The sequence below is a fragment of the Dendronephthya gigantea genome, unplaced genomic scaffold (assembly GCF_004324835.1).
Source record: "Dendronephthya gigantea isolate DGI-Jeju-01 unplaced genomic scaffold, DenGig_1.0 000277F, whole genome shotgun sequence".
Lineage (NCBI taxonomy): Eukaryota > Metazoa > Cnidaria > Anthozoa > Malacalcyonacea > Nephtheidae > Dendronephthya > Dendronephthya gigantea.
Genome location: NW_021163287.1, coordinates 7,014 through 79,102, shown reverse-complemented (window position 1 = coordinate 79,102; position 72,089 = coordinate 7,014). Strand labels below are relative to the sequence as shown.

General features: G+C 36.3%; 5 protein-coding genes and 1 long non-coding RNA gene across 7 annotated transcripts in view; 4 read left to right on the top strand and 2 right to left on the bottom strand.

The window, feature by feature from the left end:
* LOC114541245 overlaps positions 1 to 2,654 on the bottom strand; it is a 6,134-nt gene extending 3,480 nt beyond the window's left edge. Inside the window, exons 1-3 of the mRNA XM_028561223.1 lie at positions 2,550 to 2,654; positions 431 to 500; positions 44 to 258 (exon numbers count right to left, since the gene is read on the bottom strand). Coding sequence (XP_028417024.1) covers positions 44 to 258; positions 431 to 500; positions 2,550 to 2,654 — 390 coding nt within the window. The remainder of the gene's footprint in view (positions 1 to 43; positions 259 to 430; positions 501 to 2,549) is intronic.
* A 5,488-nt stretch (positions 2,655 to 8,142) lies between these two features.
* On the bottom strand, positions 8,143 to 12,836 carry LOC114541253 (tyrosine-protein kinase receptor Tie-1-like). Its single transcript, XM_028561229.1, has 10 exons — positions 12,724 to 12,836; positions 12,365 to 12,421; positions 11,937 to 11,997; positions 11,394 to 11,494; positions 11,003 to 11,205; positions 9,952 to 9,992; positions 9,596 to 9,692; positions 9,260 to 9,408; positions 8,865 to 8,893; positions 8,143 to 8,649 (listed from the first exon to the last, which is right to left on the bottom strand). Exons 1-10 carry the CDS (start codon positions 12,820 to 12,822, stop codon positions 8,575 to 8,577), a joined length of 912 nt encoding a protein of 303 aa, XP_028417030.1. The 5' UTR covers positions 12,823 to 12,836; the 3' UTR covers positions 8,143 to 8,574.
* An 18,254-nt stretch (positions 12,837 to 31,090) lies between these two features.
* On the top strand, positions 31,091 to 40,227 carry LOC114541252 (abl interactor 1-like). Of its 2 annotated transcripts, XM_028561227.1 has the most exons (7): positions 31,091 to 31,180; positions 31,643 to 32,101; positions 37,587 to 37,749; positions 38,165 to 38,563; positions 38,995 to 39,051; positions 39,584 to 39,682; positions 39,782 to 40,226. In XM_028561227.1, exons 1-7 carry the CDS (start codon positions 31,175 to 31,177, stop codon positions 39,943 to 39,945), a joined length of 1,347 nt encoding a protein of 448 aa, XP_028417028.1. In that variant the 5' UTR covers positions 31,091 to 31,174; the 3' UTR covers positions 39,946 to 40,226. The 2 variants fall into 2 exon arrangements, with proteins under 2 accessions (XP_028417028.1, XP_028417029.1); XM_028561228.1 differs by lacking the exon at positions 38,995 to 39,051 and having other exon boundaries at positions 39,782 to 40,227.
* A 763-nt stretch (positions 40,228 to 40,990) lies between these two features.
* On the top strand, positions 40,991 to 46,255 carry LOC114541235 (endoplasmic reticulum junction formation protein lunapark-B-like). Its single transcript, XM_028561216.1, has 12 exons — positions 40,991 to 41,175; positions 41,299 to 41,340; positions 41,847 to 42,034; positions 42,460 to 42,518; positions 42,722 to 42,762; positions 43,082 to 43,165; positions 43,252 to 43,309; positions 43,746 to 43,910; positions 44,138 to 44,202; positions 44,774 to 44,882; positions 45,057 to 45,224; positions 45,617 to 46,255. Exons 1-12 carry the CDS (start codon positions 41,149 to 41,151, stop codon positions 45,697 to 45,699), a joined length of 1,089 nt encoding a protein of 362 aa, XP_028417017.1. The 5' UTR covers positions 40,991 to 41,148; the 3' UTR covers positions 45,700 to 46,255.
* An 826-nt stretch (positions 46,256 to 47,081) lies between these two features.
* LOC114541233 (INO80 complex subunit D-B-like) lies at positions 47,082 to 54,268 on the top strand. The gene is made up of 8 exons (XM_028561215.1): positions 47,082 to 47,522; positions 47,744 to 48,069; positions 48,244 to 48,569; positions 49,682 to 49,781; positions 50,221 to 50,451; positions 51,225 to 51,340; positions 51,783 to 51,916; positions 52,819 to 54,268. Exons 2-8 carry the CDS (start codon positions 47,801 to 47,803, stop codon positions 54,106 to 54,108), a joined length of 2,466 nt encoding a protein of 821 aa, XP_028417016.1. The 5' UTR covers positions 47,082 to 47,522; positions 47,744 to 47,800; the 3' UTR covers positions 54,109 to 54,268.
* A 6,356-nt stretch (positions 54,269 to 60,624) lies between these two features.
* Positions 60,625 to 62,708, top strand: LOC114541243. The gene is made up of 6 exons (XR_003689208.1): positions 60,625 to 60,646; positions 60,905 to 60,988; positions 61,228 to 61,282; positions 61,417 to 61,494; positions 61,732 to 61,806; positions 62,340 to 62,708. It is a non-coding gene; the product is annotated as an uncharacterized LOC114541243 (long non-coding RNA).
* Positions 62,709 to 72,089: the final 9,381 nt, after the last annotated feature.

The window sequence follows — 72,089 nt, the reverse complement described above, 5'->3', positions numbered from 1 at the left end:
GTCGTGGGAAATTGTAATCAGTGCTGGTATAATGAGAACTTACAAGGAAGTATTTCTTTGTGTAAGGAAATACAACAAAGTACTGGCCTCTCTCTTGACGACCCCATAATGGCTTAACTTCTAAGATATAATCAACTTCACTGTGGTTCTTCAGCTCTGTTGTATTGAATTGCACTCGTATTTTCTGCCACCCAGCTTCAACCAGACTCGGTGCTGCTAGTTTTCGCAAACCACCAGCACTTTCAAACTTTTCAATGGCTATATACAAAATGAAAAGGAAAATCATTACTTTTTGACGCTAGATGGAGTGCCTTGCAATTGGGGGCCGTGGTAAGGTTAATGCATGTAATTCATCGCTTGATTGATTGCATGGTACAGGTTCAAATAATGGATTTTAAAGATGTTGCATGTTCCGTTGAATTTTACTGACCTTTTTTCACGTGGGAGCCAAGATACTCCTGAAGACATTTCGTTTCGCAGAAAACTGGATATTTCACGAACTGATGATAAAACAAAAAGAAATAAGAATAGCCAATGCACATGCATGTACGTGTCATAGCGGGGTTGAAGTTAATAAGTTCACAGCAACTATATAGGTACATAATCCATCGCATGCGCAGTGGACGACATGCGCTATACTTTCTTATTATTATTTCGATTAAAGATTAGTCCGTAAAGTGCAAGTCGACTATGCATTATCTCGATTCTGGTTTTCAATAAATTAATCATCACCGAAAGATCACATTTCCCACCCAACGTTTCGACACTCCGGTCAGGGGTGATCTGATGTTAAAACCCTGATCCTTAAATAATCTGATGTTCTTTTAAAAAGGTTTCGAACTGACGTTTTGTTTCGCCTAAATATTTATTTAAGGTTCGGAAAAAATATGTCCCGAGCATCGCCTTTCGACCAAACAGAAGGCGCATAGGAAAACATTCATGTCAACTATAACAGCTACGTTGCTACTTTGCAACTACAACATTAGCTACATTGCTACTTTGCAACCCATAATTTTCTGGGTCAATTAAATAATCCATTCTTTAGAGATTAATAATTGATATACCGCCGGCAGTCTTTCAGTACTGAGCTTGTTCGATAATATATCGATATTTATGGCTGATGGCGTGATGCTTTTATAACGGCGCAGACATTTGCATGCATATATAAGCGTCAAATGCATTATTTTAAATAATCTATTTTAATACCTCATTTGGTTCGCATGCACATTTTGATATATAGGCCAATATATAGCCAATAACGAACATCCTTTGTCCGCAAACTACTTCACAGCGCGAGCCTACATGATAAAAACTCTTTTTATTGCATGCAGTATGTATACACGTTTATGAAGCTAATTTTTTTAAAACTTTAAAAGGATCATATACATACATATTTTGATAATATAGCTGTATATATATATTATATAGTATTACCAACCGCAAAACAATTAGCAAGTTTCAAATTGAAAGTATACGTAAGTTATATACACCGCGAGCATAAAGAGCACCCAAATTTTAATCGTGAAAAAGCTAGTACACAGGCCCAGACGCCGTACGGCGTGGCAGTTTACTACAAAAGCATTTTTTTGTTGCATGTATCCAGAAAAAGGAGAGTTCTAGGGCAAGCGCCAGAATGGCTAGAAGCATGTATGCAAATTCATACATATGCAGGTATAAACAAAACACAATCCAATGATCGATGATTTTGAAATAAAAACGAAATATTTCTACCTCACTTTTGTCGCCTTGATTTAGTCTATATTTTAGACTTTCCAACTGTTTTAAATTGTGGTTCCGGATTTTAAAATACAGGCATAACTACAGTCTAATTGCGTTTAGAAATAGCGGTGTCAACATTTTGTTTTATATGTATCCGACAAATAGTAACATTACTTTAGTGCAATAAATTGAATTACAACCACGCAATCGTGGTTTTTATTTAGCTAAGTATGTGATCCGTGCCAGCAGCCATGCAAGCGCCTCTTACACGCAACAGACCACCGGATGGAGATGGATTTACACGACTGAATGCATGATGAAGATGATGCCCATACGCTGTATATACTTCTTGTGTCGTGATAACGTGTTTTTTATTTTGTTATTTCTTGCGGGGGTAGAAAATTTACCAAGACATGCATCAAAAGGCCGGGAACGTCGGAACGAAAGCGGGAATTATAAAGTTGCTCGCTGCGGTACCGCGCAGAAGTGCTCTAAGGCTATAAGAATAAAGCTATTAATTGAAGACCGTGACAAATTTAAAACAAAAAAGTTTTGTTTTGCTTTAAAAGCTTTAACCCAAAAGTTGACGTTTTGGGTTAAAGCGCGCAAATCTGCATGTTTTTCTAATTAATGTTGCTTTTACTCAGATCATCTGAGTAGCTAGTAGCTATATTTCGGATAGCATTCCTAATCAAACCGCAGTAAAGCATGAACCCACTCCTCTTAAGGATAATACTTTAAAGTATGACCTAACTTTCGTGATCGACACAGGTAGTATACTAGCTCGTACTGACCGCTTGAGTGTCGTTTATAAACAAAGTTTTACTTACTTTTTTCTCGCAATTTTTCACACATCCTTCGATATTTACCTCAAGGGCCCCACATAATACAATCACCGTAATCAGGAGACAAAATGCTTGTTCGCAAAAGTGCATCGTGAAATTAATGCGGAGCTCTCGAACAAGGCAGCAGACGAGATGAGCTAGCGGCCGTATAGCGAGGACTGAATAACTTCAAACAGCTATAAACCAACTGTTGACACTCAATTCAAGTGGGAGAAATACACATATCGAGACCGGCATTGATTAACTTTTTATATACTGCCATAGCGGCGGACTGGGGGGAGGGCACAAAAAATTTCAGTTAAAATTTGCATTTTTTTTTAATCTGCATGCATGGAGCTTTAGAAACGGCCATTTAAGAGCGCATGCAGGTACATACTATATACATACATTACTACAACCTATATACATAGTATACATACAATTTCAAATGAATTTGAAAATGTATTTGAATTTCAAAACATTTCCATTGAAAGTGACTGTATTATTAAGCGACACATCTAGACATATCACTGAATTAGTTGCCATGGCAAGCAAGCGTGACACGCGACCTCAGAAAAAGAGTGTGGATTCGGAAATTTGTAGTTGCTGCCTATTTATAAATTATGTATGTAGGGACTTTAAGATACACCAAAACTACGACGCGGACGTGAATCAATTCTGTCTTCATGCATTTCTACAGTTTCACAACAGGAATAAAAATTATATACGGACTGCTTTTGGTATAAACAAAACCAGCGACGTATGTAAAATAAACTATACTGAATTAAACTGCAGCTGGGTTCTTAACATGCACTACCGGCTGATTTCATGTCACGTCCGCGTCGTACATTTGGCGTATCCTAAAGCCGGTTTTCCACAAGCGATATTTTTCGCGCGAAGCGACTTTATTCCTTTGTATTTGAGCAATTTGTTCCAGATGGTTGCAGTTGATAGCTCTGAAACAAAAGTAAAATGTCGCTTCGCGCGAAAAATATCGCTAGTGGAAAACGGGTTTAAAGGCCCGTTTACACTTGAGATTTTTTTTTGCGATTTTATATTTTTTTTTCTTTTGATAGATGTGAACCGCAGTGAACGAGTAATTAGCTAATTACGAATTCTGCATGTGATGTGCACGGGCTCCTATTTGAACATGTGTAACTAACTAATCAACCGCTCGTTCACATCTATCAAAAGAAGAAAATCGCACATAAAATTGCTGCAAAAATCGCAAGTGTAAACTGTAAGGTTCCTATAAAATACACCATTGACGATTTAGACAAACACATTTTAGGCGAATGTCAATTGATAAAATATTTTTCTTTTCATCGATGCCACGAAACTTTCCCACCGAATAACAATAATTTAACTAATTGCATGTTCATTATATTTTTATTGTATAACCATACAACGTGCATGGTAGCGTCTTCGGTCGCGCATAACTTCTCATTAAATGTGGTTATAAGAACTGGTCAAAAAGTAAAAATTTACAAAACATTCTCCTTATATACGAAGGCTGTTGAGTCGAAACGTCGAGAGGTATCTATTTTACTTTTTAGGAGTAATTGTTTATTAATAGTTTACTCTCGATATGACGGATAAAGAAATGTGTTGCAAATTCCTTGAAGCGAGGCAATCCGACGTATACACCGCGATGGATTTGATATGAGCGTTCATGTACAAAGATATATATATATATATATATATATATATATATATATATATATATATATATATATATATATATATATATATATATACCAGATAGGTTGATAAAATTTCGATCATGCGAGAGAGATACATCAATTACCGAACGAAATATTGCAAAATTCACTTGCATTAGTTAATTTACACCTACCTTTTTCTTACAGTTGTTCACACATTGTGAAATTTGAATTTGAATATGAAACGTTTCAAGGGCCTCGCATAACACAATAACCGTAACAAAAAAACGAAAAACTCGTCGACAAAGATTCATCGCGGAGTTAAATTTCTACGAGAAAAACGACAGCATGTATAAGTAATAAACATAAAACCGAGAACTATAATTTAATGAGATAAGATGCACGAGCTTGCCTTATTCGTATAATTTAATATTTGAATTCACTTACGTTATATTTGGTATAATGCTATATTATATTATATTTTATAATATTAACTTTTGGCGGGCATTTTGGTGTATTTTGCGGGCTAAAAAGACAAATTTGAAATATATTTTAGCCTGCTGATCTAAGCGACTTATCAGACTGAGAGTGAGAATGACTGAAGTGTTTACCGCGATAGCATATTTTTTTATACAAAAATTGCCCTTTAAAGTTAGAATATTGGCAATAAAGTTTATATTCTTGGGCATAAATATAATGTGTTTTGACCCTCCTTGCAGAACACATCAGTTTTAGCCCTCGCTACTTTAAAATGGGTTCAGAGTCACCCAAAAACATATTTATGCCGGCGAACAACAACTCTATTATTTTGCAATGCAAATGCAATGTGTTCGTCCGCTGTCTTAAGGCATGAAGCCAGCTCTCATAACTCAGTAACCGTATAATTTGTCAGTTTCGCGATACAGCAATATAGTAGTGGGAACTATAGGAATCTAATGAAAATTAGCTCACCGATGAAGGATAAGGCATTCATAGTGAGGTATACAGGCAGTAACGGTATATACCGGAGTTTTTTTAGAATAAAGCAATGATTAATGCGGACATTTTTGGATTATGTGTTCGGTCGCCGTCGGTGGAGCTGGAAGCTATACATGCCAATATGTCTTTTATCAGGCAGTTTAAGATTGAAGTCTACTGCGTAAGAAGACCGAACTCCAGATTATTAGAAAAAGGGCCTGGTGAGCCAGCCATCAGGCGCTGAGATGGAAAACAAACCTCATCAATATATCGTCGACTATATGTCAGAGATAAATTTCATATCATTGTGCCTGTGGGCAACAATGATACAAATCATGATTCATATTTAAATAGACAATGTAAATATAGTTTTAGCATAGTAGTTCTAACCTTTAAGCTTTTTAAAATACATTTTGTAATTATTGTAGTATATATATATATATATATATATATATATATATATATATATATATATATATATATATTGATTCTGAAAAGCCCTTTTCATTCATTCATGCATTCATTGATGCGTTCTTATATTCTCAGCCCCAATATACGTATAGTGACAGATGCATTCAAACGCATGAAAGCAAACATATATGCATTCCGTTATATTCAGGAACATGCATGTATCATATTGTAAAGCTTGTCTATTTATGTCACCATCAGTCGGCGATGGGCATTGTATGAAGTAAACGATCGCTTTATACTGCATGTTTCGCTTTATATATAACGCGCGGGATTTGTTTTTTCAATAGTGACCCACAGTCGATAAACACGCATGCATCTATATAAAGAGGAAGACGTGTTAACTATTATAGTTGTAAATACAATGCTTTAAACATTTCCCTTTGTCGTTTAATACTACATATTACATAAAGTACCTCATTGTTGATAATGTGCGATGATCATTTAGTCTTTCAGGTCGTAAATCTGCACGCAGTTCGTGAATTGCAATGCCAATACCGGAAAGCGACGTGTGATTATAATTTATAGCTACAATGCTTGCTTAATATCAGAACTAAATTTATGCGTGCTGGGACTGCTGCCTGCTGGCTCTCCAGGTGGTCTAAATGCACGTATCCGCATTCGTTTAGCGTTTGTTTTTCGGGTACCATGCACACGTATCCGCGTATGCAAATAAATTTATAATATTACATTTACAGTGCGCGCGTTCTGATTGGTCGAGAAGCATTTTCTATAACTGTATAGAAACACGGGAATTTTCCCGCCGAACTTGACAAGCGAAGCGATTTAATGAGAATTTGTAATTGAATCCGAATTATAATTTTACAAAATCTTTTTATTGAGTTATATTATAAAGAAATACAAAATATTTTTTCCTGTGTTTCTATACAGTTATAGAAACACTTGTGGGAGTCTGGCAGAACTCGAAATAACGTGATTGTTTCTGATTATGTTCGTTTTCATTATAATTTTTCGTTCTCCCAAATCCCACGCGTGTTTCTATAAATGTATAGAAACACGGAATATGTTTTCTATTTCTTAAATTCTTTTAATTAAAAAGTTTAACAGCTATGTCAAAGACCAACATATTAGTGTTCATTTGAAATGAAAATCCACAAATTTTATGCTATAACGAACAGCCGAAATTTGAATTGGTTTTAAAATAGTATTCAAACGTGCTCGCTTTAACCATGGATGGTAAAAGTGATTTTATTATCCATGCATGCTTTAACATCACGTGAGTTTTAAAACCATGTCTGAATACGCTGGTCGCTAGAATTGCTTTCGTGATCGCTGTGATTCTACAATTTAGAATGTGTCTTGATTTTGTTTGTATGAACTTTCACTATTATTTCAACTATTATTTCACATATTTAGTCATATTTTTCGAATCGTTGTGGAAAGGACGCGATTTTGGCAACGATTTTTCAAAGTTTTGAATTTTTAACAACATGCGTGCATATATAAATTTTATAAATTCTTGGGATTACTTAACGATGATACATTTTGACTGCTTTGGCGTCCATAGATTCCAAATTTTGCTTCCATGCAGAATTCAATTTACATGCTTCTGAAAACTCAAATATCGCCTCGCATTGACATCGTTCGGTCCGCGTAGACCTGGAGAGCGTTTCCAAAAGCTTGCAGTTACGCTATGCGTTTTCGCCGGACATACGTGTGGATGCTAACGGCTGTATTCTAAAAGCTCACTCACACTCAAACTCATTGAGTGGGAGATCTTAATCTTCTCATAACGTTTTAATGGCGGTTTTTCCAGCCGAACAGGGGCTTGATTTTCAGTGATTAATCTTATATCTTTCCATCTATTCAGAAAAAACTTTCCATTCATCAGCATTAACAAAATTCATATATGTCCCACTCAATGAGTGTGAGTGTGCTTTTTGAATATAGGCGTAAGCGTAACAGCGACGGATACGTGTGGACGGGATCTTGTGATCACATGCACTCATTGAAAAAAAAACGTGAAATTGAAAATACACATCATCATGCAAACGAATTGCATTATCAACCGGTCGTAGAAGACATTAACGCAAAAGAAATTGCCACGTTTTCCAATATACGCACATATTGTATTCATTGTAATATATTGTTAGATGAGAGTATGAACATGCAACAAAGACCACACTATAATTAACGTCTCTTAGGGCGGCGACAACCATTCAAACGGCAGGGCATCTCTGTAACGAATTTCACATAAATAAAAACCAGTGTCTTGCACTATTTACTTTTACAATGGCAGGATGGGCAAAATTTTCGGAGCGGTAATCGGGAAGCGAGATTTTAAATCTTCCATATGCACGTCAGCGAGTTTGTTATGGAGATAACGTAACGTGATGTTGGAGTTTTGCTTGTCAGTTTATCGTTATGGCTTCCAGCCGTGTTTTATCAGTATACGTCTGGCTTTGTTGTTGATACGTGATCGTTGATCATCAGTTTTCTTGTTATATAATTATATTCCTATAATGCTCCTATAATACTTTATTGTTCTCCTCAATATGTCCTAAATCTTAGCTATACTTTGAACAGTATCAAGATATATGAACATTTCAGTAACACATATAGTTCATATAGTTAAGTACTTTTAGCGCATGCGCGAAAGAACAAGAACATGTGTTTGTCTAACGACTATAGTGTATTTTAGTTTACATATCTCATAGTTACATAGTTTCCATATTCTATTCTACAACCTGAAAAGTGGAAATTGAAATAAAACGAGGTGGGTGCAGGATTTAATTAAACGGAAATTGTTCGCGATGGCAGGATATAAAACCAGTGCAATACCCTCTAAAAAAGCCAGTACAATACCCTCTAATCTAAAAAATTCAATTCATCATGCGTAATCTACTGCTATTTTCATTCCTCGATGTTGCATGCGGCAGGCTTGTTCTTTTTTGTACTTTATTCTGTACTTTGATCAAATGTTTTCAGCCAGTTATCAATGGAGTCTCGTTTCTAGGCGAATCAACGTCATCACCACTTTCATCGCAGCTGTCACTGTCCTTCAAAATATAAGCCAAAAATACCGATAGTGTATGTGTAAGAGCGCTCGTTAGAGGGGTGTGGAGGGTTGTGACACACCCGTCTTTTGTAAAAATAGTTCGAAAATGGCGATTATAATTGCATGGAAAGTATTTTCAGGGGGCCGTTTGCATGCAAAGTATAAAAAAAACAATTCAAGGATATTTTGAGCTATTCAGGCGATTTCATATTATACCTTTCCGATTTCTTCAGAATTTTCATCACCTAAAGTTAGAGAAAATTCTATATCAGTCACACAATGCAGCCAGGGAGCAGCGTGGCAGTGTCTTCAAACAACTTAGCATCAAATGTGGTATAACAACTGCCTAAAATAGACAAAAACACCTCTCGATGTTTCGACCTGGGGCCTTAATCCCTGAGGGCCTTCGTCAGGAGAGTTTGAATATGATACTACCCTGACGAAGGCCCCCAGGTCGAAACGTCGAGAAGTGTTTTTGTTTATTTTAGGCAGTTGTTATACCACATTTGATGCTAAGTCACACAATGCGTTCTATTGATCCCCATGCAGTTCCCAGCGTTAGATGCGATGCTCGTTACCGAGGGCGGGTCGCTTAATAATGTTCAACATACGTTCATTTTCAGTGGACTGCTTCACTAGACTGTCTACGTTGACATATATACGTCCTTTATTCTGTAGTTCCCACAATTTATCGTACAGTTCTCCAAATGTTGGTCTGTCTTGCGGTAGATGACTCCAGCACTTTGACATTATCTCATATCTAAATAGAAGCAAAAGATTTAACTAAACGATATATCTTTTTTCACCCCCTCAACAACGATGCAAACAGTTTGCTAACTTTGCTCAATTTACTTTCAAGACAGTTCTGGCTATATACTAAACAAAACTTCCCAAGTCCGACCTTGCGAAAGTAATTACAACATTCATGGCAGCATGATTCATCTTACATATTATCCGTGCAGTTCTCCACTTTCTCTAATCTCTTTCCACTGAGTAAGAAATCTTTAAGGTCCCGGTCCGAGACTGTCGAATACGGTGTGTCTCCTTAAAAATAGCGCAAAATACAAATCTCAACGCCAGAATAACCGCATACTAGCACATTCGCAACTTCATGAAGATAAATATGGCGAGCTTTCAACAAAATTGTGCATGATATTTCAATTTTAAAGCTTGTGTTGAATCTTATCTATGTTAGCCATCTGCATGCTGCTATATCCTTTCCGTTGATGCATGTGGTTAGGTGAAACATTGAAAAACTTTGGTACAAAATAAGGGGGGGGGGGGTGAAATGACAGATTCTTACCCAATGTACATATTTCCCACAAGACAATTCCAAATGCCCACCTAAAGGAGTGAACAAACCTGTATTGAATAACTCATATAAATAAAATCCTGGTATTCAACAAACATCGCAATTGTCGAAATTACCTCGCAAAACCCTATAGCTATCATTAAAATGGGTGCAAAAATCGTGGTAATCGTTAACTACCGATACTATATGATTAAATTTGAATACTATATAGCTAGCGTGATCTCGCCTGCATACCAAAATTGCTAAGTTGTATGCTTCTATATGAGATAAAGTTGACAGTTGTTGCATGACAAATCAGTTACACAGATTATACATGACATGCAGTCATACAGAATATACATGGTTGGAGACTAAATAAAAGTACAATACAATTAACTCATTCACTATTTTTTTGTTCAGGTTTATGCAAAAAACGGTTCCTTTCTCGTCACGTGCATGTCTATTGTATTTTAGCCAAATTTACCAATGGCTTTCGTCTTGCTAAGCTCCTCAACCTTGACTTGAAAAATTGTTAATTATAGGATTGTTATTGGTTTGTCGGTGCAAAATACAATAGACATGTGATGAGAAAGGAACAATTTTTGCATAAATCTAGCTACCTCAACATAGTTAATGAGTTGTATTGTAGTTTTATCGGTGGTCTCCAAACCATGTATATTCTACTAACTGCGGTATAACCGGACGGGTTTTTTCCTATTGTCTCTCCTCCAGTCAACGTTTTGAACCGGTTTATTTACACCACGACTGAGAAGCGTTAACCACTAAATTTGAGAACGTTGAACTTACACCATAAGGAACAGAACTTTTTGGTTGGTCGAGACACTTTTTGGGATAGCTCAGCGGCGTAGCCAGAACGATAATTGGGGGGGGTCCATATTCATATATTCGTGATACGCAGGATTAATTTCTTTTCAAATCAATTGTTTTTACAGTCTGTTTACATGAATATATGAATATGGACCCCCCCAATTATCGATGCTGGCTACGCCAGTGGGATAGCTTCAGTGGAAAAGAAAAGACAGGCTTTAAAGTAAATACTCACACGTCACTGGCGGTAGAATAACTTCGTTCTTGTATTGCTTCAATTGCCAACCAACGGTAAGGAACTCTCCCGCCAGGTTTTTGCACGTATGTTCCTTCACGTGACAAACCAAAATCTGATATTTTCAATATTTTGTCTTTGCCAAGTAGTATATTCCTTGCAGCCAAGTCACGATGAACGATGCCGTGGTCCGAGATATATTTCTATGCAGATATGGATAAAAAATGGATATCACGTGGTATAAGCTCGACATGACCAACTATAAGCCGAAATTATGTCTATCGACGCGAGGTAACAAAGGGGCATTCAAACAACAAAGGAAACTTTATTTCAAAGGGAGTACTTTAAATGTGAGAACCTAGGTAAAGCACTGTATATTTGAAAGTATTACCATTCCGGCAGCAATTTGATGTGAAAACGATTCTAATTCTTTTGAATCCAAAGAAGCTCGAATTTCTTCTTTTATTCTGTTTGAGATTTCTGCATTCGACCCTATAAAGATTTAATTATCATGAAATGACGTTAATAAACCGAAAGCAATTATTTCTGCTGTGCTCTGGGTATAATAACAACTGACTTGAGAAAGATAATAAAGTCGAAACGTTATGTTTTTGTAATTAACTTATAAATGGCTTTTTGCCTGCATGGTGATTGCCCTATATCAGGCAACGTACTAATGAAAACACGGTTAAATCACGCGAGCTATTAGTTTAATTGTTGACGCGTTTGAACGTTTGAAATATCCCGCGAGGAATTTTGTGAAACACGCATTTTGTTAAGTACTTAACAGCGTTTGTTAAGTACTTAGCGTTTGTACGAAACAGGATGTTAAGTATAAAACAGGATGTTAAGTACGAAACAGGATGTTAAGTACGAAACAGGATGTTAAGTATAAAACAGGATGTTAAGTAGTTTTGCATGTATGTGTGATCACCTCCATCTTTTGTCACGCTCTTTTCGTCCGATGGCATTTCACCTGGCTCAGTGAAGTTTTCCTGAAATGATATCATGTATGTATTCACACTCTTTCCCTGTTATAAATATGTATATATGCACACTCTAATAACGCCTTTGGGGCAAATTGAAAAAAGAGGTTTCAAAAAGCCTGCCCCGTCGGAAAATACCTAATTTTAAATCTGCCTGCATGCATGCACGAGTAATTGAAAAATTCTGCTGCATGTCTTATCAAAAAAGATTCTTATTCTCCTGCTTTCCCTTGGTTGTCTCTTGCACATCGTTATATCAGTTTTTGAAGTATTTGAGAAAAAATGTGAATATATATAGTCTAGAGTGTAGAGATCATTCTTTCTTTTGCCCAATCTGATGAAAATATACAGATATATATCCATGTAGTATCACTACCTCTTTGGAATTTGTCGGTCCGTCATCTGTACGCGCGGCTACTACGCTATCTTTACACTGTAAAAAATTGTATATAAGCATATGATGACTACTTACTTGATCGATCACTATAATATATGAGCTATTCTGCTCTCTAGTATAGCAAACACGTGAAGAAAACGTGCGTCAGAATACCGTAACTTGTAGCAAGTCTGTTCACAAGCTTGCAACAAGATTTGTTTGCACTGCTTGCCCCATAAGGGGCTGACGAGTTGGAACAACTTATTAATAAGTTGTAACTATAACTTATACATATACTTATAGGCTTGTATCACTAATTTTCTGAAACACTGAATGGGCGTAAAACGTATGTTACATACCTTCTTTTTAAGAGCCCTCAGATGATTAAGCAAATTTCCACCTGGGGCGTATTCCAACACTAGGCATATTGGACGAGTTTTTGTGCAGCAACCGTGCATTTTAATGACATTTTCATGTCTCCAAGGTCTTTCATTAAATCGATTTCCCGTAAGAAATCACAAAGTCCCTCTCCTTTAGCGGATTCTATAGCGTAAGGCGAATGATAAATAATCCTACATGTTTGATGTTTCCATACAACGATTTTTAACCTTTTAGCGCGTCTCGGGCGAAATGTGCCACGTAAGAACGCACTATTATACTGAATACTATTGATCAGCATGAAGGGGCGCAAATAGGGAGAGGTGTGTGACACCCCCTCAGCTTTTGTGAATTAGTCTTAAAGTCGCGGTCCATTGCGACCACTTCACTGCACGAAAATGATACACATTTCTACTGTCCTCCAACGCAATATTGATAAAAATATTACAGTATGTCAGTGATATTCACCTTTAAGTGTTTTTATCGCAACTGCTGTAAATTCGGGATTGCCATTTATTCCACGGGCTTCACCAGCGTATACTCTTCCAAACGCCCCCCTGCCAATCATCTTGTCAAGTTTCACAGAATCAGGCGGTAGCTCGAATCGACTAATTGGTTCCGATAGATATTCTGGAATCTCATAAACGTTCTCTGGCGAAACGTAAATCAAATTCATCACTCTTCCTTCTCCCTCAGTTCCCAACATGTCAAGGTCAATCCTAATCCATAAAATACACAGATTTATATGTTCTGAAGTTTACAGGGCTGTTTCAATAGCCGAACGCACTGTCAACAGTGGATATAATAAAGAATCTCAACTATCATTGATCAGTCTATTGTTTATAATGCCTTTGCCACATATGAGGGATGCACCGCGTTTGACTAATCCTAGCTTTAGACGCATATACCACTCATATAGTTGACATGAAAAGTGGTAATTGCTCCCAACATTCTCGTGGTTTGGCGAATATTTTTCTCCTAGCATACGTATGATAACTGACACTACTGCATGTCCTGAAGGCATGATGAGCTAGTTCATTCATTCATATGTATATGTATATATATATTAATATATATATATATTAAATAATATATATATATACAGTAGGAGGCAAAAGTTTGAGTCCAGTCGTTGTAGAATTCCAGTATTAAATCCTGGCAGCGTATTGGAGTTAAGACATGCGTGCTAGTGTTTCAGTACTGTAAACTATATTAATTGCCAACTGTTTTGGTCCTAATGATCTAAATTATAACAAAATAAAGTTCTCATTCCTTTACACTGCCCAAGATGGGTAGGAAAAAGGGCAAAGTGATGGTGCACAAGGACAAATAGTTCCATTAAGTATTGAAGGATTCTTTCCTCGTAAGATCGCAGAAGAAGTGAGAATTTAAAAAGGTGGTATGCAACTAACCTTGGAGAGGTTCGAAGAAACTAAATCCTACTCAAGCAAACTTTTAGCTGCTTTGGTCATGCTCGGTTTGGCAATATTGAAAGATATAATAGGATCCTAATTAAAGAAAAGTATCATCCAATTCTTCAAGGACATGGAATTTCATCTGGTACAAAGATGATCGCACGTCTAACTACATGATAATCACCCTAAGCACATGCACATCTTCTATGTGCCAGAAATCGTTTAGAAGCAAACTCATTCTGGTGATCTCGTTGTCATGGCTTTCCACCTCATATTCCAGATCTAAAACCTATGGAGCACTTGTAGAACCGTTTTAACCGGAAGAGGGCGAGGCACAGACCCGCCAGCCAGGCTGACTTGAGGCAAGTGGTCAACGAATGCTGGCAAGGTATTGAACGTGTGACATTAAAAAACCTATGGAATCTATGCGAGCAAGAATAAAGGTCATTTCAAGAGCAAAAAAGAGGGAACTAAGCAATGACATGTAAATGCATGCTTGCACATTAAAATACGTAAAAATGAATATCACAACATCTCATAGTTGTTGTACAGCATGTATTTTTCTGTTTACTTGTTTACTTTTTTCTAGTTCACTTATCGGTAAGGTTTTCTGTAGAATATTAATATATGCTGCTGAAACAAAGAAATACAGTCACTGGACTCAAACTTTTGCCTCCTACTGTATATATATATATATATATATATATATATATATATATATATATATATATATATATAAATTTACCGAGATAGTATGAGGAGCTACAAGCAGGACAACATATCACTATTGCTTACCATGATCAATATATATATATATATATGTATGCATGTATATATATATATATATATATATATATATATATATATTTATATATATATATATATATATATATATATATATATATATATATATCAAAATTTAGAAAGGTTGCTATAGCAAATCAAGAGTGCACAAGCCGAAGCGTGCTTTATTTAAATTTTTCGGTAAATTTATATATATATATATGTATATATATATATATACATACATACGACATAACACATATATACTTACGATCGTACATCGATGGCTCTTCTATTCGGATTTATAGCATCCATAGCATATTCAAATTCTTTTTCCATGAAAGTCATTTGCCTCTTGTGACGTCTTTTTAAGCAAACGATGAGGCATACGGCAATTAGAACCACTGCAACCGGTATCAAAACAGAAGCAATTATAATGCCAGTGTTACTTGTCCCTTTTTCTGAATCATCTTTTTCAGTTTCAGGTTTTTTTTTAGAGTCTGAAAAATAAACGTAATTTCACATATATATAAACGTAATTATATATATATATATATATATATATATATATATATATATATATATATATATATATATATATATATATATATGAAATATATGATGTAGACATGAACTTCTGCGGACATAAAAATTTATTCAAATAATTAAAAACGTTTCGCTATTTACAGCTTCATCAGTTTATTAAAAGTTCAAGCCATACACCGCTCCCTTTTATAATGCGTCCATCTAATTACAAATGCTATATATCTTGCGTTCATTATAATATTGGATATTGTAAAGTAGTATTCCCCAGGTGATGAACCCTCCTTGGAATCATGGTTGTATTGGCAGGTTTATATATATATATATATATATATATATATATATATATATATATATATATATATATATATATATATATATATATATACATATATATATATATAAATATATATATATAATATATAAATATATATATATATATATATATATATATATATATATATTTATGGCAGTCGCGTATAACATTATTATACAGGTGCTCATACCGGGTTGTATGCACTCATCTCTTTTCTCTAAGAAACCATCCATACATCTACATTTCCTTTTCCCCGTGTAACCATCTGGATAGCATATGCTATTATTTTTACGACAAACGAAGTTTTCGCATGGAAAAGAAACTATACAAAAGGAAATCGACACAAATAAACACATTTCGCGGTTAACAGGATTTCGCGGTCATGCCTCGAGTAGCGTCTGCATGTTATAGTCGGAAAGAAACTGCGTAGGGCAGCACTTTTTTCCCCAGGTAATGGCTACGTGGTATAGATGCATGTCCGTTAATTGGCTTGTCTTTGCTAATTTGCGTAACTCTCTAGCTAGGGTGCATATTTTCACAGTTTAATCGGCATCGATGGAAACTTACCGTTGAACTCAAGCTTAATTTTATATCTATGTTCGCAGTGGTGATGAGTATATCCTATCATCTGAAGAAAATTATGAAATGTCATGAATATATTCGCCATTATAAGCACAATATGAAAGTATCCGTTGAATATACATTTATAGTAAACCCAATTGATATAGTGCCGTGATTAAGTGACAAGGATAACGAATAAAAATTCATGATACTCACAAATATCTTATAGATTGCGTTAATGGTTAAATTGTAAATTGTGGTGTTATATTGAGAAACCTATGAAGTAAACAAAGATTCAAGTGTAGTATTAAGTTTGATACACGCGTAATTATAATTAAAAAAAAACCGCGTGTAAATATGTGATCGATTGTATGCTTACGATGGATGAAACGTTGTAGTATTTATCAAAAACTTGCACTGGAGACGGATCCCAAATTTCTAAGATAAACTGAAAATAGGTCAAATTGCTGTCTTTTCTCCAAATTTCATCACTCCATGTAAATCTTCCAGAAGCGGTGTTGTTTTGCGATGTTGTTTCTCTTCTGAAAGTGGCATTCACCAGGCCAAGACGGGGCTCTTCGTCCCGTCTATCTATTTATGTTAGTAGATGTTGTTACACATAGGAAGAAGACGTATATAGCTAAATTTAGCACCATGGAACATCACTTTTCACGTGCTATGTATAATTTATCAATGATGATATTGTTATATAGACCCTTGGCTTTTAGAATAACTTATACACAATACAGATATTTTGTAAAATAAAAAGATATTAACAAGTAAAGAAACTTATGTACGCTTTGGCTGAAAGATTAATATTTTTTGTTGTCTACTTACATGAACATCCGCATATCTTTTTGTTATTGATCTGTATACATGCTGAAAGATTAAGCATGCATCTCATACCGTTACTTTAGCTGGGGTCTTATGGAAAAAGGAATACCGAGTAACAGGGGTTTGACTTTACAGACACGAGAAAATTTTTCTCTCATGCATGATTCTTAGGCATTTCAACGCGGCTTTCATAGTTTCATTACTTCATACTTCATTACCCATATCTTCACGTTCCACCCCCTCATAGAATATTATAGAAAACAATTATTATATATATATATATATATTATATATATATATTATATATATTATATATATTATATTATACACCCATTTGCAAAAACGTTGGCCGCAGATATATAGATAGATAGATACCCGAAATTTAATTAGAATTGCATATGATGTGTAATATGATTGAAATCCCATGCAAATGTGATTATATGCATTTCTAATTAGACTTCGAGTATCTATATCTATCTATCTATCTGCGGCCAACGTTTTTGCAAATGGGTGTATATATATATATATATATATATATATATATATATATATATATATATATAATATATATATATATATTATATATATAAATATATTATATATATTTATATATAATTATATATATATATTTATATATATATATATATATATATATATATATATATATATATATATATATATGTTTTGCGTGGAAAGATTTGATTGGCTAATTTGCAGCGTGGGAAAAAATTCGGCCCAAACAAAACATTGAAAACAATATATTTCACAAGCCTAACAATGGCGCCTATCCTAGCGAAATATAGCGTATCTAAGTGTTTTAAAGTCATTAGCTCTGGTCGAAAACTTCGGAAACCAAGAAATACGCTATACGTTGCGGTACGATACGATTGAAGTGGAAAAATGATCTTACTGCTATTTATAAACACAGCTGAATTTTGAGACTATATATAGCTGTTAAAATTAAATAAATAAAATAAAATAAAGCTGGAAAGTAAAACAAAAAAAAATTTAAATAAATGTAAACTTACTTGGTATATGGAAAATCCATCTTCTTTTTCCTGCCAAAGTTTCCAAAGGTTTAGCAATAGAAGTATCTACAGCCTGTATCTGTATGAAATATAAACTTATTTAGGAATTATAAAGGATGAGTGAATTAAATTAAAGATTTATATATATATATATATATTATATATATATATATATATATATATATATATATATATATATATATATATATATATATATATATATACCACAGTGAATGCATACTCTTAACTACAACTTACCTCTAACATGTACCAACAGTTATAATAAATCTTCTTGCTGCTAAAGGTATTCTTTGAGAAAAATGAAGATACATGATAAATGTTAAATGACAAAGAGGCTCGAATGAGTTTTATATAGTGATTACAATCATACCATATCATGTTAATTTTTATGCATGTACTGTAACGATTGACCGTTTGCTATTGTATGTATACATGCATGCATGCATGGTGATTCGCGCGCAGTTCGTTTACCGTTTGTTAGCAAACAGAAAAAAATAACTACTTTAATCTGACAATCAAAAAATCTGCTCAACAAAATATCGAAATGCCTAGCATTATATACTTACCGATCCAACAAGTTCTTTGTTCTTAACAGTAAGATAACTCTCTTCATTAAAATTTAGTATACACTCACTCATAACAGAAAAATTTACACGAACTTTAGTTTGGTTTATTTTCTTGACTATTAAAAGAGAATGGATACGAATCATTGTGAATTAATCATATTGTCTGGTCTCAATATAATATCAAGTTTTAGTAATCATTACAGAGGAGATTATCGCAAATTTTATTCTATTATTTTATTTTTTTATGCAGAAATACGCTCGTTTTCAGTGGAATATTCGTTGGAAATCACTCCGGCGCACGATATTATGATACGTATGGAATGAATATTTTCCATTTTGTTGCTACCTTCCTTCATTTGGCATCCTAGCAATATAATCTTGCATGTTAACTCACAAACGTTTCTCTCACGTTTCATACATACATGAAGTACTCGGGGTCCAACGAAACAAATATTTTAGATCCACGTCTTCTGATAAGGTATCTCTGTCGTCAAATTTAAGCGTATATTTGTTACACCACATGGAGGTTCAGTTTCACAAAATTCTAAAAATAAACGTACGCGTATATCTGAGAAAACTCCGTGCAATGGCTATAATAATTAATTGGTGTAAAAAAAACAATTTTGTCTAATTGGTCTTAAATGAAAGATTATAAATTCGATATGGATTACACCGAATTTTAGATAATTGTCCATGCAGTGTACATAATTTGCTATAGCCTTATTTCGGAGGCCGCAACTCAATGCTATACATGTCTTTAAATCTGGAAATATTTTGTTTCTGACAATTTTTTTCCAATGCCCTATTTTTCCCATGCATACAGGCGTGTTCGGATAGCGCGAAGATATCCTTATTCTTGTAAATGGGTATAACAAAAATCCTAACATGCCGAAAGAAAGTTGGAACAAACTGATTTTGGAAAAATTACTGAGACGCTCATATAAAACTGCATGCTGATGGACATATTTTAAATAAGGGAATAGGCTGAACTGAAGGAACCACACAAAAATCTCAAATTCGTGTTGCATTATATTAACAGAAAGGGGCCCGCTTCAATCTTTTCGAAATTTAAAGAACACAAGTACAACTTTGACCCTAATATCGAATACTATATACCTATAAACTTGATGAAAAGTAAGCATTTCTTGAGTTTTACAATTAATTTTTGTTTATCTAGCGATATTCACTGTTTTTTTTCAGTGGCCGGATTACGTGTGTTTAACAAATGCATCTATTGGAGAACATGCAGTCTTATATTACAGAACTCACATGCAGGCGAAGTTCATTATATTTGCATACATGGCAAGCACCTGCTGCCAAAAAACATAAAGCATATAATTATATACTGCGTGTAGTTGACATTTCGACTTACCCGTGGTATTCATGACATTACTCCAGTTACTAAAGTTTGACGTTGTGTTGTTTTTAATAGCAATCACTCTGAATTTATAGTCAGTATTCGGCTCGAGATCTTCAATTGTATACGTTGTTTTATTAGTCTGGTAGTTAAAAGCCAAAAGAGAAGCATTAGCTATATACCGATCATGCATCACGGCCTCTATATTGAAGTGATTGAACACACTATCGGCGATGACTATACAGCACTAAAACAACAAGCCTAGAGACACCACAAAACCTTTAGGCAGACTATTTGATTAAAAAAAGGAAGGGGATCCGATAGCAATGCATGCTCTGATTACGAGTCGCCCTGTTTTCGTTGTTCAAACTGAAATAGTTTTCAGTTAATTCGATTCTCATCCAATTATGGAGATCCACTTATATTTTGGGTTACGAGCAGGAACATTTCTCAATGTTGCATGGTATGACATAGGTCAAAATACTGTTTTATATCATTTCAATTTACAAATTTTTAACTTACACGACGGTAATTCCTTGTGTAAGGAAATACATAAAAGTACTGGCCTCTCTCTGGACGACCCCATAGTGGCTTCACTTCCAAAATATATTCAAGTTGGGTCTGGACCTCCAGCTCGGTCGTATTGAAACGAACACGTATTTTCCTCCATCCAGCGTCAACCAGTTTCGGTGCTGCAGGTTTTGGTAAAGCGCTGGCACTTTTCGAATCCTCTTTGGCTGAATTGAAAAGAATCCAAAATTATTACTTGTTTTGATTGGCCATTATGTTCGCTTACTATAATATGTCCTCTTCAATTTTAACTGACCTTTTTCCGCTCGAGAGCTAAGATATTCTTGAGAACATTTCACTTTGCAAAATTCTTGATATCTCTTGATCTAAAAAAAGAGAGTACAGTATGTAAAATGAATGTAAAATTTGTTTCCAGACGCGATTTTTATGCAATATAATAAGAAGACGTACAACTACGATAAGTGAACATCCATCTTTTCAAGACCAAATAAAGCTAATGACTCGGTTCTGTGCATGATTATTTTTAAGGTTTATATTGATCCGACGGATATGGTGCATGCAGGCAGCAGGCGTCGTGTCGGTGTATCTGACCGCATTCGAAGGAATACAAAGATTAAGATACACTATACTTCACTTCAGATATATTTACTGGAGAGAAAACTGTTTGTTTTATGATTCGCACAACAAAGATGTGCACATAAAACATACGGCACCCAAATACTAGGTTACCCATGGGTAGAAATGCTGCCTGAAAGCATAATGTAAGTGTTTGGGTTGCCAATCTCGTTCCTAGTTGCGCAGTAGTCTAATGTTTAAATATTTAATTTAATCCCTGATCTTAGTCTTTCTTATTTTGGTTGCTATTTACTTATGGCGTATAGTTTGTTTTTTGCTGATCAACATTGTTGATGAATGATGACATACTTCCTAATAGGAAAGGGCTATTCATGTTTAAATATCTCATTTCATTCGGCTCACTGTTTTCGTAAGAGTATAGGCGTGAATTAAGAATCATCCCGTCCGACCCTTCGTTTTGACGAATATTTCGATACTACATTTAAATTCTTTTCATTTGTTGTGATGAAAAGTATTATATTTCGTTTATATTCAACATCAACACGCACCCTAATACAATGTGCCAAATTGAAAGGAAATTTGGCCATTTACTTAATATAAATAAGGTAATGTAAACGTGGAATGGTTCAAACCTGGAGTATAGACTATATATGGACTGTATTCATATTTCTGTATTTTATTGTCATATTTCTGACTATTGTGTGCATGTATGTTTTGCTTAAGTAGCCTTGTTCGATATCACGCGACATCAAGCTCTGATGCCGCTTTATCCATGCATCTTGAAATTACACTTTAGATTTTAGATTCTGTTAGTAATTTAGATCAAAAAAGACTTTGCAAACTGAACGTGCCATGCAGAAATATGTAAAGTACGAATTCGCTAATTGCATTTTGAATCGTGTTGTTAACATTTTTTCTCCATGACTTGTGAATATTTAATGGAATATCCCAAAATATGAATGCAAAAATAAAAGTAAAATATTTTTGTATCAAAAAATTACTATTAATATAGTCATTATTCCGGCACCGCTCGATCGCGCAGGTATAATCTTAATTTTGCTACGATTTTGACAGATGTGAACGAGTGAATTAGTTACGAATGCTCTGATGTATAACAGCTCTTATTTGAACATCAGTAACTAATTCACTCGTTCACATCTATCAAAAGAAGAAAATCACACATAAAATCGCAGCGAAGTTCGCAAGTGTAAACGGGCCTTAATTACTCAATGCGAGTGGAGGGTGTAGGAAAATTAAACTTCGCGAAGAAAGACATGATCAACGGCAACGCCCAAATCGGCCGAAATTAAATATGTATAAATATCACTATGCATGCATCCATACAAATGCATCCACTTAAAGATAATCAATTAAATGACAAATCAGTGATAACACGACATACCGGGGTCAGATGTTTGCGGAAGCTGAAGAGTGCTACAGGCCGAATAGTTATTTTTTCAATCGCTCTAAAATTGCTCGTTGTTCAGTGTATAACTTAGAACAAACCTTAGTATATTCTTAAATTGGGGGGTCTCCTTTTAACTGTTGGCTCTAAATCTGCGATTTCATCGCTTTTCAGTCATGTTTTAATACAACGGTTGAAAAAATTACTATCTGGTGGATAGCGCTATATATACACCCATCTATGGACACTGCATGTTCATAAGCATAAAGCTTCACTTACTTTTTTCTCGCAATCTTTAACACATCCTGCGATATTTACCTCAAGGGCCCCACATAACGCAATCGTTGAAATCATGAGGCAAAATACTTGTTGACAAGAGTTCATCGATCGTAAAGTGCATTGCATGATCGCGGACACGACAGACGGAAATAACATGCAAACAGGCATGGATGTGAAAAAGCTGTTAATAACTAATTCCAATATCAGATAAACAGGTTGTTAAGAGACAGAGGCGGACTGGAAAATTTCCTAGGCGTAGCGATTGAGGGGGTTAAAGACAAATTTTGATTTGCACCCCCAATTGTAAATTAGGATCCGCTGCCTCGCTCGCTCGCTGCGGCAGCAATAAACAGGTGAAGTAGCTACTTCAACCCGACAACCCAACCCAGCGCAGTATCTAATTGATTTCATACGTATTTGAGATCTGTCCTGCTACTTATGAAGTGCATGATGGAACTATATTTATATACAAATGACCAATATCGGCCAATATCGTCTATATCGTTGCCTCAGCGTCGATAAAAACATCTGCTAATGACTCTATGACTATAGACTATTGTGCGCATGTATGTTTTGCGTAAGTAGCCTTGTTCGATATCACGCTGATGCCGCTATATCCATGCATTTTGAAATTACACATAATGATATCCATGACTATAACTGTCTGAAGAGTTCAGTCATCGATACAAACCACGTTTTTTAAGTGAAAGACAAAACGTATGAAATTTTAATCATACACACAACCTCGGAGCAGGTTTCTTGCATTTAAAATTCAAGTTACCTAATAGACCTTTTCTGTAATTACGTCATGCACAACATTTTAACATCTCAACGTTTTAAATTTAGAACCAATGACATAGATTTCAAGTTTTTTGTTCCGCCATATTGTGGTTTGTGACGTAAAAAGGAGTACCGATTCTTAGCATGGCGTAAAAATACTAGTGTCAAGTAGCTTAGTCGAGTGGAAAGCTAACAGATATATATAGGCATGGGCAATTAATGCGAAGATATTTCGCGCGCACATGCATTCATGATGAATTATAATGATATTGGCCTTGGTGTCTTAATTTGTAAGGGCAGTGTCGTTTCTTAAGACATTGAAGTTCAATTTAAACCAGCAAGGATGGTGCTTCTTGAGTATTTATGTAGATAAACGGACCAGTGTTAGTGTGTGTTTGATATAGTTCGATACGCGCTATTGCAAAACAGTGGCAATGTGGCAACAGTGGCATTTACAATAGTGCAGTATCATATTACTGTTTATGGTTTGCAGGAATATATCGCATAATACAGTAAATACACCAATAATATTAGTAACAAGGACATCATATCATTGCCTTCGTCTTCTTTTACTGAAAGACTAAGCAGTTTTTTAAGTTCTTCAAGATCGTCTTACGTAAGACTTTGTGGCACAAAGGACTATGCGGCACAACATATACATGCATATATATGGTATATATTACTACATTATATCGCTGTCAGACCGGCTAAGACTAATTTGATTTTTCTAACAAATCGGCTTATATTTTCTTTACCCTAGACCCTTTAGACCCTTTACCAGGCATTCCTTGAATATATGTTAGTTAACAGAATTAACTTTCATTTCAAAATAAAATGATTTGGTTCTCCGGCAAGCTCGAAAAATCGAAGCGGACAACACACAAGCTATATATATTACCATAAGCTTCGAAACATCGGTAACGTCATGACGTCACAGCAGCAAACATGGCGGCTATAAAAGTTCGCATTTGATACGGAGGTTTAAGGCAAAATTAGTCAACTTCAATCAGTCATCACATGACATACCTATTACCTTGCATGCGCGTGTTTATAGTACTGGGTCAGATGTTCGCGGAAGCTGAAGAGTGCTACAGGCCGAATAGTTATTTTTTCAATCGCTCTAAAATTGCTCGTTGTTCGGTATAACTTAGAACAAACCTTAGTATTCTTAAAATGGGGGTTCTACTTTTAACTGTTGGGTCTAAATCTGTGATTTCATCGCTTTTCAGTCATGTTTTAATACAACGGTTGAAAAAATTATTATCTGGTGGATAGCGCTATGTATACACCCATCTATGGACACTGCATGTTCATAAGCATAAAGCTTCACTTACTTTTTCCTTGCAATCATTAACACATCCTGCGTTATTTACCTCAAGGGCCCCACATAACGCAATCGCCGCAATCGCCGAAATCAGGAGGCAAAATACTTGTTGACAAGAGTTTATCGATCTTAAAGTGCATTGCATGATCGCGGACACGACAGATAGGAATAAACAGGCATGCGTGTGAACAAGCTGTTTTAAATAACTATTCCCAATCTCGAAACCAGAGCCCGCGATCCATCGGGGGAAGATAAAGAGCAAACCTCGATGACAAGATATTCAGCTCCGGGTTCGTGGCTCCGGGTTCGCGAACCCGGAGCTGGCTCCGGATTCGAGCGAACCCGGAGCTGGAGTGGCTAGTTTTCATACAAACCGATGTGGCCGCTTCGCTTTTGATGGGAATCGAAAAATTTAAAAAGGCCATTTTTCTTTGTTATATTATCAAGAACATGGCCTAAAATGAGAGTTTTATTTTATTTACTTTGCTCGCAATAGCTCCGTGAAAATGGCCATTTTTTTCGCAAAGTTGACTGGTCAGCGGCACGGGAGACCGCCAGGCTTTATAAAAGTTCGATTTACTAGCTTTACGACGAGTTTTTGTAAAAACTAAAAGATGGCCATTCGAGAGAAAGCTTATGAGAATATCCTTATAGTTCTAACCTTCTTCTAGCTTGCGAAACCACGACAGGCAACTTCTGTAAAGTCTAGCTGTCTGATTTAAACCACGCACCCGTGGCATAAATTTAATCCCTTCGGAAAGGCAACTAACCCGGTTTCTGCAAATTTTCGTTTTTCCACATTGGTTTATTGAACTGTAAATGTCATATCATCAATGCTAACAATTATTCGAATACTCTAAGCAAAAAAAGATCTCTTCTACCTGTAATATGCTACGGAAACACCACCGTCAAACAAGTGTACACAAAGCGGCTCAAATCGACAAACGGCCATTGCATGTTAAGTACGCTTTTCATCGCCGAGATTTTTTCGCTGATTTCTTCGCTAATTCGACTTTAAATAAAATTCTAAAAGATGGCCATTTGAGATATACATTCATACTCTTCCACCACAAAGATTTGAGGTTCTAGGATTCGTATCCAGTGAGCACAACTCCTGAGAGTACATGCCGTCAGAATTCTGTCACGACCCGACATCATTAACATTACAACCTGATGGACACAACCGCCGTGTTTAGAGCAAATTCACGCTTTAGCGGACAACGCTGGTAAACCATAAACCCCATATTATTATTGTTAGCCATCATTCGAATGCTTTACGCTAAAAATATCTTTACTTCTCTTACTACACGGCGCAAACAGCATCGCTAAACCATGGTCTTAAAAACGGCTCAAGTTCTCAAACGTCAGAAATATGTCAAATAAGCTGAACATCACTCGGATTGTTTCGAAAATTTCGTCGCTGTTTCGACTTCATATAAAATTCTAAAAGATGGCCATTTGAGATTTATATTCATACTACACCATGAAAGTTTTATAGGGCTTCGGGATTCATATTCAGCGCCAACAACTCACGAGAATACAAATTTTGTTGACAACAAACTCTCGGGCGATGATAATTAACATTGTCATTGTTTTGATCTCAGGGAAAACCCATCAGGAAGATCGGGTGATTATTTAATTCTGTACTCGGGTAGTGATAATCAGTTTAAAGGTCTAAGCTTAAGTGGTAAAGTAAAAACGTCTACTACCCGAGTACAGAATTAAATAATCACCCGATCTTCCTGATGGGTTTTCCCTGAGATCAAAACAATGACAATGTTAATTATCATCGCCCGAGAGTTTGTTGTCAACAAAATTTGTATTCTCGTGAGTTGTTGGCGCTGAATATGAATCCCGAAGCCCTATAAAACTTTCATGGTGTAGTATGAATATAAATCTCAAATGGCCATCTTTTAGAATTTTATATGAAGTCGAAACAGCGACGAAATTTTCGAAACAATCCGAGTGATGTTCAGCTTATTTGACATATTTCTGACGTTTGAGAACTTGAGCCGTTTTTAAGACCATGGTTTAGCGATGCTGTTTGCGCCGTGTAGTAAGAGAAGTAAAGATATTTTTAGCGTAAAGCATTCGAATGATGGCTAACAATAATAATATGGGGTTTATGGTTTACCAGCGTTGTCCGCTAAAGCGTGAATTTGCTCTAAACATGGCGGTTGTGTCCATCAGGTTGTAATGTTAATGATCGGGTCGTGACAGAATTCTGACGGCATGTACTCTCAGGAGTTGTGCTCACTGGATACGAATCCTAGAACCTCAAATCTTTGTGGTGGAAGAGTATGAATGTATATCTCAAATGGCCATCTTTTAGAATTTTATTTAAAGTCGAATTAGCGAAGAAATCAGCGAAAAAATCTCGGCGATGAAAAGCGTACTTAACATGCAATGGCCGTTTGTCGATTTGAGTCGCTTTGTGTACACTTGTTTGACGGTGTTGTTTCCGTAGCATATTACAGGTAGAAGAGATCTTTTTTTGCTTAGAGTATTCGAATAATTGTTAGCATTGATGATATGACATTTACAGTTCAATAAACCAATGTGGAAAAACGAAAATCTGCAGAAACCGGGTTAGTTGCCTTTCCGAAGGGATTAAATTTATGCCACGGGTGCGTGGTTTAAATCAGACAGCTAGACTTTACAGAAGTTGCCTGTCGTGGTTTCGCAAGCTAGAAGAAGGTTAGAACTATAAGGATATTCTCATAAGCTTTCTCTCGAATGGCCATCTTTTAGTTTTTACAAAAACTCGTCGTAAAGCTAGTAAATCGAACTTTTATAAAGCCTGGCGGTCTCCCGTGCCGCTGACCAGTCAACTTTGCGAAAAAAATGGCCATTTTCACGGAGCTATTGCGAGCAAAGTAAATAAAAAAAAACTCTCATTTTAGGCCATGTTCTTGATAATATAACAAAAAAAAATGGCCTTTTTAAATTTTTCGATTCCCATCAAAAGCGAAGCGGCCACATCGGTTTGTATGAAAACTAGCCACTCCAGCTCCGGGTTCGCTCGAATCCGGAGCCAGCTCCGGGTTCGCGAACCCGGAGCCACGAACCCGGAGCTGAATATCTTGTCATCAAACCTCGTGCCCAGCGTCTTTTGTGTTCATGGCGAGGGGAACAACGGTCTGTCGGCCAACGAAGACTCTGACCCCCAGCCTCGTTCCCAGGCGCTTTAAATAAAATAAAATATAGGAACACTACAGGGTTTTTACATAGATCAGTGGCTAAGCGGAGCGAGCACGCAAGGAATTCTGACCCCAGTGAACTCTCTAGCCTGCGCCGCAGACCCATGCCCGAAATAGACTATGAACTCTCTGACCCTGAGGAATCTCCAAGATTCTTGGAGATTTATCGCATGCGCAAACCCAATAACGAACAATCGAGTGTTGCTGACTAGAATAAGCGCTGGCACTTACCATTTTTTGTGTGTTTACCTCGCATTTTATTCTAAAAGTTTACAATAACTATATTTACAATAAAAACTTCAAGACACATATTGCTTTAAAGATGAGGTAAGTCCGTTCTGCGCATATATTCCGCGCAGCAACAAACCATTAGTGGGAATATTAGTGGGGTCTGGGGGAGCAACTTTTGGCATGTTAATGATATTCGTTAATGATATGAGTTAATCTGAAGTCAAGATTTTAAAATATAGTGTATGTGACACAAACTATTTACACGTACTTTCTAAAATGAAAGATTTCAATGAATGTTTGATGTTGTTATTGGTTATTGTCATGTTTGCAGGATTATATGCTGGAATACTTAGGGTACAGTGAGGTACCACATTGCTTCCCACACCTTTGTTGCAATATTAAATGTTCCTCAGTTCCTGTGAATGTAGATGCAAAATGGGGGTAGCAGAAAAAAATAAATTAACCACACCTTTGAATACCTAAGAGGAAACCCTATCCCAAATCATTAGTCCAACACCAGCCAGGAGAGTATCAGAGGCACATTGCAAGATAATTTTACATTCACTTATGAAGTACAGACTCAATCTTGGATTGAAAATATATAAGATTTGGAGGTATTAACCTGAATACAGGATTTACAATCCAGTTGATTAACCAATAATTTAGTGCAGTAAAAAGTTAGTGCAATAATTTAAAGGGTGCACATTCATATATATTTGTATACATATATATTTGTATACAGATTTCCTTTGTATATGTATATTTTCAAAAGAAATCTGTCTGACAGAACAGAATATATGAATATTCATCCCCTAATTATGGCACTAGTTTCAGCTCTGTGAAATCAGTGGCGGATCTAGGGTTAGGCGGAATAAATTACAAGGCTTAATTTTACTCACATACCTTAATAACAATGCAATTGGTCATGGATTTCTAAAGAATATTTTTAAATAAAAATCTACCAATGCGATACCGATTTTGAGCTGCATTCATTTATTCTGCCTAACCCTGAATTCCCCACTGTATGAATTCACAACCCAAAAGACTTAATTATGCCACTGCAACGGAAATATTATTATTTTTTTATATATAAATTAATACTTTATATAATGAAAAATTTACCAAGTTTCTGTGTTTTTAGATCATTCTAGAGATATTTGTTTTAGACTGCTCACAATCCCTCTATTACCATTCTCTTATTATTTCATCATGAATTTGTCATTTATGATAAAGTAATAAGCAAACTATAAGAGTTGTATAACCCAGTTGGCAGTTGAATGTCGCGCTTATTTCCACATTTACAATTACACTCATTCGTTTACCTCGAAATTTTTGTACAAAGAATTCTTCAGTCAGAATTTTTTCATTAGTCATCAATGATGAATTTAAACAATACAATGTTGAGCTAAGGTTGCACAACTGCACAGTAATAAAATAAATAAATAGAAACAAGCCAATAAATCTTCTCGTGGAGATTGACCAATCAGGTGGCAGATTACTTCGAATTTGACCGGGGCGGACTGGCAATTTCCAGGGCATAGCGATTGAAGGGCCTGATCCAGCCTCGTTCCCAGGCGCTTTAAATAAAATAAATATAGGAACATTACAGGCTTTTACATAGATCAGTGGTAAATTAGAGGGAGCGCGCAAGAAGTTTTGGGGAGGACACGACGGAGAAATAGCGCTTGCGCTCGCTCAGCTTAGCCGATCTATGTAAAAGCCTGTAGTGTTCCTATATTTATTTTATTCAAAGCGCCTGGGAACGAGGCTGGGCCTGATCAGTGAACTCAAATAAGACTGGAACGCTTACTCTCTGAGTGAGCGTTTCAGTCTTATTTCACTTCACTGGGCGGTCTGGGCCTGATATGAGCCCATGCATTCCGGTCCCAACCAACCCAGGATTTTTCCTCGTTTCACCATCCCCAGTCAGTGTCCCCAGACTATTGACTACTCATGACTACTTTGCAAATTAAATCTATATGATTCATGCTGAATTGTACAAGTGTTACACCTAATATTCTCTGTTCGGCAGTCGCTACCTGTATTGGTAATGATCGGTGACGAAGAAAATTTATTCAAAATACAAATCCATTCGTCGGTTATCATCGACAATAGCATCGTTAAGTGTCGCTGACATATGAGAGCTATGCTTAAAGCATATTGCAGATTCTTTTATTTTGACACTTTTTTGGGGGTATATCACGATTGAAAATTTTGACTTTATATTTTCACTGAATTCATATAAGGTAATCATATCACCGAAAACAATCGGAAAGAAATAGTTGACCACCATGTGACTCTCCCGATCCTACACTGAGTACACTCTTAAAACGTAGATTTTCTGTATAAAATATACATTGCTGCAGTAGTTTTAATTGAGCAATTATTTATTATTTCAGTATTGAAATTATGTAAAGAAATGTCGCTGATGCTTTCAAGTCAGATTTGATACCGACATACATTGCCATATTATTGAACGAAATCAATGTAAACTACGTCTACGCTTTCTTTCTGGCTGCCCACTTACCTTTTTCTTACAATCATTTACACATGGTGAGGTATTCACCGTAAGGACCCCAGACAACAGAATAACGGTAAGGAAGACACAAACTATATTCTCATAAAGATACATCGCGATATTGAATAAATTTTCCGGGGAACAAACAGCACACAATTAGATGCATGAAGGTAAGTTGCATAAATACTCTTATGCATTGTCATTATTTGCATATTGCCTGCACATTCCAGTCACGTTTACTGAACCCAGCTGTCAAGCTGAGTAGTGAAAAGTGCCAGTCACCTCTCACAAAAAGCATGATCGACCAGTTTCGATTTCACAATCGATGGAACAATAGTGAAAATATTAGTAAAGATTAGTAAAGGTTTTAAGAATATACTAGGTCTAGGGACTAAGGCAAGGTGGGCGAGAACCACCGAGACAATGCAAGCCAGATCATATAGTCCTAACTCCTAAAGTATCAAACACAACACAGTTTAAAGGTAGATCGTACATCCTTATTACCCTAAAATATCACATATGCTGACTTAAATAAAATCTGAATGGATTTTTCTTGCATAATTTAATTTTGACTCTCTTTTGTCACATTGTTCGATTTATCATTGACTAAATTCTGAAAAATTTGACGAAAGTCACGGGACGTTCTTTTATCAATTTGGGGATTGCATGGGATAACTCGTGTACACACCCAGGGTACACACGAATCCTTCGAAGTTCGAGCACCAAAAGTCCAAAACAACGTCAAACCATCAAACATGGAGGAAGTGAACAGAAATATTGCAACAATTTTTGAACAGAACATTCCAAGTGGCAAGAAAGCTCTTCAAGATAGCCATAAAAATCTTGCTGAAATCGCCGATTATTGTGAGCGACAATATATATCGGTGAATAATACGTACAAAAGCAACGATAAGACGAAAGCTTTGGAAGAAACACGAGCAGTTTTTGCCGAGACGAAACAGTATGCGACACAATCTTTGGCCAGTGTCGCTTATCAGATTCATGCGCTCGCCGCAAGTGTCCTCGATTTGCTTGATAATCAAGCAAGTCAACTTAGTCAAATGAATTCTGATATCAGCTATATTTCCAATGTAAGTTTTTTCCAGTTTTGACGATTGCTTATTTATCATTAGAATTGAAATCTCATTCGAATTTCGATTGAACACCCGATTTTATAATACTCCTGATCATGAGTCCTGAATTAATCTCTGACTAGAAATTTTTTTAATTTATTTTATAGCAGTACGTTTTAGTGCGATACGAGCAACATTCAATACACATTACTAAAAAGCCAATAAATATGAAGCAACACAACAGCTTTATTTGCATAATGTACAGTTGAATCACTTAAATGAGTTGATATGAATATGATAGTATGGTATAGCAAATATTGTACCTCACAACAACTTGTCCAATCATAGAACTTGTTTTATACCATGTGACCATGCAAATACCATGCCCTGGACAGCTTGTACCTTGGCTGTTTTCATCGGATATGGTATTTACTTAAATATTTACCATGCTGAGCAGAGTATTTAACTTTTGAATATTCCTCGGCATACTCAGTCCATTGTCTAAATTTATCAGTAAAAATGACAGAATCTGCAGTTCAACAGAAAGTAACCAAAGTCAAACAAGAAATAAATTAATATTAAACAATACTTAGGATGTGGCAAAAACTGGGCACATATTAGCTTCAGTATAATATACTAGTTATATTAGACCTTGATCTTGGGACCTAATGTATAGGTGAATTGTAGATCTGGATGAAAAGAGGAAAAAAATTACCACAGGTGGTAAGAGCATATTAAAATTAGTACAATTGGCATTTACATTTGGAGATGTGTAACCATATGTAATAATTTGTATATATACAAATTTTGCCAACTTTGCATAAATATATTTTCCGTAATTTAAGACACTTATGCACAAGGCCATTAAAAGACAGCATTAGGTATATTCCTCACCAGATGATTTTCAAGATTCCTTCATTTCCTTGGTCTTTAGAGACCTGAAAGTTAAAACTGGTCTTTCAGATAAGAAATTAGATGACATACCAACTATTGCCACTTTCCTTTATACAGTAAAAACAGCCACATCGGTCCTATTGTATTTTGGTACAGACAAATTACTGGTATTTTAGGGTGTTTAAAGAACTCTGCATTCAAGTATATCATCTGACTATTACATCTGACTAGCACGGTAAATGCAGTTTCACTGCTCTGTTCCTAATGAAATACTCTATTTCAATTTAGAATATGATCGGTCTGACCATTTTGGCTGCTTAAAGGCCTAAAGGAAAGCACGCTATGACATTCTTGCAAAATGCAATTTAAACCACTGAATGTCAGATGAAATACTAATACAAAAAAACTCCTCAGATACATATTTTTAATAATACCAACATGATGGTTCTGAACCCTATTAAATTGTCTGTTAATAGAACCCTGATCACAACCTCGTTTCCTAAAGAAACCTAAAGTATTTCATATTGCTCAGGACTCAGTGATACAACTGATGTTACCTCACTCTTCATGCGATAATCAAAACTTATATAGGGATTGTGATTATGTTAGGTAACAATGTCAATCTAAATCTAGAATAATGTAATGCAGTGTAACCAAGGGACAGTGTGGCAGTTATAAATGTGGTATTTAACTGCATAAGACTGATTTTAAGTAGCATTTCCCCCTAATTCTTGTTGAATTTGTTGTACTACCCCCCCCCCCACCCCTCTTACATAGGCTATAATAAATGTTGAGTGATCTCCAATATATGAATGGAAATCCAATCAATTGGATTGATTCAGGATTTTCTTTGTAAACACTAACCATGAGCTGTAGTATGAATATTTATAATTTGGATTTTATTTCCCCCTTTTTGCAATTTTATATTTATGGTCTCTGGAAGATAATGTTAACTTTTAAGAACTAATGACAGTGTCTATAAAACACAATATGCAACGTCCTGCATTAATTGTTTTAGGACAATGCAATTATGAATACTGAAGTATGCAATTACTTTCATGCATCTCATTTTTTAAGAAAACGGGTGTACATACTTCATTATTTTATGTCACTTGGCACTCAAATCTTAGACCACACACCGATTTGAATTGTTAGATAAAACAAAAACTTCGGGATGTTGAAAAAAAAATAGAATAATAAATCGCGTGACCTGCGAATGTTTTAAATAAGGTATGCTAATTGCTGCAATACTTATAGCAATTAAAAGTGTTGCAGATTTGGCAAGATTGTATCCTTATCGTAGTTGTATTCTTGGGTTTCATGTGACGTCATAATTCCAATAGGGTCATCTCGAAATCAAGACACAGGAAATTGGAGTGAGTTAATTGTTCACTGTACGTGTTGCCTTTGTGGCAAATATACGCAATTTCGTATCATTTGCTCACTCCTCCTCAGCATAAGGTCGAAGCAAATCACATCATATACTCAAATCACTTTGAATACAATACGTGGAACCGACACCGCGGAAATTGGTATACGCTTAGCCGCAATTCTCGATACTTAGACTTCAAACTTGGTGAGGAAAAAGGTTTATAAATATTCAAGAAAATATGTCTTGCACAAAAGATTTGAAGCTTGCTCACGGTAAAAACGAATCGTCTGAATTAATAACCTTGTGTATACTTTAAGCCTCAAAATGGCCATTTCACAGCTGTCAGATGTGTATGATGAGCTGTCAAAAGATTGCAAAATGCGTATTGAGAAGAAAAATTGAACTTTTTTAAGATATTCAAAAGGTTTCTGTTTGATAGGGCGATACAGAAATGCACAATTATGAACCAGCGATTAGATTTTCGGGTTGAAACGTCTTAAACACCAATTTCTGCGGTGTCCGTGGAACCCACTAATTCAATCTTCTTTGGAAGCCCCTTTCCAGTCTCTCGCGCAGATTTGTCAAAATATCTGTCTGACAACATTATGAGAATTAATGGCAAGCTATGCGAATGGTTTTCCAGATTTATCCTATGATCAAGCTTTTGTAAGACCATGAGCGATCCCTCTGCAAATTAAGCGAAAGACGTGAAGACGTGTTATCTAAGAATGATTTAACAATAGTTTTGAAGATAAAGATCATACAAACTAGCAAAATTGTTCAAAATCAAACAAATACTGACCGTTTAAACAACTCTCACATTATTCCGTCAATTACTGTCACAAAAAATGCAAATTTAATGACACGTTTTGAGGTTATTAGGAGACAAATCAAAGTCTGAACGTAAATTGTATGTAGATCATACACATGCACGCAAATGTGATCAAAATAATTTCGTGACACAAAATACTTTTCATATTCAGGATTATAATTCGGATTTTATGTCCAAATTTTTATTATTGTTATTGGTCTCCGGAAGATAACGTTAACTTTTATGAACTGATGACTGCAGTGTCTAAAGGGAAATGAAACACAATACGCAACGTTCTGCACTGATGGTTTAAAGTAAGTTCAATTATACATCTCATTTTTTCTGAAAAAGAGTGAATATCAGTACTTCATCATTTTATATCACTTGACACTAAAATGATAAATCTAGGACACTTTAGACCACACCGATTTAAATTGTGAGATAAAACAAAACCTTGCGATAAACCACAACTTTAAGATATTGAATAGAAATAAATCGCGTGACCTGCGAATGTTTTAATAAGGTATGCTAATTGCTACAATTTTTCTAGCAACTAAGAACAGAAAATGTGAGTGTTGCGGATTTGGCAAGATTGTACGTGTTATCTGAAATTTTCGTGTCAAATGAGGTGTAACAACTGTCTAAAATAGACAAAAACATTTCTCGACGTTTCGACCTTCCGTCAGGAACGAAGACTTTTGAGTTGAAATATGGAGAAGTGTTTTTGCCCATTTTAGGCAGTTATACCACATTTGTTTGTTCTGGTTATATTGGTACTTATCTAAGAATCGTTTAACTGTAGTTTTGAAGATTAAGACCATCTAAAGTGGCAAAATAAATCAAAATCTAACATTAAGGACTGACAGTTTTAAAAACTCTGATATTCGTCACCAAAAGTGCAAATTTAATGACACGTTTTTGAGCTATCTAGGAAACAGACCTGATTATGTCTGAACGTAAACAAATGTGACACAAAATTATTTTAGCATTCAGATACCTCTGACTGAATAATAATGAATACTCTTTCTGCATGTTGCGAACGTTTAATTGTGTTTAGTATCGTGTATACAGCATTACGCATATAGCTTCACAGGGGGGTGGAGGGCGGTGAGGGACAAGGGGTCAATAGACAAATTAGGCATTAGCCATTTCCCAATCGAGCAGGGTGCTGGGTCCAGTCGTGAACCGCAAGGCATCTATGGACTGTTTGGAGGGACAAATGATTTCAGACTTCTATCTCCTGTCCCTCCAAACAGTCAATAGGGGCTTTGCGGTTGGAGACTAGACCCAGTACCCTGCTCGATTGGAAAATGGCTAATTGGCGTCAAGGTGGACAAAACGTCAATTGAACGTTAATTAAGGGGGGCCATATTCATATATTCTGCCATGCCTTGCTAATTTCGCGTGTGAAAACAATTTCACTTTCAATAGAAATCAGCCTAAATATATCAATATGTTCCCCCTCAATCAACGTTCGATTGACGCCCATGAATTAAGGTAACATAGTCGATGCTTTTAGTTAGCCGGGTTCTAATACATGTTAAGTACATGTACAGTAGTTTATTCCTGACTCTTGATTTCGTCCTTAATATTATTTGACATATAAGTATCTACGGGGGTTAAAAATGGAAATACCACATGTTTCATGTGGGACCCATGTGGTATTAAATAGTTATCAGTACTAAAATTTAAGATTACAATTATTTAGAAAAACTTAGCTTCTTTCCGCGCCTAAGTGCGCATATGAGCAATTAAAACTTATAAAGAATATTTTTTTATGAATGTAAAGGAAAGTAAATTCTTCTGTATTCAATACTCAAGCCCCTTTTAATGTCTACTCGCACGATCCAATTTTGTTGTATCCACTTCACTTTTGACGTATGAAATATAGTCGGCAATTGATGAAACTGTTGTGCATTGATATTCATTAATTACATTGATATACAGCTGATATACATTACAAGACAACAGACTATAGCCCCGTTTACACTACAGTCAATTTATTGGCACGGCGCGTACCCATACCCAATTTTATTAGTGTTTAGGCTATCAATACAAAGGCCGGGCACGGGTACCCATTTTAACCGTGCCGTGCCGATAAATTGAGTGTAGTGTAAACGGGGCTTATAAAACATCCATCAGAATTGAATTGGATCGTGCGAACAGACCGTTACATTGCACTTGATTTATTGGCATGACAAGGCTAAAATGGGACTATAAAACATCTATCAGAAGTGAATTGGCCATATTGGGAACAGACCTAACAAATATTACATGCATGCACGATATACTCTTGACTTTCCCTTTTGGCACGCTGTTCTTTTTTCTCTACTTTTTTTCATGTTATTAAAATGCTATAGGTTTTATTGGGGCTCGATTGTCATTTGTGCTTTCCCACTATGCTATAAAAAGTAACATCCATTTAGGTCGTTCATGTGCACAAGGAAAAAGTAGCCCGTAGAGAGATCGGTGTCCTGGCATCAAGCAAAAACACAACACGAGGACACAAAATAATCGCTCCTTCACAGAGAGAACAACCCAAACGTTACCAAAGGCAGCCGATTGACTACAATGCACTAGATGCAGTCGGTAGGTGGAATGTCTGACTACAATGCACGAGATGCAGGCGGTAGAAAGAAGATCATCTTGTGGTATAGTGTCTAGCGGAAATACAAATTGACAAGGACGCTTACATGCACTACAATATGCTTAAAACAATATTGAACTTTTTTGTCAGTAATCTAGCAACCCTGTTTTATATAGGTCTATATTGCTAAAGATCAGAGTTTCCACAATAAAAGAAATTTCCTTAAAAATGAGAGAGAGGGAGGGAGCAGTGTTAACAGGATATATCATGCTATCTTTTCAAAAGTTCTTTGTCTCTCTCATTTGTCATTGGGGCCTCATTGCTATCACCCTATGAGGACAGTCAAATGTAAATAGGTTGTGGAAACCGTGCTAAAGATTTAAAATTGAGCGTTTATTTTTATTTATTCTATTTGAGGTCACGGTTCCAAGTCTGCTACAGCAGAACCAAAGCGGAATCCGTCTGTACGTAGCAATCAACGATCAACGGCTGTACCCAACACGCCTACAGCACCTCCCACCGCACCAAAGGCGGTTACTACAGGCACTCTTCGAGTTCGAACTAAGAACCAACCACCCCCAAGTGCACCCCCACCCCCACCTGAAGTTCCAAAAATCCCAAATGGGGGATACCCCCCTCCCTCTTTGCCAAATGTTGCCCCACCCCCGCCACCCATGATAAACCCACCAGGCTCCCCTGTTGACTTGCCACCACCACCCCCTCCAATACCTGCAGATTTAGAACCTATGTCACCAGGTCCACCACCACCTCCCCCTATGACGCTTGATGTGGATGGTAATCAAAATGCTTTGCATGGTAATGATTTAATTATATTTTGGCGATGAATGATGGGATTACCGGTAATGCTAATACTCTAACCTGAAATTATATTACGCTCACTATACATCTGTACGATTTACTGATAGACAGTTGATCCGTACTTTCTTTAGTTGAAACAATAGATTAAAGCAGATATTTCATTACTTTCTGCCAACTATATAGTTGTTAGATTAGGTAAACACCAACGTCAGATTGAAATTTAACAACTTATCTATTCATTCAATTAATCTACACTAAACCTAACAATCTTCGCGTAAGTATTCTCTTGATATATATCACTAGTGCTCTGACGGTTTCGTGTATCGTGAATAATCGCATCAACTAACTCAATAATCGCATCAACTAACAAACGTCAACTAACAATCGTACGTATATGCATTCACTCCCGTGTTACAATTTTTTTCCAGAGTTCCTTCCACCACCGCCTAGTCCTTTCGCAAATCAGGGAGAGCCGAGTAGCTCAGGTTTGATACAATTAATCAGCTGACGCCTAAAATTAGGCTGAATAATCCCTGTTTCCTCACTTTTACCCTTCATTCTTGTTGTACTATTACTCTTTCTATTCGTGGGTTATATTGATATTTACAAATATTATATATAGATCTGATCCAGACCCTTCGATTACATTGACATAATACACAATTCCCACCAAAGCCCCGTTTACACTACATTCAATTTATCAGCACGGCACGGCTAAGAATATACTATGTATGATATCTAACATCTAAACCACCTACATGCATCTATGCAATTCATCTCTAATTATCAAATAAACCTATTTTTCATTTTTTCATTCAATTAACAAAGAACCATAATTGATTAATTTAGTGCCTCTAGGGTCATTTTCTATATGTTCTTTGTCACCATTGTTTTGCGTATCTCATTCTCTGAAATCTTTAATTCACGAGTGCTTTGCAAAGTTTCTTGATGTATTTTCAGAGCAACTTGATTGGAAAACTAAACTTAGTCGATTAAATTGGAATTATTTTGTCGCAGGTGAATTCAGTCCATTACCACCGCCACCCCCACCGATGCCCGATGCAGATCCTGCGCCTGCCCTCCCGGCTTGGGTTCCTGAAAACTACGAGGAAAAAGGTGGAGTATATATGGATAGTTGTATCAATCCTTGTGTGAAAATAGGGACGATAAGTACATCAATGTTCTCAACAGTATATGCTTTTATCTCATATATAGTTGTCAGTATTTATGATTACGAAGCAACCAGGGACGATGAATTGTCATTCAAAGAAGGGGAAATAATCTATGTGTTGAAGAAAAATAGCGATGGATGGTATGAGGGAGTCTTAGATGGCATGACTGGGCTATTTCCAGGAAATTATGTGGAAATTACCCTATAAACGGTTGCAGTCATTCTATAATTATGCTCTAAATTAAATTCAATCTTTGTTTTAATGAACATGTTATCTATCAATCCACTAAACTCTTAAACTTGGCTGTAAATGCTGACTGAAGCGTAATACTTGTAATGTGATTTTGCATGATTTTTTATGTGAATTCTAGCTAATATACGAATTAGATTCAGAGTTGAGTTATGATGTTATAAAGCTATGAGTTAGATGTCATATGTATAGTTTCAATAAATTCTTTAGACAATTACTATATAGACTTTATATAGTGATTAAACCCAAGTTTAAACCTACCTTGCTGCCTATAGATAGTACCTTCGCAGTGCAATATTTGTCGAAATATCCTAAGCGAAAGTCTAAAGTAATGCTCACTACGAAACAAAAATGTACCAACACCCAATAGGCAATACGATTAAACCAGGAAGACTTTAAATGGAAATGCTATAGCAGGCCGGCAGACATAAGAAACTTTGTTTAAAAAGGTCTTTCAAACAAATTTAAAAATTTGAGGACTGGGAAGGCTTTGCAGGCCTGCTGCCGAAAGAGTTCTCGCTATACGATCTATAGCTGCGCAGAGCTTTGTTCAATATGAAGAAACATACACCAAGAGAAGGGTGGACACCAGCATTACGTTTGGCTGACTGTTGCAATATTTTGAACTATACTGCAGGGGTCGGTTGTATCAAGCCCGTTTAGCTTATACGGTGAATAAGTTCAAAATAAATGTTTTTGACCTTAATACAAAGATACTGTTTACAACTGAGGCCAGAACAGGCGTCTTGTTTAATTTTGACTTACCCACCGTTTAAGCTTAAGGGCTTGATACAACCGGGCCCAGCACTATACTGGTCCATATCCTGGTATATTCGACATTCACTAGGTTTTACCGTGTCAGTCTGTTTTATGGCTTTTTACTTTTTAAAACGGTTTGTACTTTGGTTGATTCTAGAATCTAGACTTCTAGTTTTCAATTTTTTCCGTGATTTTTTCCCTGTGGAAAATGCCTGCGAACAGGCGGTAGCAACTGGTGCCGGAAATTGGATTATTGGAAATCTCAGGAAATGTGCAACATGGCGAATATTAGCGTCAAGAAGTGAAAGATCAAAGTGATATTAAATTTGAAAACAATGCTCGGACAGACAGGAATATACCCGTTTGGACATATTAATCTGTGATCGAGGTTTTAGCCAAATAATGGGTGCCATTCTCAAACGATGGAGGGTAAGTTAGAGTTCTTTTTCAGTAAAATAGATTAAGCAGATCTACATTTGGTGATTTGGAGTGTGGCAGTGCTTGTGCTAAATTTTTAATCGTGTTTTTCACGTACCCTGTATTTGCTCACAGCGTGAGGAATCTGCTGAAAAAGAATTGGAGTCTTTGCAAGAGGTATTCCGATGCAATTGGTGAATTTGAATAAATATCTTTATTAACTTATATTGTAATATTTTGCTGATCTGTCATGAAGATGTCAGCCACTTGTCCATTAGTTCCCTTTCATCAAGTGTTTGCTTTGCTAAAATTATAAAATCATTCAGAAAAGACCTCTGCATGGTTTAATCGATATTTAAGAAGGCTGCTTCGAAACCAAATAGTATTTACTCATACTGAGTCATGCAGTATCATACACAGTAGTCTTTGTTTAGAGGCTTATTGTATGACTGGGACAATTTTTAACAAGTCTGTTTTGCCTTTGATAATACTGTAGGGCCTATAGCAAACAATGTATAATGTAATATGCATAGAGAATGATATTTAATTTTAGCACATTTAAACTATAGATTCCTTTCATTTTCATTACTCATTACTCAATTATATGTTATATGGGAAGTATATTGAGACTTTGACTATGTTGTTACCAATGTTGTTACATACTAATTATTCAATGTTTATAGCAACTCCACAAACTCGAGTCTGCCAGACAAAAAGATGAACAGTTCTATCAACGATTCATTGGTCGTCTAATGTTTTACTCCATTATGCTGTACATTGTATCAGCTGTGGTTATGTATTTCTACTATTTTCCAAAGCAGTGGAAAGACAGAATTACAAGAATTCTCCCATTATTGATTTTCCCCCTAATGTATGTGCAAGTAAATGCAATCTTGAGTATAACTATTATTAAACAATGTGGCTTGCACTTGATATTCTAAAAGGCTAAAGACAGGGAGAAATATAGATTATAAATCTATATATCTTGTGTTTCAAATCGAAGGTGCCCTAAATATAAACCACATTAGTGGTGTCCTTGCAGCTTTGCATGGCAGTCAAACTATCCCTATACATATTTTTAGCTGCCCTTTTTATTAAGTGCCCCTTGAGATTGGTGCCTCCAATCTGTGGATGCTTCCTACGTAAAAAAAGATATAACTAGATGTACACATTAATCTGTAGCCTGCATGGCAGGCGGTAATCCTATGCTGCTCTTTGGTCATACCAAATTAGCCAATTTGTGAAAAAACAACATCTTAAACTGGCCTCATACCTGTTGGTCTGTTGTTTTCTTAGAATTTATGGAGTAAGGAGAACACTTATGTATGTGTTTAGTACAAGGAAAAAGAAAAATGGTTTGTTAACAAATTATGCATTTATAGTATAATATATCATAATCATATTTTTGTCTGCAAGTATGCATTTATTTGTATTTCAGTGTAATATATGATAATACTATGAATTATTGATGGGGAAATGTGTTTAAATAATCATGAAATGCATTAGAATATGCATACACTTTCTTATGTCAATGCAGTGATGCTGTTTTTTCTTATAGCACAAAAGCTTGAAGAACTTCGATCTAAAAAGCAGAAAATTGTGAGTACACCACATTTTCCTCTCTCTATATACATATGCCTGAATAATTTTTAAAAGCTGACTCACACACACACAATTGTGAGCAATTACAATCATTGCTCACAATATCTTTTGAATTGGTTAGCAACATGAAAAGAGAGACAGGAAGTACCATTTTAACCCCAATTTCATCTATAACTATATATATATATATATATATATATATATATATATATATATATATATATATATATATATATATATATATATATATATATATATATATATATAGATTGTCATTTTAAATATTGTTGTTCATCTCAATTTCATTGTTCTTAAGATTGAAGATGTAAAGGAAAAAGAAACCTACAAAAAAGCAAAAGAAATTCTAGAGAAGTTTGACCCTGAAAACAGTCTTGTGAAGGTTGTTTAAATATTGTTCTATATATAGTGTTCATCAATGTCAATGTTAAATGATAACACAATATATGGTATGCTCTCATCCTGTAGAACGATGCTAAGCAACACACCACTAACGGAAAAATGCCTTGTGTCACTCCAGGCACTGGTAAGAAGCATGCATAGAATTATATTGTCAAATTCTAAATGAACTGAGCATTTTTTCTAAATAGCAGACCCAGTGTCATTCTTGAGGAGGTATGTAAATGCGTACAAATATGTCACTTTAGGTCTTTTCCACCACAATCAAAGACTCTATTATTTAGATTTGATTATTTGTACTTATTCATTGCCAAAGGTGAGGTGAATATTGCTGAAATTATGAAGTCAGATGATTATTAGGTGATAATCATGCAGAGGTTGCTTGACCAATCAGTGCCTACAATTTGCAAAATTTAATTTCTTTTGTAATCATACCAAAATGGGTTAACATCACGTCATGTACATAGAGCATCCACCGGCCATTAATAACTATATTTTGAATAAAATGTATAAAATTAATATGTTGTTTAAGCATAAAATATATATATACTTTTCTATCATAGAAGTTAGACAACGAAATGTTCCCAGAGCTATGTCGACACCCAACTCGTCATTTTCTCAAAAACCAGTTCCCTTTTCTGCAACACCTAAAGTACAAATGATGTCCCCACTGCGAGGAATGAGTCCTGCAATGCAAAGGCAATTCTTCATCAATAACATGCCTCCTGGTACGTTTCTAAACCCAAAATAATCTAATAGTGAGAACTAGCACTATGAGACACAATACTGTCTCCTTAGCCCAGCATGTCCTCTGTTAATATCAGAAACTGAAAGAATTCTTTCATTTCCTTAGGTAGATTAGAAATTTAAAGTATTTGCTTATTGCGTGGTAAAAATAGATACAGTAGATCCGTTACAGGAATCCATTTTGAATATTTATGTGCATACTTCGTAGGAACTCCTCCTGGTCCACCACAGCCTATACCAGTTTTACCAAAAGAAAGAACGATGGCTGATAAGGTAGTTATGAGAAGTAACCGATTCTACAATTCGTTGACTAGCCTATGCCTCAAATCCAGAAGTTATGTTATCAGGAAGAAATAAAATGATGCATGATACACTAGCAAAAGAGATTCAAAGACTTAGTCCAATAATTTTGTCGATACTACCTGATGATACTACCTGTCTGATGCCCATGCAGTTAAAACCATGTCGTATAAGTCTTTAAGAAAAACAGCATTAAATCCGAATAACTAAAAAGGTGTACGACATCAAGTTTTATCATCTTCAAACATCTTTCCAATGATCTTAATACTCGTTATTTGTGCTAATCTGGACCCTGCTTATGCAGAAGTGAATAAAAAGTGGTTGCTATATATGTATTCTTTGTTTGCATGCATTACAATTTTACTTCTGCTTTTCAAGAGAACAAACTAAGTTGTTCTACTTTTCTTGTTTATTCCTTAACTTCTTACCATGTTTTGAGAGATCAACTAAGATGTTACTAATTGCAAACCACCTACATTTATTTATACAACTTTGCTATTTATTCCTATATAGTAAGTGTTAAAGTATATTCTGATTGAATTAGTTCGTAGACTACCTCGTTGGCGACGGGCCCAGCAATCGTTACGCTTTGATATGTAAAGCATGTCACTCGCATAATGGAATGGCGCTGAAAGAAGACTTTGAATATACAAGTAAGAATATGTTGAAAGTCTCTCGCATCGTGACTATTTGAGTTACAAAAACATTCTAACACCACATGTTAGTAACTTCTTAATAAAGTAATCCTAATCACTCGACTTTTTGCGTTTAAATCAGTCTTATGAAAACATAGAGACTAATAAAGTGAAGTTTTTCTCATCCCATAGCTTTCCGTTGCTGCTATTGTTACCAACTGAATGAAGCGAAAAAGCAACGTCCTTCAGCTCCACCACTGGAGGGATTTTCTACTCCAGAACGAAAATTTTCCACAGATGATACAACTATAAATGAAGAACCCTACCATGAGACAGAAAATGTTGAAGAAACGATAGAAGGTAAAAAAGGTCATTTTCTGTGTATTAGTAATGCAGTGCAGATATATGTTCAAACGTTGCAGTAAAAAAAGGATGTTTTAGACAATGTTTACACCGTAATTTAGTTTATCCCCTCTCTCTTTGGAATATTTTTTCCTCTTTAATACTATAACTCCTTTCACACAAAAGAACAAAGTAAGATATTTCCACTTCACAATATGTACAAGAATGAGCATCTTACAGTACAGTATAATTATGGAATGTTGAGGGGCCCCCTTACGTTTAATCTTGCCCCCCACAAAAAGTCCTTTTTTTAACACTTTTTTGATATTTCGTCTCCAATAAACTCCTTTTCCAAAGAAGACATTGTATTATAAAAAAAGTGTATTTTAAACATCGCAATGCATTTTCAGATAACTCTGATAAGACCCTCCCGGAATCTTGCTCTGAAGGAAAAGAAGCGGAGAATATCCAAGCAGTCCAAGAAAACCTTTAATATTCATGCTCTTAAAAATCTTCAACTTTGCCATAATACTAGCTTCCATTACAATCTTAATCGCGCGGAAAAATTGTCGTGCCATGGGAGATTCGCGAGAGAAATTGCACAATAAACATTTCAGATTTTCAGTAAGTTATTTATATTATGATCTGCTAAGAAAAAAAGTCGATGTTCTGTTTTGCGAAACGAAAAGAAATTTCACAATGACCGTCAACCATGTTAATTTCCTAGGCTATAACAGCAGCACTTATTTTACAATATGCAGTATGAGATTGAACGACTTCTGCTTCCTGATCCTTTTTTTATATACTAGTAGAAGCGCATTATAACTCAGAACACAGTGGTGTTCGTAAAGGTCTAGGCCCGCCCAATTTCAGGGAATTTTCTGTAAGAGGAAGCCCTGTTGGTTTCTTTAGCCATTTGGCATGGACTTTCTTTCGCCTTTGCAAAAGTAACTCCATGGACAGAAAGTTGAAGTTTTGTCGTTATCGACTATATTTCGTCACAATTTGGAATACTGGGGCCGTTGTATGAAAGCCGGATAGCGCTATCCACCAGGGGCCGGTTGTATCAAAGCCGGATAGCGCTATCCACCGAATAGTGATTTTTTCAACCGTTCTAAAAATGCTCGAAAGGGGATAAAATTTCAGCTTGAAAGCAACAATTATTAAAGAGGATCTTCAATTTAGGAATACTAAGATTTAATCAAAGTTGTAGCAAATAACGGGCGATTTTGAAGCAATTGAAAAAACCACTATCCGGTGGATAGCGCTATCCGGCTTTCATACAACCGGCCCCAGATAGTGATTTTTTTACCCGTTCTAGAAAATTTCCAGCTTTTAATAGAACCAGCAATTATTAAAGAGGATCCTCAATTTATGAATGCTAAGATTTAATCAAACGACGGGCAATTTTGAGGGGGTTGAAAAAACCACTATCCGTTGGATACCCCTGCTAAAGGCCTGCTATATTACATGATGTATAGATATAGAGAGGCGGTCCTGACTTTCTGACGTGTACACATTGTGTGGTGTTACTCAATGTTTTTTATTATTTTATGTTTAATTTTAAGATATGTGTATTCGAACATATTGAACTGGTTGTGAAAGATTTCCAGAAACTTTAATATGGGTACGACCCAAAAAGATTCACATTATGTTCTTAGACTTTATTTATTTCACGAATAAATTATAGTATATTGTCAATAAATATATTTCAAACTTCTGATTTCAAAATCGGACGTGAATATATTGAAAAAATGACATACAATATTTTTTCGCAATTAATATTCACTGTATCATGGGCCAACGAACCAATCAGATGCTTGTATTTGTGTTGTTATGCCTCGCCCCAGCGTCCGCGTTGTATGTCACGTTCGCACTTCGTTCTGCCGGTTCGCGATTGACTAAAAATGCCAGTGTTTATTTCGCAGATTAACCTCGAAATCTCCCCAAATTTCTTCTGAAATCTGCTCCAACAATAAGAGCGTATTTTTTCCGATTCAAACGCATCGCTTCTGATATATTGTCGACGCATAGTTGCAATGCCTCTGCGAAGAAGGGCGATTTATGCGGCCGTAGTTTGTTGTCATTCAATACTATGCGTGCTTGCCCCAAAACGGGGAGTACAGCGCTCGGGTGTGATTCTTGAGCGCTTGTAGGCCGTGTAGACAATGCAAGCGCGGTAACCGAGTGAGCAGGTAGCCTTCTAGGCATTTTCACAACAAAACCTCGCTCATTTCTTCGAGGGAAAACGAATATGGGCGAATACTCGAACGAAAACAATAACTTAGGGGAAGAAATGAAGCTAAAACTATAAAAGTAAGTGAAGTATTTGTCATGTATTTGGCCTAATTTAATATCTATATGCATGGCTTGACCGCTCGCTTCGAGACAAACCACGCAAGCGATAACCAGCTGTTGAAGGGGATTTTTCACAAAGTTTCTTTTAAATTAAGGAATCCTAGTCGTTTCTTTTACGTTCCTGAACGATATTTTGTATTCATCAGTGTTTCTACAAGTATTATGTGATTAAATTTTAGACAGAGTCGCCCGATGGTTCGTGGGTTTCCACGTAATAGCATATTTAAGACATTGCAATGGCGTCGTCAACTAAGAACGAAAAAATCGAGAAAGAACGGCCAACAACGATGTTTGAGGGCAAAAATATCCACTCGTCGCCAGTGGACGGCAAGTTGTTATGTAGCTTTAGCGAGAAGACGTGTATGCAACGGCGTTTGAATCATTATGCTTTCTGTATTCGTCACGTCTTGGAGGATAAAAATTCCCCCTTCAAACAGTGCAATTTTGTCGCAAAATATAATGGACAACGATGCACAAATGCCATTCCATTGAAAGAGGATCGAATGTGAGTTTCATTGCAAACGTTTGGCCTATTTTGGTCCCAAATTTGTCGCATGAAATTTCATATAAAATGTGTTTTATACAATGTGTATATATCGTGTGTTCCTTTTATAAAGGACATCTGTTATCAGAATGATAGTTATTAAAAGTATTTCTCATTCGCTTCATTCTTGTTTAGATATTGCAATAGTCATCTGCAAGTATTAGGGCTAGTCCCGAAAAAAAGTCGAAAGAAAAAAGCCAGCGAGCAGAGCTTAAACACGGCCAAACCAAATCCAAAGCCTTCAACAGCGGAAATTTTACTGCCAAGTCATTGTGCCTCACAAAATATTTTATCAAAGCGGGGTGAAGGGGCCATTGGATGTAATGAAACTTCAAGACATTCATCAGAACATCGAGCTTCTAAGAAAGTTGAATTATTGACAACTAATCCGCTGTTGTCCAAGCTTGTTAGCACCTATTCTCAAGCCAATTTTCAGAAACGAAATTTGCTTCCATTCTATGGTAAGAAATATAGATTTTCATAATCAATATGATATAAAACAGAACAGATTTTTCATGTAAATTGCATATAATGTGAATTCAACCCAGAGTCGGAAGCTGTAGGAATCTGGTACTGTAATAGAAATTTAATACTGCATTTTTGAGAATATTTTTGAACAATCTAAAGGCAATCAGTCAGATGATTCAGGTTTTTAAGGAACATCACATGTATAACAGCTATATATATGGGATGAGCTTTAAAGGCTATTTGGGAATATAATCTATAAATTGGATTGTATAAACCTTTATTGTGCAGCCTGGCTTAATGTGAATTACCTTAAAATATTTGGCCAATGCAGCAGCACAGACAACCAAAGTTCTGTTTAATAAATCAGTACCATGTACCAGAATCTCAAGTGTGGACAGAAAATTGGAGTGTGTTCACATATTTGTATGTCTATACAGTATTAAACTAAAAGTATGGTGCTATATCACCCAAAGAATGTTTATAAAAACCCATCAAATGATTCCCTGGTATCATACAAGCTTGTACTAATAGTATTTCCAGGGGTCGGTTGTTCGAAAGGCGTTTAGCTTAAATGGCGGATAAGCCAAAGTTTAAAAATACTCTCATACATCTTGCGAATGACTGAACCTGCATCTTATGCATTTAATATGTACTTCCATTGACAATTAAACTATTCACATTGAAATATTTCAGCTCAGTTGTTCAATAAATAGATAATTTGGTTTTCCATTTTGAACTTATCCACCGTTTAAGCTAAACGCCTTTCGAACAACCGGCCCCAGCACCCTAAAAGTCATCATGACACTAGGCAATTGTGACAAGTTTTGTATTTATTGGTGTCCTTTTAAAAAACTAAAAAAAAACTAAATTTACTGAAAAAATAAAATAATGGTTAAAGTGATAAACAGTGCTTTTAAAGGAAATTGGAAGGTAAACAAAAATTAATTACAAGGCATTTTCGTACAATTACAGTACATCCACTTTGGTCTTCCTGTGTTAGGCTCTGTGTGTTAATAGGGATGTTCAGGTTTCCATGCCTACAATGAAGACTGCAGGTGTCCTCATTATATTTAAGTACATTTTATATGTGTTTTTCCAATCAAAGGTATATCTAGTTCAGATGAAAATGAATCTGATGATAATGATGACAATTTACAATTAAAGAAGAGGCAACTAAAAACTTGCACAGCCTCAGAAACTGAAAGGTAAATTTAAGATTTTTTTCTGTAAAAGTTAGTTATTGGCAGGACTGCAAAGTGGGTAATCTGGGGTATGGTCTTACCTGAAGATTTGAAAACTTTTAAACTATCAATCAGTATTAAATGCAAAACATTTGCATACCGGAAGGTATTAGTGTTTTCATTGTCTGAAATGCATAGAAATTAAACTGTGAGAAGAAAAACAAGATGAGATAAAAAATATTTGCAATGTGATCCAAAGAACACATTTTGACTTGTTTTTTAATCATTCAAAATATGTGAGCATCAAGGACACACTTAGATGGCCCTATTCCCATTGTTATATTATGTTAACCTTACAGGATTTGTCTATTTGCATATATATGTCATTTTATTTACTTGTGTAATATGGTATATATCCAGTACAAGGTGTTTGTTAATGAATTATGTTTATTGGTCTTTTCAGTTCAAGCAAAAAGCATTTAGCAGATGTCAAACAAAATTCCAGATCGGCTAAACTGCAACGATTACGCAAACAGTTACATGCAGAACTTCTGGGTGTAAGAAAAACAATCATTTCTCACAACAAAGATGTAAAGCAGTCTGATGAAGCCCTTCGTTTACTAATGACTGCAGTTAAAACCAACCCAGCTCTAACAACGTCAGCAATTCACAATGAAAACAATTATGTGATGAGGTGAGACAGTTATATTTTCCCCTTATCATTACAAAATTAGTAAATCAATAAATAAATAATCAATAAATATATATCCTAACAATTTATATTTTAGCTATTTCTGAAACAATTTGCTTGCAAACTAAAATAAACCCTACTACATGATATATTACTGTTATCTCCAACTCATCTAATTCTCCAGAAACAATGCCCTAACCCTTGAATTAAATTTAAAGCCCTTTGTCAATGAAATAATACCAAAAGTCAATACAATATAACAAAAACTTCAATGTCTTCAAATACTAATGAATATTTTGCCTGGTGATTTACGCCCTCCCTTAAAAATACAGTTGGACAGTGATGAGAATGAAGGAATTTTTTTGTGTGGCCTTACATATACATCTTTTGGGAAGACGCTTTTGGCTAAGAAATAAAACATATGCCACGTATATTAATCAATGTTCTGAGTTGAAAATTATTAACAAAAGCCACCTCATCACAGTTAACAAATACATCAGCTATGTTAACAAAAACATTACGAAATATGATCAACATGCATGCTTGGTTGTTATGCGACCTTTTTATTTTATGTCACGTTTTCTGAAAACAACCGGAAAATTTTAACAAGTTATGAAAATTTTTTGGTGCAGAATTCTTTGAGAAATATTTGGATTGTTGGATATAAATCTTTTTTGACAGTCTTCATCGTATCACGTATTTCATCTATCGCGTGCTGTATGTATGTTGTTATCAAACGCTTTCGAACTTGTGATAACCGTTCTTTTGCTTCTTAGAAAACGTAAACGATCTACTTCAGCAAGACAAGATTTCGTGACTTGCACAGCTCAAGTACCAGGAAAAATGAAATGTGAACGACGCTCAATTCCTTACACGAAGTTTTGCTATCAACGTATCCTTGAATTAAGTCTTTTTTAAGAGTCGTGAAGCAATTTCGGTCGTAGCTAGGAATGATTTGTGCTATAGATATACACACGGCTGTATCCGATATGTGTGGAAATTTTGTATGCATGTAAAAAGCATCGAAACAGATGTACAAGCCCAAATAAACCAGCTTCATCTGATAACAAGGGGTAAGAGTGGCTGTAATCCTCATATCCTTTCCCGTGGGGTCAAGAAGGGTCAGATTTTCAGACATAAGGTTTGTCCGAGATATCAAATACTGGTCTTGTTTTGTTCAAAAATCCTGTTTCCCACGTCAAATACCTCTCCTGAGAAATCCCCAGTAATATTTTAAGGAAGTGTTTAATTGTGATGAAAATATACTTCCCAATATTACCCTAAAATTTACCATAAACAATTTTTACTCCTTATTTGACTTAACTTCTTTGAAGACATATTGAAAGACGAAAAACAGCAATTGTTTCAACATTGTACCGCCGATATCTCGCCGACGTCTAAATGTGCGCGAACCATATTAGATCTTCTTCACGATAGACCACTATGTCGCGAACATTCAACAGGACAGGTTAGTTTATCTTATTTTGGTCATTCATTCTAATGGTGAAAAAAGTATAAACCATGCAAGTATACCTTATTATACCAATATAGAATAATTATAGTTATCAGTGCACGTTTTATAGACTTAATATTCTCACTAGGTTATAATATTCTCACTTCCTGCATATTCCCTTTTAATGTTTTACACGTCCTGTTTTTATGCCCTCTTTCACTCTCTCAGACTCTCACATATCTATATTTTCTTTCTTTCTTCATAAATGTCAATCAAACTATTCCCTTATTGTCCCAGCTAAATTAGCTAAATATGGTTATTACTGTTATGGCGTACGAAATTACGAATATTATTACATCGGTCTTCTCCGTAATCAGCAGCTCTATACTGGCATGAAAATTTTGGCTAAATATATATATATATATATATATATATATATATATATATATATATATATATATATATATATATATATATATATATATATATATACATACTGACATGTTTTTTTGAGGTTTGCTGACATCTCACAGGTTGCTGTAAATATATTTTTCTTTTATTCATGACCATCATAGAACTGTATGCATGGACCTATTATATTACTTTATACTTCTATAAATACACTGCAGTTCCATGCACTTATAGGCTTAGCCTAAACGTTGACTTTCTCATGAGCCAAACGCATTGAAAACAAAAGATAACAAGCAATAATGCATCGTTATCAATTCTTTTTATTAATGCGTTCGGCGCATGAGGAATGTGACGTTTCACGTAGGCCCTTATTAACCTAATAGGTTTATCTCTTGAAGTTTGCATTTTTGGCATCTCTCGCCAGATACAAAGTATTTTCTCGGTCTGATTTGGCATTGGATTTATCCTTCCTGTCAATTTTTTTATAATCCTGTCTTTCTTTGAAGGTCGCGAGTCATCCGATGGCGCCGCCGGAACACGCAATTATTCCCCCGGTGCAGATACCTGTTCCAAAACCAGCAAAGAAACCAAGGAAAAAGCAACAAGTAAAGGCCGCCCCAGCTCCAAAACCTGCAAAATCAAGTCGTAAAAGCACGAAAAAAGATTCCAACAAGGCTGGCAAATCTGAGAGAAGCAAGAAAGGAAATAGTCAACCAGTATCTGGTAAAGTTAAACAGGAGCTTGTGCTTAACCGTACAGTGAAAGACTTAAATTTCCAGAAATCGATCTTTCCCACGGAAAGCTTAGAAAGAGATCAACAGCTGTCGATATACCCTATAAATGGGACCATCAAGTTAGAGCAGCTATCTTCGAACAAGAACGACATGTTTGATAATGACAGTTATAAGGATGAAGAAATGTTTGACGAAAATGAAATGGATGTAGACGATGGCCTAGATAACGATGATTTATCAGAAGATCTTGGTGATATTACCCCGACGGGATTACTGCGGGAGACCGTATTGAAACTGCCACCGGAAAGCCCTGACCCAATAGTTAGTTCACACACACAAACCCGTGTCTCGCCTGTCGAACCCTTTTCTTTAAACTCTATCAACGAAGGCAGTTTTCACAAACCTATCGTTAGTGGCAACAGAATAGAGCTTCCGAGAAAGGATGGTCTATGCACAAACGATATTTCAACAAGAGTGAATCCTGTCCTACGACCTTCGCGTACTACTGTCATCACGTTACCAAAATACTCGAGTGCACATGCCGTTCCCTTAACGAGACAAATCTCCCCTGGGATAAACACGGACTACAACGCGTTCAAGCCGATCGGGCCGGCCGGTATTAAGTCAGAAGTTGGTACAAAGAAATCAGACCCCCGACCCATCGATGTAAACCACGGACTTCAGTTATTCCCGTTATCCTTCGACCCAGTTTTGAATTCATCAGTTGCGTGGGGCGGCGGGGGAAAACTTTTGCTAAACAACAGAGCACGACCTTTGTTGCTGACCTCTCATCAAATGAACCCTATAACGTTTTCTCCACCCTCCTTATCCCCGCATGTCTCGCCTCAAATCGCGCTGGGAACGGCCTTTAATTTTGATCGGCCCACCGTGTTACAGCACTCAAATAGTCCCTCTCCAACGTTGAGCCCCTTCAGCGCCCACTTACCAAATTCTCCGCACGGTAAGCTGGTCCCACGAACGTTGCGTTTGGAAAGTCGAGGTAGTTCAAATTCCAGCGACATTCACGATCCGTTTTTTGGCACGTCATTTGACAAGCCGTGAAGGTGTTGTAACGCATTTTTTTAAAGATTCCCTATAGATGTTAAGTATCATCTCTAAACTGCGACAAATTAGATTGTACATAGTTTTAGACAAATTCTTCTTGTATGCAGTATTAGAAGGTAAAATGTAAAACAATTTACAATAAATATTCTGTCAAATATTTGTGCAGTTACCTGAGATTGGACGGCTATATGATAATGGACAAGAGCGATTAAATAAAGATTACTTAGTATTGATAACGAGTAAATAATGGTTCACACAAACGAGCCGACAATGACAGGCTTTCTTTCGACTACAAAATATACAGCAATACAAGCTTATATTATCAAAGCAATCATTTGCATTCAGTTTTCCTATTAATGTTGTAAAGTTGTATGGGTAAAGACCATTGTCATGAATAAACCATAATACTTTACCATTGTCATTGAGATAAATAGGTTTATTTTTTAGGTAAAAGCCTAAAACGTAAGTCTCAAAAAAGATTCTTGAACGGCAGTTTCAAAGACTTCGTTAGAAAAATTTGCGAATCTCGCAGTATTCCTACTAAGGGGTGAAATAAATTACCAGACAATTCGCTTGTGACCAACAGGGCGTAGTTAAACTACACTTTACAGTACAGTTTTTTCGCACGAATGCATAATTTTTTTAGCTTACAGAAAACAGGATTTTTGTTTAAATTAATTAGGCAAGCTATGCATGTGTTTAAAATAGGTTTTTCAGTCATGAATACAATACCGGTAGTACGCAGATTAGGTGATCAGTTGGATTTTGTGATGGCTATAAAATATAATTGCCAAGAACACAATAGCTGAAACCCCAAAAGGACAATAAATAATCCTCTCCTTAGACAAGTGTGTTGTAGGGAAAAGCGATTTGTAGTCATCACTTATTATACGGTATGTATATATGTTATGTAAATCCAGCCTCATTTTAAAACTTGCCGGCAAACAATAATCTTCCTCGAATGTGCTTCGCTTGGTTCAAGAGCATCCATCTACAATAATGGCAGAGTGGAAAAGTCGATTTCTGTCTCGCCTTTCTGGGAAGAAAATTAGTAAGTTAATTTTCAAAATGCTGTTTGTTGAGTTTCATTTATTTGCATGCATTCAAGCATGTTTTAACCACCACTTTCTTAACTTGTATCACTAGCGTGTTGTGAATACTTTACTTTAGAGGTTTACATACCAACTTGCTGGGGCAGCTTATTAACTATCTCAACTAAAGCTTTAACATTCGATATGCTATAATACCCACTTAAGCAAAATTAGGCGATGGCAGATCGGCAAAGCCAAAGGATAATTTCTTGGCATACGGCCCAAATGCTTGCAGTCAGGCCAAGACTGCATTTATACAGCTTCAAGTTAGGTCAAACAGTACCGTATTGAGGCAAAGAACTATCTTTATCAATATATAAAAACGTACGAAATATTGAGAGTAATGAAAAGTGGGTTTTTCTTTGGGCGATTATCCAGTCGAGCGTCATGCATGTATCTCCGGCGTCCCGGCTTTAACCTGTCTTTGCCGTTGTAAACTGATGTTCCCGCCAATAGAAAATAACTGTACTAGCCATTAAAGTGGCTCCCTACAGTAAGTTAGTACACAATTTTATTACGCAACAAATCAGATTCGCGTTCGGTCAGTAATTTGCAATGGTGTCGCTGAAATTATTTGGACTTTCAAATCCCCATTGAAGACTTAAATGCATTAGAGCCCAAAGGAATTTTTCAAAATATTTTTCAGCCGGTTAACCAGGATAACTTCCCTTAGCACGTTGTCTCGTAGTCGAACCCAGTTACCCAGAGTCGGCGAAAAGAAACTACTCGTCGGCAAAAGCAGCAGTAAGAGAGCATTTGCGGGAAGCATTTACTAATATGCAGACTTTTTTATGCCGAATTACTGAATTTTATAGAAGATGAGACCGAAGGTGTTTGTTTTGAAAAAACAGCCACAGTGTACAGTGACAGCGTCATCATAGATGCGATACCTCAAAAAACAACATTGGTTGATGAAAATGACAATTATGTGAGGAAAAATACCAAAATAATCCAGGTGGAAACACAAGAGAAGCATCTGACCCGGCAAGAAGTCGTACACATGCTAAAATCTCGCTTCAAAGATGATCTTAGCCAATATCAAACTCGCAAAGATCAAATAGTGAGCAAAAATCAAATAGTGAGCAAAAATCCAGTTTTATGATACTCGTTAAGTATAAAATAACCATGCATTGTTTCTAATCAGGGCGTACACACTTGCAGATTTTGCTCATGCGAATTTTAGTGCGATCATAAACAATCAAAGGGAATTCTTGTCTTTGGTTGTCTATGCTGCGATTTACTTCTTTTGGCGGATGCAAAAAAGTGAATAGTTATGTTCTGTACATATACGTGCATGCCATCTAGATTCGTGCTCTAAACTGAACATCCGTAACTTGTCCACTCGATCACATCTACCAAATAGAAAATCGCACATAAAATCAAGTAGGAAACGATGAACTGTCGCACGAAAAGTAGGAAACGACAATGTCGAGACTAAACTAGTCGCACATGCGCATAAAATGACATTTCATGCAAAGCCCGCCCGTTGTTACATGTTATACCGATCATATACTTTATACCACAATATTTTCAGTCTATTGATGATGTTTGCTCGGAGCCTTCGAGGTCGCCGAAATTCACAGCAAGGAATCGTTATGGATATTATCCACAAAGCCCCGATACTTCTCATCCAGCCTTGCCAAGAAAAGTGGATAGCAAATCAGGTAATGTACCATCCTAAAATTCCATCATGAACGATTAATATAATTGAGCATGATTCTAAGTAATGATTGGTCTAGTTTGAATGGGCAAATTTTTTCACGAATTTTGCCCATTCAAACTCCCCTGTTATCTGATGAATGCGAATTCCAGAATTGTGCATGCACGCATCCACATACCAATGTATAACGTTCCAGTATAACCAGGGGGCAGTGTGGCTATAAAATACATGTGGCTATAAAATATATAACTTCTTATCAATGTGGTCCATGTGGACGATTGGACGACGATTGGTTTAAATGTATATAAATTCTGTTTATGTTCGTCCATCATTTTGAGTCGCTTAGAGCTGGTTGTACAAAACTCCCAACTTAATCTTGTGCAACTGAATCGTAGTTAACTCCAAAATACACGATTCTAATTGACCGATTCTATCACTACTATATATAATATAACTATAGTTAAACAAAAACTAGCTACCTTTTTATATAACCGACGTCTGTTTCATTTCATCAAGTTTCTACTGAATATTATGCAGGTACCATCTGGCTACAATGTGGGGAAGAAATCAAACAGGTGAAATTGCCTGAGGATGCAGCCACACTGGGCCACATCAAGCTATTGTTTCAAGACAATTTCCATTCCGAGTTGAAGAATTACGCTTTTAGTGCTGATCGCGGCATTTTACTTATCAGAGATCCTTTCACTCGAGCTTTTAAAGAGTTGAATGACGTTAGGTACAGGGACTGCTTTGTTTATTTATCTTTTATATACTAGTATCAACGTATAGATGTGCGATGGCACTAATAAGCCACATTTAACTGTTTCAAATCAACAGGCATGTCCACCCAGGAAGTCATCTAAAACTACTAGCCCCAAAGAAAAAACCTTGTCGGAGTCCAGACCACGGCAAACTTAACAGTAGCTTCACTTATGACGAACGCAGACGATCCAGAAGTTTCAATTCATCAGAAATCGATGCCCTCTCTAAAGCAATTACACAAAAAGGAATATCACGCACAAGAGCAGGGAGCTATTCATTTCATGGAACCACAAAATCTGGATATATCACGACTCCCAAACGTCATATAGTGTCTAGTACACCGAAGGATAAACATACGAGTGTTGTTCCTGCTAAAAATTTTCCAAATGATGTGTCAAGACCAAGCCCACTGAACAGGTGAGTATTATATTTTTAAATGTGTCATAAACCTAACCACGAAGGCTGCTCCAAACACGCACGAAGTATTTCTTTTTCAAAATCGTACAGGCTTTGTCTATCGCATGCAATTATACTGACTGCAAAGTATTTTAAAATATCAATAATGAAACATTTTATCAATAATAAAATATTTTTACAGGGTAAACTTACTGGTATTCGATTGTCCGACTGCTAGCTTCTCATTTAAGGGGATATACTTTATTTTAATATATTTGCTCTACGGCGATTTTTGTCTACAGGACAAAAAGCCCAGTTCCATTTTCACCGAGTTATGGTAAAGCTTGGCAAACTTTTACCCATAACGAAATGTCTCCCACATGCCATTCGAATGTTGGTTCGCCTACCCCAAAATCGATGCCGAATGGGGTGGTATCAAGGCTTGACAGTAACGAAGTCAGAAAGTAAGTACAAATTAAATCATTATAGACAAAATACATCAAAGTTACACGCTTATCGATATTTAATCGAAACCTAAATTTATAGCTTCATGAAATTCAAAGCAACATGAAATATTGACATTTTAAGGCCATCAAGAGGTGCTGCAGAAGCGCATCCGAACAGTCTTGCAGATCTTCCGGAAGAAGCGTTAAGAACAGATAGTGTTAGTGACGTGACAAGTTATGACAATTCAATGGACTCGCTTGATGCTCCATTCAGGCCAGCCTACATCTCTTCTAGTTCTACCAACAAAATAAGATCTGCTAGTGACTCTGGAACGGAATCTATAATTGCTGTAAATTGTGGAAGAAGTTCTATAGGTATGTCATTCACTTTCCTGGAGTGTTTCATATTCCTTCCATTAAAAAAGAGCGTGTTTAAGTAAAACAGCAAATACAGGGCTACGAGTTAAGCCACAGCATCAAATCTGAATGAGAAACACCATTGGGAAACGTTCTAATATATGAATTAGATTAGAGCTTAAGTAATAGGTCTTTTACTTTGCATAAATTTCAGAACCAAATACGAATCCACCTCATCCGAGTTTTATTTCAAGCAAAGAAACAGTTGGAGTTCTCTCTCCTTCGAAAGAGTATAAGGAAAAAGAGCAAGAATGTTCTACGGCAGAGTCACCGAGGAGATCAATTGTTAAACCAAGAGTTTGGGTGGATACATCACACCGTGCAAGAGATGAATCAATTAGAGTGACGTCCACATATCTCCGGAAAGATGTCAAGCAACTGAGGTTAAAGTTGAAGGAATTGCGCAGTCAACATGAATACAATTCTCACATCTTTCATTCCATGATTTCCAAGACAGGAAAGCGAATCACCCAGGCTATTGAAACTGTTGTGTCAAGTACGTCGATTTTTTGTATTGAAGTCTGTTGATTCGGTAGACTAAAGATTGATCTTGGGATTATTAAATGTTGTTTTGATTCGTTCCTATGATGGGGAGGGAAGGGAGGATCAACGGAAAGAGATTTTACAAGATAGCGATGTATAGAACTCTGTCAATGCCCTGTCCTGTCCTGTCCTGTCCTGTCCTGTTTTGTCGTATCCTCTCCTGTCCTGTCCTGTCCTGTCCTGTCCTGTCCTGTTTTGTCCTGTCCTGTTTTGTCGTGTCGTGTCCTGTTTTGTCCTGTCCTGTCCTGTCCTGTCCTGTCCTGTCCTGTCCTGTCCTGTCCTGTCCTGTCCTGTCCTGTCCTGTCCTGTCCTGTCCTGTCCTGTCCTGTCCTGTCCTGTCCTGTCCTGTCCTGTCCTGTCCTGTCCTGTCCTGTCCTGTCCTGTCCTGTCCTGTCCTGTCCTGTCCTGTCCTGTCCTGTCCTGTCCTGTCCTGTCCTGTCCTGTCCTGTCCTGTCCTGTCCTGTCCTGTCCTGTCCTGTCCTGTCCTGTCCTGTCCTGTCCTGTCCTGTCCTGTCCTGTCCTGTCCGCTTGAAAGGGCCTGGACGTGATAAAGATACACTCTAAACATCTTTAAATTGGTAATAAGTGGTAGCAGCAAAACAATCTGTGGTATATTATAATGACAAATCAATCTCTTGTTGTTTAAAGATTCACAAAAGAACTCTAATATTCAACGACAAAAAATGCGAGATGAAGAAAGTGCATATCAAAGACGCAGCGATAATGCTGAAAAAACTATGAGGTTAGTTTGCACGATTGCTGAACCTCGTTTTCGGTAGCCTACAATGACGTCGCGCGTTGAGATAACAATGATGGAGATAGTGAAATCGTCAATGAAAAACTGATTATGAAATTCATATTCTTTATACTCGCAGACGTCTGGAGAATGAGATTGAGATGTTGCGAGAAGCAGCGGTCAATTATAAATCAAGTACAAGACAAAGTGAACTCGATGAAATTCATGCCTCCCTTGAAAATTTGAACCGATCAATTGCTTCCTTAAAGTGTAAGATACAATCATAATTCACTTCACCTATACGAAATAAGGGCGTAGGACGGCAGGAGTTCGAGTTGTGAACTAATATTCAGTGATAGAATTCAATTCAGTCTATCGGTCAAATATATTAATTTGTTTTTTTATATCAGCTGATTTTGAAAGCCTCAATAAAGATGCAAGGGGTGTAATGACCGCGGAAAAATTCCTTATTTGAAGAAGAGAGGTAAATAATTATAATGAGAAATGATTACAAGAAATTGAGACGATTTTTCCACGATAATTTACACTGGATATCACTAATGTCAGCAGCATATGGATCCGATTATTATGATCATATCAGATAGCCGAATGAGATTCAGAAATTTTCTTAATTAAAAAAGTGCGTGATCCTCGTGCACTCATGCATGCGTGATCTGTGAAGAAGAATAATTCTACCTCGTAGGAATAAAAAGCATTTTATGGTAATTTTTTCTTTCCATAGATTTTTCAAAGAGGAGCCCCTGCGTTTAGGTCAACTTGTGAACCGCTCCCGCCATGCCATTGGTAACCTTCTATCATTACAAAAGTAAGAACACGTGGCTTTATGGTGTGAACTAACAGATTTAATTGTTCTGCCTTGGGTGTAATTTATTCGCATTTTATGATTGCAATAGGAAGTAACCGAACTTCTGAGTGCATGCAAAGGATTTTTTATGGTCAACTAGCATCACAATTGTATAGAGTTACTTAAACATCTTCCCCAATTGTATATAGTCACTTGAAGATCTTCCCCAGCACATTCATCGAGATACTCTCTTCTTATAGGCTGGCGCAACAGGACGCAAACAAGGTACCCAGAACTGGAAATAGCTGTCCTGTTGTATATAAGTATATATTAATGTTTCCCGCACCATTTCTCCACAAGCACACACAGGACTGGAGAAAAGTATTTTATCTCTTAACTAGTCGCATATACGCTGTTTGCAATTCATTTCCCGGCACTCTTTGCTATAGGTTTTAAAGAGTCCGATGAAGGAAACAGATACAATAAAACGTAATGGGAGTTACAGGCCGGGCGCCGTTGTTACTCAGGTATATATATTTGTATTGCATTCTATAGAGAAATTAGCCTAAATATTCCCAGCTTTTCAGGTATGCTTGCATGCTGGGGCCCACGTGCATAATAGCTAGCTTGCTCGCTTCCCTTCTCAATTATCTATACTGCGTCACAAATCGTCCCCTTGTGCCCAGGGAAAGCTGAGGCCTAGTCAGACGTAATTGATAAAATCCTATATTTATCCGGTTTGTCAATCTCGTATGTCCTGACAGATATCTCACAAAACCAAAGTTGAATATGGCGGAGCAAGAACAACCGCTGCGTACAATCAAAACAACGGTTCTCAGGTTTGTGTGAAAAAGATTATAGTCATTTTTTATTTCCGTTTTATTTATCACTGATGCCGAAGGAGAGTTTAGTCTGCCCATACGGGCAAATATTTCTATCAAACTGACCACAGTTTGAAAATTCGCGGACCGATTTGTAAATTCCGCAAATTGGGTGAAAAGTCGTCACTTTTTATTCGACTGCGTGCATTCCTTCGTTGCATTTAAGGAATATTCATCATTCAATTCGACTTCCTCATCATCATTCAATTCGACAAAGCAAGTTTCTGTTTGGCCAAATAGACGGTTTGGCTAATCTTTTAAGCATGTTTTGACCGCAACCAGCGACCTACGTCACAACGCAGACGTTTGCCTTTCGTTGGTAATATTTGTGAAAGTAACTGTAAGAAGTTAGTTCCTCCTCTACAGATGCATGTATCGATAACGAATATTTTAAGCAGAAAATGTTTTTTGCAAATTGTAGCGCGTTTAGGTAAGCCGACTTTCCACTCTATCGTTTCTCAAGTGTAAAACCAATCTTTTTCGTTTTTCAGGCAAGCGTTGCTAAAACGAAGGTTCGTTTCAGTGATTCCGCAGAATGCAGAACTTATCGTCAATAATATTCACAGCTGCGTTCTATATCACATAGGTCCAACTTAAGGGTAAGTTTGAACCAGATAGTTTACCCAGGGAGTTGGTACAAAAGAGTTACTTAACCCTCGTGAATTAACATGCATTCCGTAAATCTTGGGTAAAAACAGGCGGATAGGAAGAGGGCGAGGTTCCGATCACAATGTCCGAAGTCATAACTCTCCTGTTTGTAGCCCATCCAGTTTCAGTAAAGTAGACTTTCAACTACATGTAAGCTCAGAAAACATCCAAATAGACATTGCCATCAATTGGGTTGCGCTACATATATGCAAAACCTGCTTTAACAGGGACTAATTGGTATATACAACAAATCATGGTTCAAACTAAACGGTCTACATGCGAGGGTTAAGAAAATATGTATAGGCTCACGGTGTATTCAACTAACTGACTGACCTAGAGAATAGCTGGCATGGCATGGCAAAGGAGTCTGAACATAGAACTTTGTAAACGATGCTTTATTTATGCTTTAACTTATACACAAGAACGCTCTACGGCCACTTTTGTTTTAACTTAGGACAAATAAATATCTCGTGTATAAGGAATATATATATATATATATACAAGGAATAAAATTAAAATATCTCTTTTTTGCATGGTTGAATATTAAAGCTATGTTGCGCGATTCAATGGCCAATGTAAACGCACTGTTATACGGCGCAATTTTTCATGCTACTTGCAATTTACAATTCCACTTTTCAGAGATGTAAATATGGCAAATACGAAACTTTTGTGTTAATCGCTGTTTATTACACTCTATGCACGTTTCTCTCATTTACATTTGAAGACTCTTCATGCAGTAATTTACATCTCTTAAAGGCAGAGTTCAATTACAAGTTAATTGCAAAAAAAATTGCACTGTGCACAGGGCCTTAAAAAAGCGAATATTAAATAATGTTATACAACCAGAAACTGACTTTTCACCAGACTGTTTGCGATGGAAATAACCCAACTTTAAACACTGTTCTATAAGACTGGCTCCTCGATCATCGTTGAGTCCGTTGAAGCATTGTTTTGAAATACCATTGCTTGTCGCAGGACTTAAGGAAACGCATATGCATGAATGCGGTTTTTGAGCTCCATTAAATTTGAACTCCGCTCTAAGGTATATCTTAAACGCGCAACCATCTGCTAACGCTGTTTTTCAGTGCAATTGCAACAAAAGAGAATAGCGTAGAAGTTCAATACCGTTGTTCTTTAAATCTAGAACGTTTCCACTTGGTTTTTCAATTTTTTCCTAGCTGGCGTGCAATGTCCGTTGTGACACGTACAGAACACGAACGTCGAGTTACTGCTGATATTAAAATCCATACATTTTGAAACAGATACGTTATTCCAACATCCTCTTTCTTGGATTTCCAGTTTCGTTCCGTTTTTTTTCCATAAGCTGAAGCATCCAAATGCGCTGCAAGACCTTTTGCCACCAACTTTTCCATTCCTGTAGTAATCGCATTCTGAAATAGCAAGCATGCAAACATCACGTTGGGAGGAAGTACAATATATAGGTGCAACGACGTCGAGTAATAGCAATTGACCGCTCAAAGCTGTAACCTTTAATTACTGTAGGTAGGTTGTAACCTATTGGGCCCTACTCAAGTCAGAAAATGCATTTCAATCAAACTGCAAGTAGATTTTCTGAGTCGGAGTCTAAAAGAAGCAACAAACCATCTAAATAATCGCGCGACCAGACTAAGGTATAATTGAAAGGAAGAAGAACATAGTCAACATTTTACTCAACAGTCTTCAATTATTATAGAGAAACGACTAGCAAAAAACTGACCGACTATAAGCGCTCACAGGGAGAACAAATTTAGAACTTCGTATATTGTCATGGCTAGCGCAGAAAACAATTTCTCTGACTGAGAGAACGCAGCTGGTGGCTATAATAACTTTGGGGGTTTATAAATTTGATACTAAAAACTAGTCTAATATGACTCGAATATGAATTGAATTTGCATGCCAACAATGTACATACCAACACTTTCGGTTTTGATTATTAGTGGCTGTGATCTGTTTGATGTCAGAGAGCCTCGATAGGATGTTACGTCAATAACATATGTTGTATTCACGGATAGGTGATCAAACGTGAAGAGTCGTGCATTAGACCGTAATAATCTCAACCGCCGACCCGTCCTTCCTGGTGTATAGGCCGTGACGACGTATCCATCGATTTTAGCTCTGTTAGCAGAAGTATCGTTTATATAACCTGTAACTTTGCCCTTGACCAAGCTAGCTATTTTCAATGATGGAACTATAAAAAAGGGGTGATAAATTAATGTTTTCAACATTGTATCCGTCACAGATAAGAGCTGAGAAACTTTAGAATTGCAATCTCAACTCCCTACTGAAATTGACTCTATACGTCTCTGTTTTTCTTCATAAATAATTAAACTTTTCTAGCGCATGCGCCGTAACAGATCAGTGCACTAACCTGGTAAATAAGGCTTAGAAGGTAAACCATTACTGTTACAGAATTCAGATGTGCAACATTTTAAAGTAAAAATCCCAGGAGGCATGTTACAAAAAAGCTTTTGCCAACCAATTTTTTCGGTGCAACCATATGTAACGTTTCCTCCAATGGTATGATTAAAACATGAATGTATCGTGTAGCAATTGTCTAGGGTGACATCATCACAATACGCTCCAGAGCATCTACAGTGCAGAGGGGTGACTAAAATGAAATTCACATGTTATTTTTATCATAATGACTTTAAATTACGGGCATGTTGTAAAACACGGACTGGACTGCATTTGTAAAACACGGACTGGACTGGACTCAAAATCTGTAAAACACGGACTCAAAATCTGTAAAACACGGACTGGACTGGACTGGACTCAAAATCTGTAAAACACGGACTCAAAATCTGTAAAACACGGACTCAAAATCTGTAAAACGCGGACTCAAAATCTGTAAAACGCGGACCCAAAATCTGTAAAACACGGACTCAAAATCTGTAAAACACGGACTCAAAATCTGTAAAACGCGGACTCAAAATCTGTAAAACGCGGACTCAAAATCTGTAAAACACGGACTCAAAATCTGTAAAACGCTAAGTTCGAACTACAAGCGGGTCTGGCTTGCATGGTTAATGATTCTTCGTTTGATTTGAAAGGAAATTAACTGCAGGGTCTTCATATTTCATTTGGCAGTTTTCACCTTTCTGGCGGCTATACTATTACTTCAGTTCAGAGTGTTAGCAAGATTCCCAAGTAACTACACCAAATTCATAAATATTATATAATGCGTTCTAACCCATAGATAAGTTATTTCAATTTTAAAGATTTTATTTTTAAGTAGCTATCACCAGTTTCGTACAGGCTGTATAAACCTTAAATTGTAACAGCTTATATTATTTCGTATCCGGAAATACAAACTGTCAAACAGCTGCATTCATGCGACGATTGTGTATGATAGTCTGTCGTGTATAGTCTGGACTTAAAACCAAGTTACTTCAGTGGTATACTTTAAAATGGCAGGGAGCTTTAAGCTCCCGAAAGTTGTTTTAAAACAAAAGGATTTAGAGCTTCCGAGATTTGCCTGGAAAGCATTTCCAAAGAAAAAAAACTTGGATCTGGCAGTTTTGGGTCGGTATATTTGGCTACATATGGTAGCACTTCGCAACAAAATGTCGTTGTGAAGAAACTTAAAAGTCTTAACATCGACTCCCAGACGCGCTTCGTAAAAGAAGCAAAAATCCTGAACAGCGTTAAGGGCCATCGTAACGTAAGTTCGTTTATAGGATTTTGCAGTGAGCCGTATGCCATTATGATGCAATACTCAAGTTTCAACTTTGGCTATTTTGCTGTAGAGAAAATAGTGAGTTCTCTTGCCGACTTTCTACAGTTTGTTGAGACTGAAAATTAATAATTTTACAGATTTTGAGTCCGTGTTTTACAGATTTTGAGTCCGCGTTTTACAGATTTTGAGTCCGTGTTTTACAGATTTTGAGTCCGTGTTTTACAGATTTTGAGTCCGCGTTTTACAGATTTTGAGTCCGTGTTTTACAGATTTTGAGTCCAGTCCAGTCCAGTCCAGTCCGTGTTTTACAAATGCAGTCCAGTCCGTGTTTTACAACATGCCTAAATTACGATCTCCCTTATATCTCTCTAATATCCGGCCTTCTTTGATGTTTTAACACTGATTACGTATGTTGGGAGCCCCGATGTGTCCCAATATGGTTGACCTCTGGAAATAGTCATGTGAATTCCCGCAATGAATCAAACTTCCAACCACGGTTACGTAATTAGCATGAAATGCGGCAGCGTTTTTTATCATATCTCCTGGCAAACAACATGCTTTCCTTTGTTTTTGTCTCGCAAGCGATCTTTCCCGGACGCTTCTCCCAGACATGCATGTCGTATTTAATAGTCAATCAAACATTTAATTACCGTTATCGCTTTGTGGCTATCAAATTTTTGCTAACGAATTTATCGGAAATCATATGCATATTTGATATTTTATCTCTTTGGCGCAACATTTGTGATTTTTGCTGTTGTTGGGTGAAATTTCCTGTGATAAGTGTTTCCTCTTATTCTCAAAAGTCAAAACCAGTCGACACCATGAATTTCCGGGTCGACATTGTACTTGACAATGAGCTCAAATTGGTAAACAATTTGAGGTATCATTGAATTTCTCACACAAACTAATCCAGTCGAACATTTTACTCAAATTAAAATCATAACATCAGAAGCCGGCCTAACACATTTTGGACTGATGCGTTAGAAGTAATCTATAAATTGCAATGCCAATAAACCCTATCAGTCATGATTTGTGTCACGTGCTATATATTCGCCATTTTTACGTCATTTTTACGTCCCTTCAAGGGGCTATAAACTTGTGCCATGATCTTGTGTTCTGACCTGAAAACGGAGGTCGTGAAAAAATCAGACCGCTCGAAATTTTCATATTTATGTTACCTTTTTCTACTGATGATGATTTTAAATCAACGGGCGCCCTTGCATAAAAGTGCAGAATTTTTTAACTATTGATTCTTGTTACAAAATCCCAACTTTATGGAGTTTAATTTGTATAACAAATTTGTCCTGATTGAAAAAGGCTAAAATAAATTTACCCTAATCCCAGCTTCGATAGACTAATCTAGAAATCGTCTTGGATTGGCAATTAATTTAATGTTTCACATACATTCAACTTGACAAATGACAAACAACGCCCATGCATGCAACTCAATTTTCATCTCTTGTTATTTTAATTATTTATCGCTTTGAAGTTTGAACGCATACGTTTTCTAATTATTTCGTAATTACACCGCCCCATAGTCAATCGTGGGAAGTCGATCGTGCTGATGTCAATATGTTTTGCTGATGTTTTCAACTTCGATGGAATATTCCGTTATCTCGTCGTGCATGTGAAACGAAACATCTGCATGAGACATCCAGCTGCATGAACGTCACTTGAGACAGCTGATCGAGCTTTTATCCCGAAATTTAGAGCTAGATCTTGGCTGACATTATGTATCTAAATCTAGTCGCGACGTATGTCGCCGACCGTCATGCAGTTAACGCGTCGGTGCCAGAGACGAAAGAATATATTCTAAATGTGCCCTATCGGGTATGAAACGAATCTGTGGCTGCACTATGCAACGCGCTCTTTATACATACTAATTTTTTTACAAATGTCATAGATATATTTGAAGAGAAACAATTTCCTCACTTTTTGGAAACTACACTAATCGCGTTCTGATTTATATCATGATGATTCTCCATTCTCCAGTCTCTATATAAAGATACGTTGCTTGGCTTGACGCCTGCCGCTCTGCAAGTTCACAAAACAATATAAAAACTGAGCATGCAAGCGTTATAGTTCGTGAGTTCCTGCCAAAATATATTGAGCATAAGTCAATTCAATTTTCGTTTTAGTAAATTCGAAGACTATATATACATACTTTATTTGATATGTTATATATGCATGATGACAACAAGAATAATTTTCAAGGTTGGTTCGTGAACGGTTACTGCATGAATTAAACGTTTACTTTTAGCGATGATTGATGTATTGTATAGTGTAATTCATGCACCAACTTGTTGCAATATTATATGTACTGAAGTAGCTTAATATAGGGCTTTTGCGAAGCCGAAGAACATAAGAAGCGCTATATTAAGTTTAGTTTCAAATATATTATAGTTCGCAGTTAGTTCGCAGACCGATCAAAATATCAAAACAGGAAACACAAACATTTAGACTTTTATTGTTTCACTTAAAAGGCGGTCCTACTGGGTTTTTAAACAAAATTGGCCAAGATCTTTTATCGTCAACGCCGGGAAGAAATTTTATAGTCGTGTTGATTTGGAATTAAATAGAAAGTGCACCGCCCTTTGGTTCGAGTATATAAATATGTACGCATAAAATATAATTTTCACTAAAGAATATAACTCTATGCCTATGGGAAGCCGAAATTAATCTTTTAAAAAGAGAATAACTGACAATGAACCATGATTTAAACGTATATTCCGAGAAAATGGTACTGCAGTATATATAACCTTTATTGAATCCTTAATCATGAATATGATTTCAGCCTTTAGGTGAAGTTTTTCTATCCCACATGCATTAAACCCGTGCATGCGCATTGTGCACATATATATATTAAACATAATAAACTTTAAACTTTAAACATATATACATAGATTTATATATCGTATTCAAAAGCTTAATTGTTTATCTCTGTCTTTAGCTTCCTTTTTTCTCTCATAGAGAAACAATCTGTATATAATCGGTGCGATAAACTCTCAAATAAACGCAATATTTTCAGTCGAAACTCAAAAGTGTAAGAAACTGTGTTAAACCGTGTATATTTGCGTATTAATATCAGAGACGACCAGGAACTTATATAGATCAAAATGCGTCCAAGTAATTGTGTGGTCATTTGTATTTACACTATGGATAACCACAAACCGATAAGCCAAAGAACGCACCCGTATTGTGTTCAGGTTTTCGAGGATCAGTTGGTTATACGTCACGTACATTTGCGACAGAAAAAAAACGGAACTAAATCAAAGATTCTTCAGTTCTATATCATTCTAATTTACATTCATTGCGGCTCTTTTGCCAGCCTAAGTGACGAAGAGAAAATTTTGTAAAAGAGAATGCTAGAAAAATCTCCGACTAAAATTTTCCGCCTGATATAGAGTTGATATTGATGGGAGTTGGTTCATTAGTATATTTGATTGAAACAATGATATATGCATGCTAACCGGCGTAAACAAGAAGTTATGCGGAACCGAGAATGCCTTATACATACGCCAATGTGCGATAAAATCTACAGCATATGTTGCACTGTGGCAGACAATAATTGCCTTAAGACAAGAAGTACGCCATGAATTACAATAGATCCCAAGTCCATGAGCCGCGCCCTTTGTTCGCTTTCACGTAAACTTCGACGTTAAGTTTGAAAACGTTCCCCAATTTTGTTCAATGTGAAAATGAAATATCACAATTTCTTGACTCTTTTGCGCAGTGGTATTGTCTATATATTGTGATATCCTAATGCTTTCACTCCAAATTATAGTCCAGCATATGTAATTAAGTTCTGTCGATCGCGAAAAGCTAATGTAGTTACATTAATCTCCTTTTTATAATATGCTCAAGGTCGATTTGTATAGAAGTGATGAAGGATTTTACACGGAAATCCCATGATCGTGATGCTGATGGCTATATCTACAGGGCTCAATAGTTTTGCTCCTTGTGTAGCTATGTTTACATAATTTCATTGAACAATTTGCGAAGTGAAATTTTATCTCTTAGACTATGTATCCTGGGGATGCATCCCGAGAATTTTTAAATGCGAAAATCGGTTACGCTAGGAATATAAAAGAATCCTACATATTTGGTATCGAAATTCCCAATCTATACGCGAAAATTCTGAATGAGGTCATAACAAGTTGGTCTGGTAGGCTAATAGCTTACGAAATTAACTTCGCCAAACAATTCATCACGCGATTCAGTAAACAGCACGCAATCAACCCTAATCTGTTTAACAAATGCAACATGTGGCTGTAACGTACGAAGATATTTAAATTGTTACCTTTTCTAGCCCAAACAAGAATGAGCGCCAAGCAGAGTAACTTCATCTTGCGATTTGACCTGGAAAATAGAATTTTCTTGTACATGCGTTGTATCCCAGCCGACGTGTTTGTGTGACCCTTCCGGGCGTGCGCCCGCCTTTTATGCTATTTTGCTTATCCGGTGGCTTGCATGTTTGCTCCCTCTTGAGTGGGCATCATGTCGTGGAAGGAACAATTAATCCCGCTAATATCCGCTACCCTGTTTTGCCTGATACGCATGCGGTGACTATTTTGAGCACATAACATGGAGGGCGTATATCATAGCTAAGCTAAGCTACACAAGTCAGCCAGTTAAGCATATTAGGGCTGCTTTCCACTGTCGCGTTTTTTGTACGTACGTATAAGTTTAAAACCTTCTATAAGTTGTTATATAATTGATATTATGCCAGAAAAACATACCAAATCTTCAACCGAATTCAACCCTACGCATCTATTCAATCGTGGATTTTTAAAGTATCATTCAAATGATTTTAAACTTTTACGTGCGTTTATAGGTATAGCTATGTGCAAAAAACGCGACAGTAGAAGGCAGCCGTAATATCGGATAAGGGCAAAAAACTGTAATGTGATATAGACCTATTACGCTGCGTATGTGAAAAAAAACGTATAGTCTACGGCATTTAAAGTATATATGCATGCTATTGGACTCAGCCGACAAGCTATTCAAATCACGATAAATATGGCTAACTTGAACTTAAACTATATATATATATATATATTATATATATATATTATATATATATATATTATATATATATATATATATATATATATACACATGTCTTTTTTACACACCGTACCCACGCATGTCAATCTCAAATGCATGTTATATCCTCACTATACGATACAATGTGCGCAATCACTTTTGGTTTAAAATGTGGTTGTTATGGTCATTATAACAATTTTGCGTCAATGAATGGTAAATTTTTTATAAATTACTCAATTGTCTGCGATATGACTTTTGTTAACTGGTTCATTTCCTGCGGGAGGAATGGGCTCCGCCTCCTCTGTCTTGTGTTTTGAATAATTTTGAGAAATTTTGGCATATTCCGCCTGTCCGACATTCCACCACAGCACGGAGGTCTCAACTCTCAACTTTTGCGGAGCAATGCCAAGTATATTCGAGCAGTCGAGCTTTTACATAATTACATTGATTGCAATTTAATATAGGATTCGATAATCTGTTTCCCCTCGGCCCAAATGGATATATATGCAACTGCTTAGTGAACATATAGCGAAAAGTAGCTAGAACACTAAACAATAATTTGATTACGAATATATATGATTACAAAAATATATCATTACGAATCTATTATCAAAGCATCATCAGACAGACTCAATAGATATATAAAAGTGATAAGTTACCAAAGTGATTTATGTCAGTATATCACAACTTCTTATTCCTTTTCGTAACTCGCTCATAAAAACAATTCCTTTCTTGATCGATGCGTTATTGTGATGAAAAGTAGCGTATCTTTCAGTCAGGGTTACGCACTCGCAGGGGTGACAGAAACAACTAGGCTACAGCCTACAGGGCATATAACTTGAAGTGGAAAATGGTTTTGATGGGGGTTGGA

What these genes read in the sequence shown, in the direction of transcription:
- LOC114541252 (XM_028561227.1), top strand. An exon ending in ATATCAGCTATATTTCCAAT is followed by an intron (nt 32,102 to 37,586) that starts GTAAGTTTTTTC and finishes ACATCCATTTAG; the next exon opens with GTCGTTCATGTGCACAAGGA. An exon ending in TGAAAACTACGAGGAAAAAG is followed by an intron (nt 39,683 to 39,781) that starts GTGGAGTATATA and finishes TCTCATATATAG; the next exon opens with TTGTCAGTATTTATGATTAC.
- LOC114541235 (XM_028561216.1), top strand. Translation starts at nt 41,149, where the DNA reads ATGGGTGCCATTCTCAAACGATGGAGG. An exon ending in CATCAATAACATGCCTCCTG is followed by an intron (nt 43,911 to 44,137) that starts GTACGTTTCTAA and finishes CATACTTCGTAG; the next exon opens with GAACTCCTCCTGGTCCACCA. An exon ending in AGAAGACTTTGAATATACAA is followed by an intron (nt 44,883 to 45,056) that starts GTAAGAATATGT and finishes CTCATCCCATAG; the next exon opens with CTTTCCGTTGCTGCTATTGT.
- LOC114541233 (XM_028561215.1), top strand. Translation starts at nt 47,801, where the DNA reads ATGGCGTCGTCAACTAAGAACGAAAAAATCGAGAAAGAACGGCCAACA. An exon ending in CCATTGAAAGAGGATCGAAT is followed by an intron (nt 48,070 to 48,243) that starts GTGAGTTTCATT and finishes ATTCTTGTTTAG; the next exon opens with ATATTGCAATAGTCATCTGC. An exon ending in ACAGCCTCAGAAACTGAAAG is followed by an intron (nt 49,782 to 50,220) that starts GTAAATTTAAGA and finishes TGGTCTTTTCAG; the next exon opens with TTCAAGCAAAAAGCATTTAG.
- LOC114541253 (XM_028561229.1), bottom strand. Translation starts at nt 12,822, where the DNA reads ATGCACGGTTGCTGCACAAAAACTCGTCCAATATGCCTAGTGTTGGAA. An exon ending in TATTCTACCGCCAGTGACGT is followed by an intron (nt 9,993 to 11,002) that starts GTGAGTATTTAC and finishes TCACTCCTTTAG; the next exon opens with GTGGGCATTTGGAATTGTCT. An exon ending in ATTCTGAAGAAATCGGAAAG is followed by an intron (nt 8,650 to 8,864) that starts GTATAATATGAA and finishes TATATTTTGAAG; the next exon opens with GACAGTGACAGCTGCGATGA.